Here is a 72,089-nt window from a genome sequence, read left to right on the forward strand (position 1 = left end):
CCACTTTGCCTTTCAAGTGCCAGGATATCTTGCTGCCAACCCAAAACAAATACAGAAAATAAACAATAAAACCTCATTGTGGGTGATGCTTTCTTTCTTTTTTTCTATGAAGGTTTTTAAAATAATCTTCACATAAGCTGTTTCCAATGTAGGAAAACTGAGCTGCCCTGACCTAGACTGTATCTCTAGAAAGCAGCAAAGGAACAATTTCCACAATGCTGAGGCCACAGAGAAACAAGGGACCTGTGATTATAAGAGGATTTACATTAATAATAATTAATATTGTGATATCTTCCTTGGAGGTAGATACCCACCAGGTGTCACACCAGCCCAGCAGGAATCCAGCACAGTGCCTGGGGAAGCAGCTAGACTAACCAGGTGCCTGGTGAGATGTCTAAGCTGGACAAACAACCCTTCAAAGTCTAACACCTAACTTGGTGTGAAAGGAGATGCCTTGTCCTGTTCAGGGGCCACAGACATGAAGCTTACCTTGGAATTAAAAGCGTAAGCATTTCTTTTTGACAAACACTGAATGAGACGGTGGTACACATATGCCCCTAACATCCATTTCCTCAATATGTTATGGAGTGGAACAGTCATCTGGAACGTGGACAGTGAGACCCAGTCCCTAGCTCCCACTTCAGCAAGTAGGACACGTCATGGGATGTGAAATATCTACAGGAGAGAAAGTAGTACCCACCTTTGGATACCCTACAGCCTTGCCTTCCCAAGACATGTGGGTTCAAGTCCCCCCATGCTCTAACCACAGCATAAAAAAAGCCTTCTTTCTTTGTGTCTTTGGAAGAAAGGCCAACAAAAGTCCATCCTTGGTGAAACCTAAGCAGAGGATAGATATCATCTTCCAGCACTACATGTTTGTCCTTGAGGAGCTAATCCCAGATGTTTCCTACAGACCAGTGCTGTCAGCTTCCAGGACAGCTTGCTCAGCTTTGTGGATTGCATCTGAGGATCTAGGTCTGCTAATACAGGAAGCTTTGATGCTTCATTTGGATTCCTAACTTCTTCAGGGAGCCAGCTGGCTTAAATTCAGATGTTTCAACATTAGATCCAGTTTAATCTTTGAGCACAACCCAACCTTTACATCAGTTTTAGAAATGGGGCTTCAGTTCCTAAAGAACCCTGAAAAATCTTGTCCCATGTCAGAATTTGAAGCATCCCACTAGGGGAGAACCCATCGCACCCCTGCAAGTCATTTCACTGTTAAACTACCTGCACTGCTGAGAACCAGCACAGCACATTACAGCTAGTCTAAATTTGTCTGGCTTCAGCTTTCAAAAACTGCCTGATCTCTTCTTGGTACATGGTAGATGGCAAGGATCCCTGACCAGTTGGATAATCCATGCTTCCTGCAAGAAGCCACCTTGTTTTGTCCACCTTTGGAAAAGATAAATCTCACAAATTAGTTCACTGTCCGTTTATACACCAATTACTTGATACAGAGGTACCATAAATGCATGTGAGAGCTAATGGTGCACCTGGATGATCAACTTAAGTGTACCCAAATCCATGGTACAATGGAAGGGTGATTCCACATCCCCCTCTCTGCCACACGGCCATCTTCTTTGTGCGGGCAGCAGTATTTGCACAGCCCCACCAACAACTGGTTTAGTAAACTGACCACATTAAAAACTAATCTGCAGTTTTGTTTTGTAGAGGAAATTTCAGGCTTCCTGGTCCAGCAGTCTGTGACTGTGCAACTCAACACTGGCATGGAGGAAAGCACTGGCCAAGGGACAGAAGAAGAGGGGAGGTGAAAGGTGCCTTGCAGTCGCAGCCTGACCATGAAACCCCACCCTAGGCTAATTAATTGCACAGTCAGTGCCAAAAATCTATTCCTGCCCTGCTAAGTTACGGCCATTTCAAACCATATTTTTCTTCCCCAGTTGTTTGGCAAGAGTGTTATGTTCCTAGCTTTAAATACAGCTATCTGGGGACTCCCAGAGAGACATTTATTTTTATTATGTTTTTCTTTTGGACTTTATTCACAAAGCCAGCAAGGATAAGAGCTAAAAAGCTGAGATTTGGAAGAGGAAGGGGGTTTAAATCAGAAATAGCCTTTCAAGGAATTTTGGTGAAACATCAGAACCTGGAAACAAAGACTAGAATGTAGATAGAATTTCCTCGGTGTTTAAACTTACATGTTTTAGTAGAAAAAAAACACCCTGCTTGAAATAGGCCCAGGATTTTTGAGAAGCTGATGGAAGTAATGGAGTGTGACGTACATAGCTGGGACAAGGAATCTACTGGAAGAAGCGAGCACGGTGTCTTTAAGAAGTTGCCAAAACCTGCAGAAGGCTGACATGGGCAATTTCCTCTGAACTGAAGCTACAAGCAAATGAAATATATGGAAGGCTGTTGAAGTCGTGAAGGTAAGAGTCTTCTGAGCGGTATATGAAATGACCGAGCAGGCAACGTTGAGCATAGCTAAGTTTTCACGAGCTTGGAGTAAGTGTATGCTATATCAATGTGCAGTCACCTTTGTTCAGATGTTCACATTAAATCTTAAAATGAAAACATTTCACATGGAATGACTTTAATGGGAAGAGAACAAAAATCTACCAGTTAAACTCTTTACAATATAAACAGGTACAGCTTCAAGGAAATCAAACGCTGCCTTGGAAGAACACGTAGAAGTCACTCAGTGTACCCCAGCTTCAGGGCAGCAATTCTCTTCAGACCAGTGACTCTCAGCATCACAAAGGTCCCACTACCTCTTCCAAAAGCAAGGAGTGACAAAAGTCTGTGGTGGCAAATGATCTTTTCCCAATGCAGAACTTGATATGGGTATCAGACTTCGACCACTTTTAGTGTTGACATCAAAGCCTGTATTGGACTTGCATCATAGTGGACGTCTGTTGGTAGTCACTATGACCAGGAACACTTGCTGTTCTTGGTTGCCAAGTTTTACGTTACAAATTTTTACTGAGTTTCCGGACGGTTGAAGGTAGCTCAGGACAGTATGCAGCCTCTGAGGGATCAGTGCCAGAGGTCGTTCTGTATACAGGATGCTCTCAGAACATAGGCTGAGACAGAAGAAACAGTGGACGTATGTATTTGGGATGGATGTCACGGACTTAAAAAAAAACAAACAAACAACTGAGAAGTAGATGTGTTATTAGAAAAGCTGTTGGAATAGAAAATTGAGGCATTCAGAGATCTGCCAGCATCAGCAAAAACTTTGCCCCAGCGGCTGAGTGCACCTACTGTCTTTGGATCAGGTTCTAGACAGAAATTTCACCAGTTGCAAGACTTACAAGCTTGCCAGACCCCATCAAAAATGAAAACTGCAAATGAACTTTTACTGATGACCCTTTAGTTGGTTTAAAAAAAACACCACCACAAAAAAACCAACCAACCAAAATCCATTTGTGTGATTTACAAATCTATATAGTAGATAACCTCATAGTATTTTAGGTTGAAGACAGTAAACACATGTAAATAAGCTTTAAGTAGAGTGCATAGAAAATATGAAGAGATACTGACAACTAGCCAACAGTCAGCTGGTTAAAACAGGCAGCTGAGGTATGGTAAGCAGGACTCAAGTTCTTAGTCTAAAACTCAGCAGGGGGAGTTGAACTCCATCTTCCACCAGGACATCTTGGTTCACTCAATATTTTAATATTCAGAGAAATGAAGCAGTTCCAAGAGAAGGAACTGGAAGAAAAACCAGTCACTACAACATAAAAAAATAGACAAGTGGTTTAGAAATTTATTTGGGTTGCAGGGTAGCCATGTTCTTGCACTAAAGGTGGCAACAAACTGCCTCAAGCAAATCTCTCCATGAAACTTTCAGGACGTTCTGTTTCATCACAGTACAGCACAGTATTTTTTTCGTGGACTGTCTAAATTTGCACAGGGTAGGAAAGTATAGTTGTTTTACACATTTATCAAGGTTCAAGTTGGACTACAAGCCTAACTTCTGAACAAGATGGATGTGCCTCCTGCTGCACCCAAGGGAAAACCGATTCCTCTGCTCCCCACCTCCTTCCTTGTGCTCAGGAAGGGCTCTGGGAGAGTGTATGAAAGACTTGGAAACTGTAAACATTCAATGCCCAAGTTATGCTTAAATAAAGACCACCACTACTGTAACTGTAAAGTATAATAGTAATTTAGACGACAGGCACTTGAAACTACTAAGCAAAGAAAAAATAATTCCAAACATGGATTGACAGTCATGTGGCCTGGCAGAAATGTCTATAGTTTGTTGACAAGGAACAAGAAGCTGGTGTTCTCATACATCACACAGTGAGTGAAGCGTGCATAAGTTAAAAGTTTTGGAATTGGCACTTTTTTTCCCCTCCCTTTAAGTAAAAGTGGCTCTCTTGCCGAAAGATAGTTGCTTTAATGCCTTCATATTATGGAATAAGTTAATGAGTGATCAAAGATACATTCCATAGACAAGAGGATTTTCCTACGTGTTATTCCTAAATGTTATCTATTGCTAAGGGGAAGAACAGTAGAAGACCTTCCAGGAGGTGAGATCTGAGAGACTGTCATTGATCTTCAGGGTTGTATTTCTCTACTGAGATCATTAGAGAACAGACAGTCAAGAGGATCTGACACAAGTAGGAGCTTTGTCAATCGTTATAACCCATCAGAAGAGACGTGCCTGTGAAACAGGCAAATATAAACCATGCTGTGGCAGGAGAGGTACTACCAGCAGAGAGAGAAAGAGAAGAATAAATGATAACAATGTACAGTGCCATGGGGGGCTTTCTTTGGAACGTCCTGAGCAATCTCACTACTGAATTCAGGTGTAAGGAAACAAAACTGGAACAGATGCAGGGAAGGACTCCAAATGTGACCAAAAGTCTAGAAAGCACTGACTGAAAAACAAACAGTTCAGCTTGTTTAGCCTTACAGAACAAAGGCTGAGAAGAAATCTACAATTTTGTCTATGCATACTGCAGGCGGCAAAGGGGAAAAGAAAAAAAAAAAGGAAAAGATTCAACTTATCCTACAACTGCATATGAAGAAGTGCATAAACATTAGTGTTAGTAATATACAGGTATATATCAGCAGTGTGTTAGCAAGATATGTATTAGTATGGCAGCAGAGTTAAGGTAGAAATCAAAAGGAGTTGGATTTCAGAGCAAAGAGGTTTTCTTTTTTTAGACTCAAGCTTGCTTAGGAAAAAAATTATGTGTGCACCTGCTTTTATAGTGTACTAAGCCAGGTAAATGGTTAGGTCCTTTCCCTACTGTTAATATACCTAAAATAAAGCACCTGTAAACATTTAAAGACACTAATCAGGTAAAGCTTATAGATATGGCTCCAACCAAATACATTTGTAAAAACAAGTTCCACAGCAATACAATTAAAGAATAAAATATGGCAACTCAGATTTTTGGCAAACATTTTATAATTTTTGTATAAAAATCTCAGTAAGAAACCAAGCAGAGTATCTGACGGAAACATCTGCCTTACAACAAGTTCAAAAAAACCCTCACAAAAGAAAAAGAGAAAAAAAGAAAAAAAAAAGTAAAATTCCAACCCCCCAGAATCCTTTTTAATTATAAACCAGAATATCAACAAAACACTTAAAATAATCTCAGATTGTTTGGCAACTCACATCATAACAAGAGACACATTTGATCATAAGAAAAGGTTAACTTTATATACAATTTCACTTGAACATTTGCTCTTACCAGAGTTAATATACATTAAAAAAAGATTCTGGCAATAATACCAGGCTCTATTTTTATTACCTGTGTATAAAATGTAACATAAAATGCTGAAGCTCTATAGTTACGAGAAGTAACATTTGATTTCAATGGGTCCCTCTTTGTTGAAAAAGACAAATACCGAAAGAACAGGTGTTTAGTTGCAAAATAAAACTGTTTCATTTCAGGGTAGTGTTGGCTGACTGAATAAATCTAACCTAATACTATTTATTTCTTGTGGTTGGTAGTAAATTCACAAGTGAAAATATAATCTAGTAAGATTACATTTCAAATTTTATTCTTTGTCACAAATGTGAACAGAAAGGAGCCAAGCCCCTTTCACTATGCTAAACTACTTTAATGCATGCGAGAAAAATACTTTACCAACTGTCTGAGCATATTTTTAGAGAACTTCAGGTTTTAGACAGCCCTGGGGGAGCGGAGGGGAAGTTTCCTACTGACATCTGCATAGAATGTAAAATATATAATTAAAAAAAACCTAAGGTATATACTAAAGTTTACAGACCAATGCTTTCCATATAATAAATAAAATGTCCATCATTGATTAGATTCATACACAGAGTAAAATACAACCTATTTTTACAAGTTTATATACAAAGTGTATTAGTAGGCCCAGGGGTGCCTCATGGGTTGGAAGCATCTGCGTTAGCATGTCACATTGGGAAACCCCAACTTTCCAAGTCAGTGATAAAATATATAACTACTTTGTTTTTCATTCAGATACAAAGTAAACTTATTTTTCATCTGAAATAAATGTACATAATATTCTGTATAAACAATACTTTATAAAGCTGTTTAAAATGTAACTTAAAAGTACTGCATTGATTAACTTAGAGCTCTGAAACAAGCACGTGCAAATCCCTTTGCTTTAAAAAAAATAGAAGCACAGATGTTTTTTTCTTTTGACTCTTCCATGAACAGTACTATCTGGTAAAGATTATCGTTTTGCTTTCTTTACTGGGGTCTCCTCTGTTTTCTGCTGGCCTTTTCTCCGTACCACTGTTGGGCTGTCTTCCCTTTTACGCTTGGTAGACTGCACCTTTAACCTGAAAAGCATTATTAATAATTATTTTAACAACAGTAGGACCTGTAAAACAAAAACGGTGGTCAGGCACAATCCTGCTTAGAGGATGGAACTTAATTGTCCATCTCTGATGAATTACCAGGATATATTATTTAAAAGGTTACTACTAAAACATTATGTATCAGCACAGACCATAGGGAGACCCTGCACACTCCTATCATGTCTTAGCAGGATACTGCATACTAATTCTGTATGTTGGAGAGTGCTCCAGATGTAGAGTTTGGGGCTAGAGCTCTCCTCCTTCCTCCTCTTTCTTTTGGGAAGACTTGTGGATTATAACAATGTAATGAACTACATTATCTTGGCGGCCAGTCACAAGCAGTGTTCCCCAGGGCTTGGTTTTGGGGCCGGTCTTCATATCTTTATCAATGATCTGGATGAGGGCATTGAGTGCACCCTCAGTAAGTTTGCAGATGACATCAAGTTGCGCGGGAGTGTTGATCTGCTTGAGGGTAGGAAGGCTCTACAGAGGGACCTGGACAGGCTGGATCGATGGGCTGGGGCCAACTGTATGAGGTTCAACAAGGCTAAGGGCAAGGTCCTGCACTTGGGCCACAGCAACCCCATGCAATGCTACAGGCTTGGGGAAGAGTGGCTGGAAAGCTGCCCAGCAGAAAAGGACCTGGGGGTGCTGGTTGACAGGCAGCTGAACATGAGCTGGCAGTGTGCCCAGGTGGCCAAGAAAGCCAACAGAATCCTGGCTTGTATCAGCAATAGTGTGGCCAGCAGGACTAGGGAAGTGATCGTGCCCCTGTACTCGGCACTGGTGAGGCCGCACCTTGAATCCTGTGTTCAGTTTTGGGCCCCTCACTACAAGAGAGACATTGAGGTGCTGGAGCGTGTCCAGAGAAGGGCAACGAAGCTGGTGAAGGGCCTGGAGAACAAGTCTGATGAGGAGCGGCTGAGGGAACTGGGGTTGTTTAGCCTGGAGAAAAGGAGGCTGAGGGGAGACCTTATTGCTCTCTACAACTACCTGAAAGGAGGTTGTAGTGAGGTGGGGGTCAGTCTCTTCTCCCAGGTAACTAGTGATAGGATGAGAGGAAATGGCCTCAAGTTGCGTCAGGAGAGGTTTAGATTGGATATTAGGAAAAATTTATTTACTGAAAGGGTTGTCAAGCATTGGAACAGGCTGCCCAGAGCAGTGGTGGAGTCACCATCCCTGGAGGAGTTAAAAAAATGTGTAGATGTGGCACTACAGGACATGATTTAATAGGCATGGAGGTGTTGGGTTGACGGCTGGACTAGATGATCCTAGAGGTCTTTTCCAACCTTAATGATTCTATGATTCTATGATCTTGTACCCTGTCTCACAAAGACAGAAGAATAGCAACAGTGGCTTAAGTCTTACATACACAAGAGGGAGTAAAGGGCACACATCATGTACCCTTATCTTTATTGAAGCATCTGTATATAAGCCTACCACATTTCAGCTGCAATCAATTATAAGTGTGGCTTAAACTCTTGGCCATTCATAACCATGCTAAGTAATTAACCTGAGGTGAACTGTGATAGCTGATCAGTGCATGATACACATGTTCCTGAGGTTCAGTTTGAAGACACTGCCACATTCCAGAGTGGATGACAACAAAATGTATTTGGCATATAACCCATTTTACAGGTAAACTACAAGATGAATAGCAACTGTGCATCACATTCATTACTCCCTTGGGATTTTACACTGTGATCTCAACTTTAAAAACTAAAAAGTGTACCAGGGAAGGAGGGAAAGGGAAATATTTTCAAAACTTGATATAAGGACTCTCAGAGTTTCTCCTCTTTTATCAGCTGATCTTAGAAAGATCTTTGAAGCATTAGAATCATGCCATCATATGTTGCTTTAACCTGAACTACAGCTGCTCTTCCCCCCATTCAGGAAAGAATCACAGCTCAAGTTAAAATACTGCATAACAGCATTTTCAGATTCTCCCAAGAGGTTTCTGAGGACGGAAAGAAAAAAATTCTAGTCTTCCAAACATTAAAGAAAGGAAGAAAAAGAAAAAACATAAACAGAAGAAAATCCTTTAAAAGCTTTTATATATCACAAGAGAACAGAACAGAGCAAAGCTAGACTGCTGTTCAGATTTTGAAGCAGTATATTACATATAAGGAAAGGATCAATGTAGTGGCTTCCAAAACAAATAACAGAAGTGGATTAAATTTTAATACTTACTGTGTCAATGGAGGAGATTTATTAATTTTTGTATCACTTGGAGATCTTTTTTTTGCTGCTAGGTTCTGTCGTTTTCTAGGAGAAACTGAACTTGGACTGCTGCCTTTAGAAGTTGCACGTGTGGTTGGCTTGCTGGGCTGCTTTCTGTAATACAAAAGAATGACGAATGTATATATAACAAACTACTTTTACCAAGTCACTTTATTCTTGGATTCCAAATGCAGAAAATTAAGACTGCACAGTATTTGCAACAAGTAAATCAAAGCTGCCAAAAGAAACAGTGAAAAAAAAAACATTTGCATGCTTTGACGCACAAACTGCAATGCCAAGCTGTGTATTTTCATATCAAATGTAGAATCAAAAGGCTACTTTACTGACAATATTTAGTATTTAACTAAATAAAAATCCTAGTTCCAAATCTCCAACAATTCTGGTACATAAGTGTCCATGTTTTAAAAAAATAGTTTGGTAGTACCAGCAAAAAAGACCAAACCAAACCAAAAAAAAAAAAAACAAAAGAAGGAAAGGCAAACAGGCTGCAGAAGAACAGAGAATTTGCTTATCCAGTGTAAAGAAAGAACTCATATTAGCTTCAGTATCCACCAGTTCAGAAACATGAAAAACTGGCTATTGGTGATCAACTTCATAGTTTGGAAAACAGGTTACTTAAGTCAGAAAAATGGATAATCCAGCAATGCTGAAGATGAAGAAGCAGCCCCTTCCACAGAACTATTCCAAATGCTACTTATAAAATGCAGATTGTTTGCCGCACCTTAAGATAGAGATGCTTTGTTACAATCAGAGCTAGAAAGATAGCACTGGAAATCTGAGACACAAACCAAACAAATAAATCTATAAATAAAGAAGTAGATGTTTCCACAAGCAATCAGAATGAAAACACTAATATCTAAACTTTTATTACAATTTTAGAGTTAACAATTACATGAGACTAAAGGAAGTCCCTTTGCCTTTACCAAAAGAAAACTGTTGTTTACTAAGTGGTGGTAGTAAACCTTCACAGTTTTTATTTAATTGAAGACTACATAACTACTTTCTGATTCAGCTGTGAAATTATGAATTCAAGAGCATACTGTGAACAGTGCTTCAAATAAGCCCCGAAGGCTAATATATAATACGATATCCTTAGGAATGAAGTAAATGTGGTGAATTTACAGAAATCTCACCATGAACATACAAACAAAGCCTGGACTCCAATTCTGTTCTGTAAGGCAGCAACATGAATTAAAACTTCCCAAAGCCGATATCTTTCTTTGTTTCCACAACAAAGTCAAGAGGATGAGCTCTGCTATAATTCAGTTTGCCTACAAAAAGGCAGACCTATGCTGAGGGAGATGAAGAATGGCTTCTTGAAAACAGAACTCTTGCTACCACACTAATCTTTTGCAGTAAGATTGCTTTCTGAGCTTGCAGATCACCATACTAGAAATTAAATCCTCCAGTACTGCAGATTCATGTATTTAACTTGGATAATATTTGGAAAAAGAAACAGACATGGATAATTATATTTTCACCTTGTTTCAAAACCAAATATCAAATGGTGAATTGCACAGTCAAGTCAGAGGTCCCTTTTTACCTATCAGTGCCCTTCGACTCAACTTCTGAGACATTACTAGGATAAAGACTGCCAACAGGATCAATTCTTACCTTCTGACATATTCAAGTATGTCTTTCGAGACCCTAACAGTTTCCCCACCTCCCCTTTTGTCTCTTGATCCCTAGAAGAGCAGTACTAGCATTAGAACCAAAATAATCTGGGAAGCTCTCATCAATTAAAAAAAAAAAAGGCAAAAAAAGCAAGCAATAACCCCCCCCCCGCAACAAACCCCGTAACAACCAAGAACAATGTAGAAAAAAAGCCTGCTATTGGTGTCTCTCCACACAGTTACCTTTGAGCCTCTAATCTTGTGGCTGATCTAGTTGTGGCCCCAGAATGTGCTTCATCATCTTCCTCACCATCTTCTTCCTCACCTTCCTCCTGCTCTTTTAGTTCGTCTTCAGAAGATGTTAATTTCCGACGTTTTCTTTCTGGCTCCAGTGTTTCTGTCCATGTAAAATTTTACACATGTGCTATAATTTTCCAAAAGCCCTCCAAAAGGATATGGACACTTAGTTTAGAAAAGGTATTCTATTCACAAATCCCATTTTAAGTAAGTAATTTTCCATTTCCTTTATGCTTCAACATTTTTAATTCACACTTGTTTGACTTAATCTTGCTAACACATTCACCATAGTTTACTTATGCAGCTCATAGCCAGAATTCATAGAAAATTCATGAGGTTTTATAGAAGCATCTGGGATGTAGCAATTCTGACATGAGATTACAGCAATTTACACATATTTACATAATATTTACACTAGCTGTAACTCAATGATTTTTCCTCAGGAAAGGAAAATTGAATATAGCTTATCTTGTTGCTATTAGTAAACAGAAAGGCACAGTAATATCTTCTCATTCTTTGAGTAGCAGCACAGTTTCATATTTTTACCAGTTTCCTCTGATTGAACCAGAGAACGCCTGGGCTTTCTTCCCCTTTTACGCACAATCATTTCTGCTTTCTCAGCTTCATCTTCCTGAAAAAATAAAAGGGAAGCAAGTAAGGCAAGAAAAATTTAATTTAAATAGAAGACAGACATTTTTCATTACATACTGCTTATAAACTTACAAATTAAAATGGCTGCACTTACATTTGTTGTTTCTTTATTAGATATGTCTGTACCTAAAAAGAAAGGAAAGAACAAAACTTAATCCTGAACTTCAAATCTTCCGCCAATCAGTTTAAAAAGAAGTTCTTTCAAACTCTGTCAACTTAGCATAAACATCACTGAAGCTCAGAGAACATTTAAAGTCTCTATCTAATTCAGAGTATGGCTTTGTTGTATTTTGTTATATATGGAGACTGGGACAATGATTAATTTTTTTTTTTTTTAAGTAGTAAGGCTTTATATGACTACATTATTTATTGTTTTGTTGCATATGCTGTTTTGTTTTAATGAAGAAGCAAAAGTTACTTACCCCTTTTAACTACTGTCAACCAATTACAGAATTACAGAAAAATTTAGCGTGGAAGGGGCCTCTGGAGGTCATCTAGTTCCACCTCCTGTTCGAAGCATGGCTAAATTAATTGATCTGACCATACTGCTCAAGATCTTGTTCAATCCAATTCTGAAAGTCTCCAAGAACACAGTCTCTCCAGGCAATCTGTTCGAGTGCTTAACTATGCCTATGGTGAAGCACCAAGATGGCTGTAGCTCAAAAAGACAGTATTTAAAACCTGTCCAATACCTAGTATGAAAATTATGTGACATCCTCTGTTGAAATAGTTCTTGCTTCCAATTCAGTACTTTATACAGACTGGCCTGTGCATGTTAAAATACATTTATAACCCTATAATCCATGTCTCAACCTGGCTTCTCTCTGTGGTAGATGCTTACCACTTCTACCCTGACTAACTCTATGATAAGAAAGAGATTATTTTACAAAGCTTTTGAGCTTTGTCAAATGGAATTATCTGCAACATTGCAAGGATAAAAATCCTTAGCAATAGAAGGAGAGAAGCAACCTAAACACAAAAGCAGGTTTTTATACCTTTTTTCCCCTGCTATAAAATTGCTGCCTATTTTTGTTTTCTGAAAGCTACACAAAAGATGACAGAAACTCTAAACCCATCACCAATTACACTGATAGAACAAACAGAAGAATGTCAATGCAATGGATCAAAAATAAATCTCAAAGAGCAGAAACATATTCTAAAATTCACACACAAGTTTTTTGGAGTTTCTTTGTTACGGTTATGAGGAAGAACTTACACAAAAGCAAAATAAACGAAATGCAAAGATGTTTAACTATTCAACAAAGAATTGCAATAAAACATAGGACTGTCCCCTGTATTAAGTATTTTAACACAAAGTAAGTCTAACATATAACCAACATTTACTAGTTCCGTTATGTTCAAAAGACAGATACTTCAAAATTCTGGTACACTTTGGTAAATTTGTAGCAATAGTTTCTGATTGAAGAATACTCTGTGTAAGTACAAGACATGCCTTTCTTAACAGACACAACCCTCTCTTTAGGATGTGAAAATTTAGTACTTTTGCCTCAAGGTAAGTATAAAAATAATAAGCTATAGCATTTAAAAATCTTACTAACTTTACAGGAGCAACCACTGATTAGTGCAAAATAATTTTAGTTTCAAGTTCAGTGTCCGTGTTATGGGAGGATGATGCCTTCAGAAACCAGATGTCTCTTAATAGCATGAGTTGTACGGACTGAAAGAAACTCTCTGCTTCCCACTCTATATGTGAGTCTGTCCCTATTGCAAACCCTTATGCAGAACACCCAAAAAGTACCAGAATAAGTGAGCTGCACAGAGGGATTCCACTTTGTTTTCTTTTTACTGCCAGGGGTTTTCAACCCCTTTTCTCACATGAATGCTAACATATGACAAGAAGTTTAACAGGATATTTCACCCATTTTATACACTCTTCTTAATATCTCTGTGACATCAACAGCCTTTCACCTGGAAAACGAAATGTTACTTAACACACTAAATCAAGCTTTAAGTACACAGTCAGGTGTCTGTCCTTTTGAATAAAAAGCAAACCAGAATGCACTTTTACACCTTTCTCACATTCTTGTCTGTTCTCTTTGCAGTTGATAGAAACCAAGTACCACACAACCAGCTAACCCTCCAGTGACAGTTCTGAAGCATATGGATTAAAGCTGACATTTTAACAAATGTGGAGAAAATAGGAAATAGTCCATATGTGCAGTGCAGCCAGATTAATATCTCTATAGAAACCTAAACTTTCGGAAACTCCAGAATATTTGTTTTGAAGACTTGTTTTCTCAGATTTGTTGCATGAATGTTTTTTTGGTTTTGGGGGTTTTTTGGTGGGTGGTTTTTTTTTTTTTTTTTTTTTACACAAACCATTTTTTAACCTGCCTTTCAGGTTCGTCTGCTTGCTGAATGGATTGTAAAGTCTATTTTATGAATGGCCATAATTAAAAAGACACATGTAAACAACCAGTGCAGTTCAGACTCCATACATGTGAAAAATTAACTACGTCATCTAAAATTCAAAGTTTGACCACTTACAAATCACAGACTTTTGAATAGGAAAGAGAAATAGAAAAGTATCTCACTTTATTTGACTTCAGTTTGTAGCACTAAAAGTATATTTCTGAGTAAAGTTAAGCGATCATGTTCTGAAGACCTTACAGCAGTTGTGAAAGGGGAAAGAAATATCCCCTCAAGCTACCACTAAGCTCTTTAGACACACATCCACAGATAATCCAATTAACTGAACAAAATTTGAAGTTTTAAAACAGTTAATGTAGTAAGTGTGATTACTACATTACTACTGACAGTCACTGTATAAAATAAGCAGAAATGGAAAACAGTCACTAAGAACCAGTTTGATGGGGTACCTACCTGCCTCTGAAGCTCTGCCATGTGCCTATCCACACAAATTATTTGGTATATTCTGCGATGCATTATTCAGCACTTAACAGTGCTGCTGCATCTCTGAAATAAGTTCTTATCAAGCTGCTCTTTTTTTAAAATTAAAAACTCAGTATGAATTAGGGACAAGTCTCCACTGTTCTGTTTACTCAGATGTTTTCACACATTGATAATACTGACTGCCAGAGATGATGTTTAGGAAGGACCCATGTGATTCTCTTGAAAACCCTCATCTATTTCTTCCATCGTTTGTTTTATTTGTTAAAGAAGATATCATTTGCTTACCTGCTTGAGGCATTTTTCCTCTACTCGCAAAGATAGGAAACTGCAGCTGAAATAAAAAAGAAAGGTGTGTTTTTTTAATTTAAAGAAAATCAGAAAAATCCAGGATTGTATTACATAAACACAGAAACTTGCTTCCATTCATAGTAGAACATATCTGCAAATCTAGAAAACATCAGCATTCTAATGAGCATACAGAAAGTTTATACTGAGTTTCTTAACAGTAGCATGCATTTTTCCATTTATGACAAAAATTTGAAACGAGTCATATCAGCTCATAAACAAAAAGAAATCACAGCAGTTTCAGTAACCTAATTGACACTAAAGTCATTGCAATAAAAGACAAAGTTAAAAGCAGTTTCAGCCAAATACATTTCTGAAAACTTAATTATCAGCAATACAAAAAAAAGTTTAGTGCAGTCACTTTATGTAATCACACATACAGATTCAAAGAATTATAAATCACCAGAATTTTGTATTTACTCAGAAGGCAGAGCTGTGTATAATTATATAATCTCCTGTGATGACTGTCCAAAAAATCCAGTTGCTTTCATCACTGAACGACTACACTAGGATGTCTATGCTTCCTTTGAAGTAGCAACATGTTCTCAAAGCAGCCTAGGGGAAACTGTCATGCAAAGATATCTCACCTTACAGAACCATTACCTCAGATGGAGGGCAGATATCGCTCCTCCTGGAGCCAGCCTGTAACTGACTGACACACCAACCAGTCATCACTAAGAGGTACAAGACCTTTAAAATAGTTGAACTAGAACAAGATGATTCTGTTCCAGTACTGAGGGTGCCAAGGTATACCTATTTCTGAGGGGGATTTTAAGATTAGTTTTAATTCTCATTTGAAACAAACACACACACACCCCCCCCTCCCCCCCCCCAACAAAACAAACCAAACACCAAAACCCACACTGATTCAAATTGCATTTCATTAAATTAACATTGGGGGGGGGGGGGGGGGGGAATAAAAATCAATTAGGAAAGATTAGGAATCTTGAAACAAAACTCCACCAGACTGGTAGAAGGGACAGGACTCAAAGGGCTGCCTGAAATGCTGCAGGGACAGAACAAGCAGTGACGAGAACTCCTGCTATCCACAGCCTAGGTAAATTCCCAAGACTTCTGACACCCATGCCAGCTGGCACCTCACCAGGCAAGCAGGCAGAAAACATGAATTTCAATACAACTTTGTTTTCAAAATCACCTCTTTTCTATGCAGTAACGTTGATTCTGACATACAGGAATTCCCAAGAGAGGAGCCCTCCACCAGAATAAATCCAGCTAGTCATACTCCATAAATATGCCTGATCCATTACTACCCTGTGCTGCAATCCAACTGGATTGCAGAAACACTCCCAACGGAATACTTTCTTAGCAGTGAATGTACTTCACGGAGGTTAAGAAATTAAGATATTGCTGAGCTTTAAAAGACAGAGGTATGTTTCATGAGCTCTTAAGTTACTAACCAGCACATCTCTATCTTCTGCATTAACTGTACACATTGTAATCTAGATAATACAACTGCATTACACAATACTTTATTTTACAGACATTAAGAGTTACTATGAGCTATAATTATGATAGGTTCAGTAGAGAGAAAAAAAAAAATCTCAAGTTTTCAAAACAAAGTTACCCTTGGTCTTCAGGCCAAAATTACTCTCAGCACAAATTAAGTCACGTGTGCACACAATCAGAATTTCACCCTGTGTGCAAGTATATTGCTAGCCAGTGTAACACTTAGATTTGCATTAAGTATGTTATAGTAAGTTTGATCCTGTTAGGTTATTTGCTGTGTTCCAACTTAATAGTATATTTTGCTTACAAATTTAAGTTATATTAGGAGATACTATTAATAGTTTTTGTTTGCTTAGACTAAACTTAATTATCAAGTTTTCCATAAGATGTTTCTGAAATACCATTAACTGTTAAACAGATAAATGACTCTTGAATTACTGTGTTTAAATGCACCCAAACAAAATAAAGGCACTTACATTCCCAGTGCTCATATCAGCTTTTGACTCCCCACCTGAGGGAAGAAATATGAATTCAGAACTTGAATGTCACTATTTTCCTTGTTTTTCCACACAGGTATTATGAACTACTTACCACCAGGCTGTACAGCTTCAAGAGGGTATTTACGAGGCCTTCCCCTTTTCCGTTTCACTATTATAGGCTGATTTTCCTATTAAAAGACAAAAATATTTTAGTTACTGTAATTGACATTTAGCATTTGAGCAATATAATACAAAGATTGATGCTAACTTCATAATGTAATACTGGCAGAAGTAGTGCTTTTCAGTTTAAAAATATAGATGAGGCAGGTTTCATAGGAAGAGACACTGCCTGTTATGAAATCCATTGATATAGTTGGAAAGAAACAAGACAACTCCCAATTATATAAAATTCTCTGCAGCTGGCCTCAGGCACAAAGCATGCCTGAGAACAAAGTGCCTTCTGCCCCTTTCCCCCCAACAACTCTATCACTTGGTCTCATAAATGCTGCTGGCTTACCCTATATATCACACCACACCTTTTCAGTCTTATGAGAACTCCAAAAACTTTGTACCTTGTGAGCCACTTCTCCTGATGCCATATAGAACAGGCTACATCTTATAACAGTTGAGCAAGTGCTATTAACCAGTCAATATCCTAGTTATCCTAATATACAGATTGGTGACGTTCTCCATAAAACAGGGCCTTTAGTAAAAGAGGCCCCTTACTTTCAAGTTAAGCTTTGAAAGACAACTTTAAGTAATGAATATGGTCAGATGTTCAGATTACAAAGATCCCCAGTCTCAGATCTCAAAATCCCCAGTAACAGACTTTCTCCTATTTACAAAGAAAGAAGGTTAAGTGCCTCATTCAGCATTTATTGAAGTCTAGCGATGTCTCCCTCCACAATGGATCTTAGTGACTCAAGCCTTAAGTGAACAAACATAACAATTTATTCTTTACATTTTCTTCCACTTCCAAATTAGAGGCAAAAAAAGCAAATGACAAAACCCAACACCTTTGAGAACTGTGTCCATTTCTAGGGTCCAGCAACAATTTTAATCTCTAGAGTTCAGACATTTGTTTACAACCATCACTGTAGAATCACAAGTATACGCCTAAGAGATAACATAAGGAGTTTTAAAATTGTTGAGTGATAATATTTTTGTAAAGCCAAGTCATATTTGCTAGTGACTAAACTGTCCACATCTCAGTTACAAGGTTTTCAGAAAACATGATTTCTGTACAATACAACTCTACAGAATTGCTTTCTATACAATTTATAAGTACTATTAAACATAGGAAGGGAGTTACTTCAATAATCAGACACTGATGTCTTATGGTCTGTGAGTTTATACTTTGTGACACAGAACTACATGAGTCTTTAGTACTTTACAGTACCAAATATAAATTTTCACAGCTATTTCTGTGTTGGTGAAGTCAAAGTTTTAATATTGCTGCCAACAAAACAGAAAGACAAAGTACTTATTTTCAGTGTGAATCTGCATTATCTCAGTTAACATGAATAAGACCACTCACCTCTGGAGAATTTTCATTTGATTCTAGACCATGCCTTTCCTTTTCAGACATTTCCTGTTTGATGGTAAATTCGTCTTCACACATACAAAAAAAACCAAGAAGAGAGAAACTGCACACTTTCGTTTTATTAGACAAAGAAAAAGGTACAAGCCACAACATCTGCACTAAAATCATTATTTCATTCTGTAGCCCAAAATTCCCTAAAAACACCCATCAGAAATTAACACTATTTGCCTTGTAGCAACAATATACAGGTCTACCAGAATGCTTCCCTAACACTAGATGAGTTAGACAGGGCTTCTAATTTAAGGTAAAACCAAAAGCTCAAAAGTGTGACCCATTGTAAAATGGTAAGATAAATACAAGCCCCTATTCAATTTTCTCCCACATTCCATGAAAAAAGAAGCTGAGGATACAAGCTCATTGCAGAACAGTTTCAGACTTGTCAACATGCTCACTGGAGAGACAAAACTATTAATAGATCAAACTAATATTAGGGAAGATACTCTCACACTGTTCACACACAGACAGACTGAAGTTACATCAAAGCCAATATTAACACTGTGGACACACCATCTTTTATTACTTATTTTAGTGCAATTAAGTCAACTACGACAGTGCAACTTGCACACTCTTTCCTGGTTGGTTTCTCTACAGAAACAAACAGGACTGATTTTGATAGTGAATATGTCATGGCTTTTTTCATGGAAGGACATCTCCTACTTGCGATCAGAGTTAGGAGAAGTTCTTCTTGCCACATACCCCAATCGTGCTATTTCCCTATCCACCTGTTTATTTGCAATTACCTTGCCTACCCAAGGTACATACTGAAGCAATAACAGAGTGGATGGGTGACAGCACAGCAGAAACATCAAATCTACTCTCACTGTTAAAGGAACTAGGATTAATGCATTATTTGATAGCAGTAATAGAACACACAGCAACTAGAGAATATATGCAAGTATTTGCTGGGTTCAAAGTTGCTGGGATCAAACTGGGATCAAGTTCCTAATTTCTCTCAGAATCATTCAAATGAAAAGAAATTAGCATTCAGTATGGGTTCAGAAAATTGCCCAGAATAGGCAGTTTCATTACCTTTTTCTTCCATAGTACTTTTAGGAGGTGTATGCTTTACATCAATTTCTTTGGACACTTCTGCTGTATCACCTGAAATAACTTCCTACATTATTTGAAACAACAAAGAGAAGAGCGTCTTACTACAAATTAAAGATCATTGGCAGTTACTTATACTAAAAAAACCCCCACACCCCAATACTCAAGTAGTTATTTTATTCATCAAGATTTTGTAATGTCTCTTAAAAACTTTGATGCTGAGAAGCTTCATCAAAATCAATGGGTGAGACAGTCCCAAATATTCTGCATGTACTCTTAAAAGGAACATCTATTTTGTCCTGAATTCCTGTCTTGACTTAGAAGGGATCAGTGCAAACCCAGAACTCGGGTAAAGTCTGATACCCTCTTGCAAATCTCAGATCAGTATGACCATGAAGATGCTGAACTGACTGGACAGCTGGGATCCAGCAACGCTCCATGTGATTCCAGGCTCCTAACTGTTGTGCAGATCGGTCCACCACACCTCAAAGGGATTCAGGTGCTGTGCACAACACAGACCCCTGCCTTTTTTTTTTTTTTTTTTAATTGTCTGCCCCTTGAAAAGTGAATATCATTCCATAGTCAGTTATTTTGTATTCAAGACAATACAAAAGTAGTTTACAGTTAATAATGAAAATACCTCCCAAAATAAACTGCTATAGAAATAAAAACTTAGACTACCATCTTATTTACATTGCAATTGCAGAACATTAAAAAAAAGTTTTTTAAAATACCTTGATATTATCACTTTTTGTTTTGGAACACTGACTTTGTTCATCACCTTTTCTCACATCCTGAGCAATCATCTGGTTGTCTGCAAAAACAAACCAACAGCTCAAGTGTTAAAAAAGTGCCTTCTGCATTTGTCAGATTTTGATGCCACTTTTATATCAGCTCATCATTAGCACGATTCAAAAGATTGTGAAAAGCACATCTTATTTACAAAAATACGAACAGAATGTTATGCTAACCCCTCTTGGAAAAGGGAAGACAAAACAATTACAAAATTCCATGTTTCTTGTATGTTATGGGTGGGGCTTGGTTTTTTTGTTTGTTTGTTTTTAAAGATAAGCTCAAAATTGAAATTTGACAGGTACCACATCAAGAAATAAAACATCAACCTTAACTTCAACTCAGAGACAGAGAAAGCAGTTAATGCTATGTGGGACACTATAATGAATACAGCATGGCTTCTAATTACTCACTTCATCAAACCAAAATTCTTAGAAGCAGAATAAAAACTGTTATAAAAAATGACATTATTAATTATCCTAATTTTTTTAAAATAATTGTTCTGATGCTGAAAAGACAAAAGCAGTTGAGAGCAGAGCTTGCATACTGATAGTCAGTCTCATAATTATTATGTCAACAAAATGTCTAACATTTCTAATTTAACTTTAACTAACTAAGAAATGTTTATGCCATTCAATGGACTTGACTTCCTTCTCACTTTTTGCTTCTAGACAGACAAAAGGTTACAGTAAAACTCAGTTCTTTCTAATCTAACAGAAGGCAGCATCCAGCCTCACAAAGTCTATTGAACGTCTAGATTTTCCTCTGATGATCAGCTTTCCTCACCTTTGTATTCCTTCCCTGTTTTATTTAAAAATGATAAAATTAGTAATTATTTTAAAGACTAAACAAAAATAGTTTGTTCACTTAGCCATCAAAAAAGCTACTATAATACTCTTCTGTGCAGTATTAAATTTGTTACCATATTTTTATCAAATATATTAAGTGTAATATTAAAAGTTGTTTTGGGAATAACAATTGCTGTGGAGTTTGGAATTCCCCATATTCCATTCTTCCCTCCAAAATACCATTTTATGGCCTAATCACAGTAGAACTTTGTTTTGCAGCAGAAAAGCTTTACACAAATTTGTGTAGTTCTGTATCACTTACATTTTTCTTTATCCATTGTTCCTGAAGATTTACATTGTATTCCTCTGGATCTATGTTCTTCAGTTATCTGGGTATCCAAGTTTTCCACCTACATATAAAACACAAAGAAAGATAACCCCTTACCTTCTTTTTTCCATAAAGTTTATAAACACAGAAGGGAGAAAGTTTCTCCTACTTGCTACTTTCAAGTACAACATGCATTAAAATGGAAAGTAGCAGTATTACAAAAGCAATTTATTCCTAGAGCTCAAGTAATGTCACTACTATAGGATAGCACCATGAAAGAACTCCTGACTCATAGTATTTTCAGAATTTCTAATCGATGTTTTTAATGAAAAAGTCTCAGTTTTAATTAAGGACCCTACTATGTGCTTTAAAAGCAGTTTATCATGGCAGTTCAAACAAAGTATTTTTGGATTTAAAAGGACACTCTCCTACATGCAGAAACAGAAGTAATGTCTCACTAGCACCAGAAATGTGGCCAATCAGCATTACAATATAGTAATAAATAAATTTACTATTCAAGTTTAAGAAACCACAAACGCATTTTTTAGCTTGTGATTTGTGTTAAATGCCTTCTTTCTGGTCCATAAGAAAGACTTTACATTTGCAGCTTTACCAGTCATCTCTTTTATACTTATAAGCTCCAAGTTCTTGTGAAATCACAGTAGACTGCATTAAAATAACAGGTTTCTAGTCCTGATCAAAAGCCCCAAGAATAATCCCTATTTTTGTCCTCTATTCTCAAGGAGAGCAATCAAGCTTCTCTTTTCTGCCAGTTAACAACAGTCTTGAAATGGTCATAGACTGTGGAACAATACAAGAAGATTTATTTACTGGCAAATTTGAAAGAATAATTAGACATCAACCTACACAGCTGCACAGTCTCAATATAGATGGGCTGTGAATAACAAAAATAGTATTTTCCTTTAGAGAATATTTAATGTAAATAGAAGTAAATGCAAGGAAGAAAAAAAGCAGCACAGACTTAGCGAGTAAATTTAAAAACCAAGAACTTACATGAAAAGTTTCTCTTTCTAAAGCAATATTCCTCTGCAGCAAATCTATTAAAAAATAATTACAAAAATAATCAGAAAAGCTAAGCAAAAGCAAAGTATCATAGTATCCTCTACTTCACCTCTCTGAAAGCTTTCCAGAGTACCTGAAACTATATAAAACTTACTTTCAATGTTGGAAATAAGAAGCACCCAATTTCCTCTTTAACAATATTAGAGGAAAAAAAAAAAAAAGGATTTCTAAATCATAACTGAGAATCATTTTATGGCTAAAATACAGACAATCACAGGGCTGTCATCTTTGAAATATATGGTAACTTTGACATTTCAAATATAGTTCTAGCATTTGAATGAATCAGAATTTTATCCATCACAACCCTAGATGCTGGATCATAGGATGAAGTAAAACATGATGAAAACTATGCTGTAACATTATGCTTCCAGAGAACTAAAGTTTGCATAACTGTACTAGTGAGACCTGTAGCTGATACAGTGAGCATAAGGAAATTGTCCAATTGCTAGACTCTACTGTACTCTAGCTCTGATAAAGTAGAGCCTTAGCCTTCCATATCACAGAAGTGTGGAAAATAATTATGAATTATGGGAGCTGATGAGTGCTCTGCACTTTTGAAAAAATTCCGTAACTTTCAAAAACATTTCATATAGATACATAAAGAGAATCATAAAGAAGCTGCTCCATCGAGCACTCTACAAAACCCTTGAAGTTTGATTCATAAAGGCACTGAATTAATATTTTAATTAAAAAAAGAAAGCTACTAAAACATTCCAAGCAGTTTTCCTTTCAGCTACAGCAAGAACATAAACCTACGATCCAGTAAAACCACTCTATTCCACATACAATTTTATGTAATTTCTAGCTCATTTCTTAAATCTACATGTTTTAGCAACAATTCTTCCACAGCTATACTGTTTAGTTGCACAGTATCTTTCAATTTTTAAAGCAGTGTCAAATGAAGAGCTAGATCCTACCCACTCAAACAGCAATGATTTGTTTACATTCCAAGGAATCTTGGACTACTAAACTACTGTGTCTGCTGTTCATACTCATGACAGGACACACATTTGTCTTTTAAACAACTTCCTTTTACGTATGTTGAGCTATATATATATATATATATATATATCTATATATACATGCATATATACATAAAGAGAGATTATTGTGTGGCGGGGAAGAAAAAGAAAAAACTCTCTACCAAGAGCTACAAAGCATTATTCTTCAGTGCGTGTTATATCCAACATGATTTACACAACAAATGGATTTTTGTTAAACATTTTACATGGAACAAGATTATCACAGCTAGTTCAATCTGCACATTTTAAAATTTAAGTCCTGTCTGTCTGGGTGACAGAGAGATGTGAAGTGGCACAGTTTCAGGCACTTCAAAGAAACCTCACAGTACAGAAAAACTGGTTCAAGTTTTGGATCTGCTGTCCTGAAGACCACATTCTTCTAACCCATTCTCAGGGTTTACATTTTCTTTCTTGTGAGCAGAGCATGTCTCTTATCACTTAGATGAATATACACCACCATTAAACCAGGTATGTGAATTTGACCTATCCCAAGAACAAAAAAGAATCCAAAGTTTTATACCAATACTCATATCTCACCCTACTCCTATTTTTGTTTTCTATTTGGTAAATAGTTATTTTGGTATGCTTGTCTAAAAATTTAGAAGTGAGCTTAACAGTGTGTCCTTTCATAGCATTTAGGCTTTCAGCTGCAACTTTCCACAAAAGGAAATGCATCTTTAACCTCTTTGGACTCTATATGCAGCAGTATCGCTGGTATCTCTTGGAATTAACTTCAGTTTTGCTTGTTACTCCATTAACTGAGGATTAACTGTCATCTGGTAGTGTTGTAAACATCTTTGTAATGCATTTGAAGCACAAAATCCATCAAGATGGGAACAAAGTAGGGGTTTGTTTCTGCTTTAATAGGAAAGCCAAACAATTGCAACACATTTTAAAATAATGTGGTTTTGGGAAACAGGGATTTTTGGGTTTTTTTTGTCCTATTGAAGATTAATTTAGTACATGGAAAAGGAATTACTGAGCACATATCCAAGTTGACTAATTGAGATTTCTAGCTAGGTGATTACCTACTTCTAAGTGCTCTTCAAATTTCAGTGGATGGCCAGAAATATTTTAATCTTCTGGAGAGCAAGAAAGAAAAAAAAAAAAAAAAAATCTGTAAAGTCTTTGTGACTTAAGTCATAGAGTACTTACTCTTGTCATATCCTCACAGGGCCTGTCACAACACCCAAAACAAGGATGTTATAAGTTTATAAGGAAGAAAGCCATTTTTTGGGGAAGTTTCTGTATCTTTCCTGGGCAAACGTCTTTCCGTATTTATTGATTTTAAATAGAATGTTAGCAGTCTACTTTTTTAAAATCCTAAATACTTTCCACCTTTCTTTCAGCATATCATACTGGAAGAAAAGGTTGACGCTCCTTCTTTCCCACAAATCAAATGCAAAGCCACATGAGCTCCTAGAAATGTTTCAAGAAGCTTTCTGCAGGCTTTGCTTCAATCCCTCTACACTTCGTATATATCAAATCTACAACCCTCCCATCATAAGTAATAGTCAAATCAGTATGAAAAGTAAATTGCTGTCAGTATAAAAATCACCTTTTGGAAACTCTTTAGTATGAAGATCCACATATCCCTCTTCACTTCTTGGACTTTCAGGCTGTTGTGGCTAAACACAAAATGAAAAGAAACAAAAATATTGCAGACATACAGAACAACTATGTCTCACTCCCCTCCCTCATGTCATGGTGAACATTGTCTTATGATCTACAAAAGTCTTCAAAAGCTTTCTTATTAAGACAGCAGTTCAAATATTAATAAGGAACACTGGCAGAGCTAAGTCACGTTACTGTTGAACAGTACAGTGCCTAACCTTAACTTTAGAGGTAACGCTGGTACCAGAGGTTAGTCTAAAAAAGGAGATCTCAAGAGAAATCTCAGGAAATCAAGGTACAACGCCTACTCTAACATGAGTTCCAAATACAAGCAATATTCTAGAAATGTTCACATATACAGAAAAATATGCATCTGCAACGTATAACAAGGTACAGTGAACTCTTTTCAACTCATGTTTTGTTTTTTTTTGTGAGGTTTTTTTTTTTAAATTCAAGTTGCAGATCAGCTATATGTTACTGATGCATAGATAATGCTATATGGAGCTAAGTGTACTTAAGTCAGATCTGGACACTGTAAACTTGGATACAGTGCCACGTGAACATGGCTATACTGACTCTAGGACCATCTTATGCTGGCAAACTGTACAACTGTTTGCAGGTGGAACTCAAGTCAATAAATCCCACCAGACTAAAGTTGACTTGGGTTTTCCTGGAGTGCATCCCACGCATCAAAACCATGGTTCAGAAATACTCAACTGGTCTGCCCTGGAGCTGCAGCCAGTAGCCCTGTGCAGATCCACCCCTTCATAGATGCTTGGGAGTCTCTGAACCACGTTCTCCCTCAAAATGCTTATTATCAGAGTCTGGCAAGATATGAATACATGAAACCAGTCCTGCATCTGAATGAATAATTAACCCATCTGGAATCCTTGCTAGTATGGATCACAGCACAGACACACAAACAGACAGGCTCAAATTTGGTCTTACACAAGCTATAGGTGACCATGAGCCCCAATACCCTGGATTATCCAGGATGCCCTACTCTTCTGTTACAGCAGATATCGGGCTGTAGTTATCACAGTACAGAACGGCAGCAAGTGTTCCTCAAACACATAGAGAATGGGCACATCTGAAGACTGGCAATGAAGAGACACAATGAAATCAACAGCAGTGTATGTTTACTATTCCAAAGCACTAAACTAACAATTGCCAACTGTAAGAGCTAAGGCATGTATGACTATTTTACAAGTACTATCACAAGCAACATGCATACAGTATGACCAATTCTAAAAAAAACAAACTTGGATGTCATGGTCACAGGAGCATGGTTGAGGGAAGGAATTGGTTCTACCACAGAATAATATGGACAGCCCACAATTTAAATACCAGCTGCTTAGAAAAGTACAGCTGAATAATCTGAAAAATGACCCTTCAAAAGTTTTGAAGTTCAAATGCCATTTTTGCTGCACAAAATCAAAAGTCATAGTAAGAAACCCTAGCAAGATGTATAATTATACAAGAAACAGTATAGTCAAAATTTTCAAAATAACATAAATACCTCGTCAGTTCTCAAGTTACTGTCAAATTCTAGTTCTTCTGCCAACTTTGGTAAAGCTGCATTATTGCCTAATGAAATACAAATATGTTAAAATTATTAGATTACATTACGCTGTATTTATCTCATGCTACAGTAGGATGCTATTGCTCAGTACCACCTCATGAACACAGCACATGAATTTAATCCCTTCCTGTAGGCAATGGAAACAATAGCAAGTCTGTCTGCAGCAAACCAGCTCAAAAAAACCCAGCTTGGCATCTGCAAGAACACAAGTACTTCTATATTTTCCTTAAATACAAAAGGATTGGAAAATATGGGCTATCAGGATTTACCACAGCTTATTTATGAATTCTGACTTTGGCTTTTTTTCTTGCTTTTCCTTAAAAAAAACAAAACAAAATAAAAACAAAACACCAACAGATTTTCAGACCAAATTCCAAACAGCAAATTACCTCTGTATTAATGAATGCAGAGCTTAGAGTTAATACTAAGGATAATACTTTTCTTTAAGGAACAATTAGATCTAAAGCCATAAGCTCTAGAACCATAACCACTGAAATTATCCAATTTCCACAGAGACTGACAGCTGAGTAGCTCCTGTTAGTGTCAATGTAATTTCAGAAAAAATCTTAAAACCCCACCCATTTCATTCCCCATGGGACCAGCTGTATGCTTATAACGTCTGAAAAACAGTCCATGCAGACAGTATCTTCATTTGACTTCTACAGCTTTTTTTGACACCTATTTCAGAAGCCTGTTTACACAGCTTTTCCTAAACAAAAAGAAATAGTTACAACATGATAATTCATCAATGATGGATGTGAAGTTATTAAATTGTGGTCGTGGTCCACAGAATAAGGCTACCATTACCACTGGTACTTACAGAGGCTACATCAATGGACAACAAGGACTGAGCAAAGCATCGAGACAGAAATAACTTAGTGTAGCAGTTTACATTTTCATGGCTCATGTTTGTCTCTTGTATAAATACTGAATAACGTTTTTGAAGTTTACTAGATCGGCATCTTTCCTTGACAAATTCTTAAGATCCCAACATCTGCAGAGTGAGCTTTCTCACCCCAAATATCAATAAAACTATAGAATAAAGCCAACCTTTGAAAAACTGGACTAAACTCACATTATAAAATGTTTTTTGAAATAATAGCAAAGACAGACATGAGAAGGAAAAGGTTTTAAAAGTAGTACTTGATCGGCATCATTCCACTTCCTTTGGTATCAGAAGAAGATAAGCAGATTTCTCTACTATTTTTCTACAGTTTAATTTCTCCAAAATTTATAATGAAGTCATAATCTTGACTTCATTATGGCACCTACAGAATTTATTAGTTTTCAAAGCTTGGTGCTTCAACTACTCTGGAGGGTCAAAGAGGAGAAAGGCTGAAAATAGCAGGATGTTCCTTACACAGTATTTTAGGAACTAGCAACCACGCAAGTTCATTTCAAATGCTAGCTTCCAGAAAAATGGATCTGGAAATAAAATATGATATCCTTAATGTCATATACTATCATAACTTAAGTTTTCCACTTAAAATAGACACTTATCATCATTGCTCACTTAAAATACTAATTTATTTAGGATGTCTGATTCCTTTAACACAAAGGAGGACCATTTCAAGCGTATTCACAACACAAAATTCAGCATAAGGAATGAATCTGAATATGACCGTTAAATAACCATGCAGTTATGATTAAGAATGGCCACTCAACCTTCAAAATTACTAACAAGTTACCTTTTTAAAATGTTGAACATGTCTACTAAATGAAATGCATCCTCTTTCCTATAAAAGCATTTTTGAATTTCAAAACACATTAATAACAAAGCCCATCTGTTGCTCCATAATTAGCCCTTGCAAACCACTTCGTATATTAGCTCACAATTTTAAGTCAATGTATTTTAATAACTTTTTTGCACTGTAATAACATTTAATTATTTTCTAACATACCTCAGATAATTATGTTCAGTCACTCCTATACCTCAGAATCACGTGCTTATTTAAATATGTCACCAATTCTTAAATATATTATTAATACTTATTTTGCAACCAACAAAGAAATCAGGTATATCTGAACAGTGTAAGTTATTTCTAACTGTAATCATGGGAAAATGCATCTATTTATGACAGCTTATAAACTAAAAAGTTAAAAAAAAAGGAAAAAAGAAATCCTCACCTGAATGAAAGGTTGTGTTACTTTTTTGAAAAGTAACTTCAATTCCAATATCATCTATTTTGACCAAGTTCGTTTTGTCATCACTGCTGTATAGCTCTTCTACACGCAATACAGGGAAGTCACTTTTTTCCCCTAATTCTGCTTCTATTGTCACTTCACTATGGTTGGTATTTACAGTCACTTCATTTGCAGAAACTAAGGAAAGAGCTTGTGCCCTAGGCAGGGGAGTCCTTATTTCAGAAAAGTCACTTTCTAAAAGCAAGTTTGAGTTAAATTTATAGTTTACATTCCTTAGAGTTTCACTCTCTACCGCTGTTTCTGAAATCATACAAGCAAGTTCTGATGTAACATCCTCATGCAAAACATCTTCAGCTTGCTCATCATCCTCACTTGCCTCTGAGGAAGGACTTGGACTCACAGCAGTCTCTGTACTAATCTCCACGCAAAGTGCTTCATCTACACTCATAAGGTTCACTGAATTTTCATCTGCTTCTGTGATTTCACTGTCTACTGTGGTCTGAGATGCTGCTGATTCTCCCCTCACACCACTCTCATGGGTCTCATTCTCTCTACCAATAACAAGCAAAGAATTACTGCTTTTTTCTGGGCCTGTAGTTGATAGGATGCATTCAATCTGGTTAGCAGTGTTAAAAATTTCCTCACTTTTGTCTTTTACTTCAGTACTCTCAGCATCAAGTTGACTTTCTTCTATGACTGTAAAGGTGAAGAGACTATCACATTCTTCCATTGTGCTCAGAGTTATCACTGCCCCCTCCTTATCTCCTAGACTTGAAGCAGCATGTTGATCTTCACTGTTGGTGGCAACCCTCAGCACAGGAGCTCCACATTCTCCCACAAAAATCACAGAACCTTTGCTTTTTGCATCTGCATTAAAAGCTGCTAGTCCAAACTGCTCATCTACAGTTGCAGTGGTCTCCACAATCTTACATTCCTCTGATGCATTTGGAGAGATAATGGTATCTTCGTCTCCTTCTGCTACAATGAGACGACTTTCAGCTTGTGGTGCTGCACTGATCAGGACTATCTCACATTCTTCTGTCATGCTCGTAGTGATCATAGCAGCTTCGTATCTTCCTTCTGTTTCTGAAGCAATGAGTTTGTTTTCATCTTGCACAGCTACACTAGACATAGGAGCTTCAAAACATTCTGCTGTACTTGTAGAGATCATTACTGTTTCATTTTTTGACTCTGTGTCTGACACATGTTGAATCGCCTCTTCTGTGACTTCACCTGACATTAGGATTACTTGTTCTTCCACAACACTTGTGGAAATCATAGCACATTCATCTTTTTCTTCCTTACCGCTAGCAGTTGGGTGACTTTCACCATCATCGTTATCATCTCCTCCAGCACTGGATTCACTAGGCATGGGAACCTCATATACTTCCATATCTATAGAAACCATAGCATTCTCATTTATTTCTTCTGTTTTAACAGAGGGGAGCTGACCATTATATTCAATAGCTGCACTTGACATAGGAGCCTCAAATTCTTCCACAATACTGGTGGAAATCATAGTGCACTCATCTTTCTCCTGCTTACTGCTAAAAGTATGCACACACTCTTTAAACTCTGTAGCTGTACTGGGCATAGGCACCTCTGTGTCTTCTGTGTCTATTAAGATCACAGAACTTTCCCCACTTTCATCTGCTCTTGCAACAGCAAGTGGACCTTCCTCAGCATCCATGGCTGAATGTAAGGGAGCATCGCTTTCCTCCACTGTACTGGTAGAGATTATATCACCTTTTACTTTTTCTTCTCTGTCAGCAGGAATAAGAAAATTCTCACCTTCTGCTGGAACTGCACTGCTTATAGAGGCATCAAGTTCTCTGCTGACAAAGGAAGTCATGGCATTCTCATGTTTGTCTTCAGCACCAGACTGACTCTTATCTTGCACTGCCATAGCACTAGTCATGGGACCCTCACATTCCTCGGCATCTAAGGGAATCAAGGTACCTTCATGCTTTCCTATATGCGCAGTCAAGGCACCCTCATCTGCAGCGCTTCCACTGGTTACGCTGCTTTCAACAATCCCTTTAGCATTTTTGCAGTTTGTGCCACAATTAGCTTCTTTCTCTGCACTCGTCATGCTGTCAACAGTAAGCTTATTTATATTTGTGCCAGCCACTCCCGACTCAGCTTCCATCTGTTCAGCAACTATGCAGATAATGGAACTTTCACCTTCTTCTGCACCTACACAAATTAGTGCATTTTCACTTTCCATTCCTGTACAAGTAGAAGCATGCTCATTTTCTTCATTTCCTCTTCCTGTACTAGTCACAATGCCCTCACCTTCTTCATCCTCTTCTTTTGAGCCTGTACTAGTCACAAAACCTTCATCATCACACGGACCTACGCTGACTGTAGTGATATTGGCTTCTTCCTTTGCCCTGGTACTGTCCATTAGACTTCCACATTTTTCAGCTTCTAAACAAACTCCAAACCCCTCATTACTGTCTTCTAGCCCTGTGCAGACTACTGAAATTTCAGCATCATCTTCTGGAGTTATGCCTGTGCTGGTCACTGCGCTTTCACCATTTATAGTATCCTCAGATTTGTCACCACTAGTTCCAGTTGTGACACTGTTGTTTGTTACCATTGCAATACACGCACCAGTTACAGTGCTTTCTCCTTGGGCATCTGTACCAGTCACTGAGCAGATGATGAAGTTATGACCTCTTTCTTCTGCACCTGTGCAAGTCACAGTACCTTCGTGTTCTTTTACTTGGCCAGCTCTCACACTGCCCCTAAATTCACCTGAACTGTCACCACTTGTCGACCCTTCACCTGTTTCTGTCCCTGCACTAGTTACAGCACCATCGCTCTCCACTTCACCTAAGCAGGATACAGAACTTTCAAATTTGCCTGTATCTACACAAGTTGAGGTCTTTCGCTTTTCTTCAGAGCCTGCACTAGTCACAGCATCATCTTTTTCTTCTGCCCCAGCACTATTCACACTGTCTTCAATTTCTACTCCACTTGCATTGACTGAATCCTTACCACTTTCTTCTGCATCAACCAAGGTACAGTCACCATTTTCTTCTCCTTCTGTACTTGTTAGGAAACTTTCACTTTCTGCTAATCCTTCAGTGACAACACTGCCACCACCTTCTTCAGCTGCTGCAACAGTACACTCACCAACATCTGCTCCTGTGATGAAACTGCCACCCCCACTACTTTTTACCCATATGCCCGTTGTGAAACCTTCATCAGCTTCTATGCTTGTGCAGATTACCGTCACCTCGCTTTCTTCTTCTGAGCAAGTGGTTGTAGCATCACTGTCCTTTTCAGAATGCGATGCACCCTCAGCTCTTTCTTCTCCTGTACTAGTGGCCATTACAGTGCTCTCAATGATCTTGTCTGTGCTAGTTCCTATCACAGTGGCTGGAGTTGTTTGTAGGCTGCTGTACAACAAACTAAGTTTACTACTTCCTGCACTGGTACCTACTGCATTGCTTTCATTTTTATCTTCCACGCCAATCACACCATTCCCTTCTTGCCCACTGGCTATAACAGAGCCTTTGACTGTTTCCTCAGGAACTCTTTCAGGCACTAACACAGAGGAAGATTGTATCATATCATCAATATCATGCACCTCGTTCTTTTCTACATTATCCATCATTGTGCTTCTTTCTTCCTTTGTGGAAGGATCTGTATTCAAGCACTCTCTTTCTTTTCTTTTTAGGATAAGTTCTTTTGTTGTTACCTCTCCACGATCTTCAGTTATGTCAGTCATCAAGTTTTCCTCTTTTATTTTCAACTCACTTCCCTGAGAGCTTTCTAATTTTGCTGCTTCATCATAAACTTCTTGACTAGGTAACCCAGCTGTACTGTCTTCCATTGCCTGTTCATCAGGCTGGGGCACCTCATTATCTTTTTCTATACTGTTTGTCATACTGGTGTGGTCACCATTGTCTTTCATGATAGAACTCAGCACTGCACTATCTTGTTGTTCCATGTATACAACCTGTGCTGCATCATTCTTCAAAATGAAAGTATCTTCAAATAAAGAAGTCGCATCTGAATCATGGCATTCTTTAGACATATTACCCAAGGAATCTGTAAAATCCGAGATATCCGTATCTATGGACTTTGCATCAGCATCTTCTCTAGAAGAATTAATTGCTAAAGGAACATCATCTGAATTAGAATTTATCACAGTTTTTAAATTCTTTGGTCTTCTGCTATCTTCTGAAGCTTGATCCTCACTGGGAACATTCAGTAAGATTCTACCGCTTGTTTCGTACACAACGCTCATTTTATAAGTCCCTTGTTTATTGGGTCCTTGATCCATGGAAGGTTGTTTGGACAAAGTGTCTAAGGCACCAACTTGTTTATTAGGGATATCTTCTTGCTTAACAGTTTTTTCAGCTGCAGGCAGAAACTGCGATTCACAAGCTTCAGGATCTGCCAAGCTGTGTTTTAATTCCTTATTTGAAATATATAGAGATATTTTTTCTTTTGCTGCATACTCGGCACCTGTGGCTTGGATTGAGTTTTGAATGTTTTTTCCTTTGATGTTAGATGCTTCCTCTACTTTTGCTTGTTTCAAATCAAGTTCCATCAGCTCTTCCTCATGACCAGAATGCAAGTCATCATTATTCATACTTGACTTTTGAGGGGCTGGAGCATGGCTGCTTTCATTTGTGCTAGCTGATTGCTTTTCCTCTCCAAGTAAATCTTGGTTTGATATACTGCCTTTTCTATTTTCACAGGATATCTTCTTACTTTGTTTTTTATCCGTTGTCACTGTGATGCTCAGTACTTTTTCATGCCCACTATCCATTTCTTTAATATCTTTATCGTCCAGTTTGATACTCTCTTCTTTCTTCTTTATTTCCTTGTTGCTGTGCTTTAAGTTCCTGCTTTTGTGCCCTTCAGCAGAGAACCTTCTTTCTAGTTTGGAATTGCTTAAATCTTTATCACCTCTATGTTTCTCTTTTACAGATCCTCTTTCTCCAGAATGTAACTTAACTCTGTGACTACAGTCTTTTTGTGATCCCTGAGTTGATTGTGTGCCACTTACAAGCTCAAACTCAGCACCACTCTCCTCAAAAACTTTATCTTCATTCTTGGACTTGTGTTGCTTATCTGAATCATTCTCTTCCATGCTCTTATCTTTGTCTAGTTTCTGCGCAGCCTCTTGTTTTGTTAAATTTTCCTGTAATTCTGTTTCAGATGCTTTGAATTGTTTACTATGACTCTTTGACTTAGACTTTAACAAAATCTTGTCTTCTACAAGGCTCTTAGATCTTCGTCTATCTTTGTGAACACCATCTTCTTGTTTCAAATTACAATCAGAATTAGTTGATTCTATTTCATGTTTATCTTCCGAGTAGCTTTCGCTCCTTTTGTGTGATGCAGAAGCAAGTTGCTTTGAGGCACTTAGAGAATCCTTTTGTGGCCTAGAATCACTCAGGGACCTTTTGGACTTGTATTCTGCTCTTGATTTTTCGGTTGAGAGATGTCTGTCTTTTTTATTTTCCTTACGCAGCAATTCTTCAGCTTTTAAGGTTGATTCAGAAATATTTTTTCCATCTTTTCCTGTTACCGATATTTTCCGTTCACTTCGGTGTTTACTTTTTCTTTCAGATTTGTCATCTGAGGAAACCTTTATTTGTTGATTATGTTTCTGACCACCATCCTCCCCTTTCAAACTTCTCTCAAATGAATGGAGTTCAACATCTTCACTTGATTTGTGAATACTGTCTCCTTTATATTTGTGCTTTAAAGAAAGTTTATCTTCTAAAGCAGTTCTTTCCTTTTCATTTTTATCTCTGTAAGACTTGGCTTCTTTTTTGGCAGCATTTCTCATATGTTGAATTTCTGTGTCACTATCTTTTTTGGTGTGTTTTTCATTTTTAAATATGGATTTCTGCTTCTGTAGTTCTTCCGTATTGACTTCTGCTCTATCCAGTTGTCTTTTTGGATCCCTTGTTTCACTGTCCTGCTGGGCTCCTTCAGCCTGAAGAGAAGTGGAGGTTTTTCTTTTATGTTCTTTTTCTGATTTAGAATCACTTTTGCTTTCCTCAGTTGAATGCACGGATTCTGAAAGTCTTCTAAGCTGTTTAGAGATTTCACTTTTCCCATGATTATGCTTCAATTCTTTAGAAGAATTTTTTTCACAAGTCTACAAAAGAAAGTTTTTATATATATAAGCAGATGTTACACAGTTCCTTCACTATGTGACCGAACAGAATTGCTAAGGGCAAACTCTCCATAAAAACAATATACCAGAGAATACACTTAGCATTGTAATAAAAATTCACCTAAAATATAGTCAGTAAGAAAATGAAACTTGCCACTTTCAACTATCTGCCATTGTGGGAAAATCCAAAGAAGCAGAAGTTAACCTTAATAGGTCTGTTTGAACTTGAATATCTTTTCTTTATAAAGTGATTTTTCTTTCTAAAATTATTTAAATGGATTTTTAAATGGACAATCACAATTTCAAGTACTCCATAAGTTACTTTAAACAGCCATTATGCTGTCTGTTATAAAAAAAAACACCAAACAAACCAACACACACCCACACAAAAACCACCAAAACCAAACCCCAAACTCCACAAAAGATAAATCTAGACTTTAATTTGAACTTCCAACTATCACTCTTTTTTTTGTTAATAATGTTGTTGGTAAAAACTCTCACCATAAAAATTATCTTTCCTTTAGGTTTGGACTACATTTTTCCTTTCACTTTCCAGTGAGAAGTTTAAGTAGATCAAGCTCCTCAAGTCTTTGCATGTAAGACACACTTTGCTCTTTTTAAAAACCCAACATGCTTCACAGAATAGGGGTTAAACTGTATCTTGTGTTCTACTACAACATGCATCAGCGCTGAATACGTAGACTGTATATTCTAGTGGCTACTGGAATTCAGAAAACATTACTACAGCAATGCCAGATCACTAATGGAATTGAAAGAACTAGCAGGAAAAAAATAATTAGTAAGAACGAATGCGATATTATGCAGTTTGGTAGGGACATATGAACAAGTACTATTACAATTAAAAAGGAAGATCATAAGGTTTATATTTAAGGGGCACATACCTCATTTGTCTTTTGCATTTCTTTAGAGTCTTCTTCAGATGGCTCATATTTCTTTTTGCAGCCGTCTTCAGCATGCCTGAAACAGGTATGTGGACAATTAAAAAAAGAAAAATCGGTATCAGCCTAATAGTTTGTAAAGTTTCTGCTTTTAAAGCTGAAGGAGAGAGAAACGCACACTAAAAATACTGAAATAGAACATGATCACACAACTTTGGACTAGCTAATTTGTCCAAGCTTTTTTCTCTTGGAAAATCATGTGTACCAACTTCAACGATATCCTCTGGACATCAGTGCTTTAAAGCAGAGAATATTAGTATGACAATATTAGTACTACAGTTGACCCTGTAAAATGGGTAAGAGATCTCCTTGCCCCATATATACCCGTACACAGACAGATATGTACACGTGTACATAGCTATGTAAACCATCAATTTAAAGACCAAACCAAGTTGACTGACATATTAGATGCACAAACATCTAAAAGCTCTCCATTCTCATGCCTTTATTACCATTCTGCGTGTGAAAAGTCACATAAAGGCTGCTACTGCAGTCTGAGCTGCAATATATTTAAGCGGCTATAATTTGATTTTCTGCCTGAACTTCATGCTTATTAGTAACAAAATTACGTGAATATTTTAAGAGGAAATTGTTAAAATGGGTAAGGCTAACTGCAAAGCTGAAGAGAACCTTTTCAATCTGCAAAAATGAATATTCAAAAACTTAATTCCTTTTGAGCATGAATACCTTGAATCTCTTTTTCTTTTTCTGCTCAAGGCTACTTTTTTTTCTAAAAATTTCTGTTCTTTAAGCACATCCTTAATGCTGGTACCAGTAGCTTTTGCCTCAAGACTTCTTGATGAAGGTTCTTCTAAGTTCAAACCACTTTTTCCTAAAATAATACACAAATGGTGAAATATATAAGCATGTCATTATATTATTGTTTCAGCTATAAACGTGACTGAAAGCAGTACAGAGAGAACCAATGTGTAGCAGAGAATACTAGTGTACACAGGTATTCATTGCATTTAAGCAATGTAATGATATATGAAAGGATATATGAAAAAGTGAAGATATGGAATTTTGTATTAATAATTTGAATTATACATTTTTTCTGTTACATCACTGTTGAAATGTTGGGTTTTTAAGGGAAATGACTAGAGACCTATTACTAATATTTTAAGCTGAATGTTTTTTTCCAGACAGAGTGAGTGAGAGCAGGGCAGCAGGGGCTAACGTTCTACTTCTCATACCTTTAGCATTTTGATTTCCAGTTTTTAGGGATTTTGTTTTTTCTGCAGCCTTCTGTTTACGTTTTTCTTCAAGTCTCTCTCTGTTAATTTGTCTTCTTAGGAGTCTCTCTTCTTTTTCTTTGGCCTGGAGATACAAAAACAAGGAAAAATTAATTTATCATTAGGTCAAAGAGTATTCTTTGGCTACAAATGTATGTGTAAAACCCACAGAAACAGAACATTGTAGCTTGAGGCAAACTAAAAAATAAATAGTCCTTAGAAATCACTATATGAAAGTTAATGGAATACTCTAATACTTCCATGAAGTTAAACTAGCTGAGTTCCAGAGTTTCACTGCTGCTTAACACCACAGACTGAGGCTGTGACACCTTCTGAAAGAATACATCTTTTTAATTTTTATATATAATATGCACGTGTAATATATACATAGTGTCTATATATTAAATATATATAAAATACATATAACTATTAAAAAATATATATTTAGCCAAAGGAAAAAGATCTAAAAGAACTGTTGCTCCCTCTTCTGTGTGCTGGTCCTTCTTCCATAGAAGATAGTGAATGTGCTTAAACCTCTCTTTCCATTCCCAATGGCTGCAGACATGCTACAAACAACTGATTTCATGGACAGCAAGATGATGTAATGAAGTAGCCTGCAGTAGTCAACACAAGCCCGAACTACACAAAATCCCACTGAAGGCAGGCTGCGGGTAGATATGGGCTACTTTCTCCACCCAAATTGTCATCATATACATTAAATCTACTGAAAACCAGGTTTTTCATATGTGCAGCAGTTCTTACTCTCCCTATCAAATCACCCAGTTGAGAAAGAATCCACCTATTGCTGTGATTCTGTGAAGACAATACATGTCATTAGTAAATCCTCTGTCAACACCAAAAGACTGTTCATTTTAGAGCAGGGGAAAAAGATGGAAAAGTGTGTCATTGCTTTAACCACCAGAAACCTTCAAATTATAACCAGTAGAGTACTTCGCTGGAGAGCAAATCATCCAATATTGGTGGAAGTCTGAAGGAGGGGGAGTTGTAACGCAAGGGGCGGGGGGGAAGGAAAAAAAAAAGTGAGAAGAAACAGAAGACTCCCCCTCACAAACCACCACCAAATAACAAGTGGAATTTCTGTGCTGAAAAGTTTAAGGAGCCAGAATGTGAGCAGTAGCAAAATCCACACTTACAATGGACTGACGGCGTTGTTCTACAGTTCGTTCATCATCAGAATCACTGAAGTATTTGGAGTACAAGAAAGGCTTGCGAACATAAGCATGACGAACAGGCTTGGCTTTCCCATCACTCAGCTCATTAGCATGAGGCTTTGCCTTACTTTGACTGTTTTTCTCCTCTTCATCTGAAGAAAGGTTAGTGAAGTGTAGAGATATATTGATAAATTAGGGCAGTGCTTTTAACATAACTTTGGAGGAGGCAAAACTACTCAAAATGTATTAACAATTATTTATTCTAAAAACATAAACAGTTAAAAAAATTAAGCCCTTTAGCATCAAAATATCACTAGATTATGAAAACCTGAAAGGTATATTCGTGTGTTTGTTGTGCACATCACTCAGCCAAAAAATTGCAAGGTACAAACCCCAGAATAAACTGGGATACAACTGGGCTTACCCTCTTGCCTGTAATCACGTGGCCTTTTTACATACAGTATTTAGTAGTTAACACTGCATAAGAAGTCAGAATATAAATTTCTGCTATGTATTAAGCTTCTTCCCTACACCAAAAAATTTGTACAATATTTGAGTACGTAAAAACTAGATAAGCTTACTGAAATATATATACAAAACACATTGTTGTTTATACTCAAGTAAGTATTATTCAAGTAAAAATAAATAAATCTCTTTCAGTTTTATCAGGATTAATAGAGTGAAAACACTTGCACTCCATACTGTACAAATTATTTGTATCCCTGAAATATACTTAAGGCTTGTTTTCACTTCACAAATATTTAGTCATAACTGAACACAATCTGTCATGTTTAGAGGTAACACCAAAGCCAGAGAATATGCAAGTAATTCAGTGCTTCTAAATAATATTCTTAGAGCAGAAAACATAAGTTCACAGCATACTAGAGACAACTCATTCAGGTACTAAGGCACTCTGTATTATGAAGTGGAAAGTCTTATTAACTGCAAAGGCCACATATCCGCAGAAATCCGAGTGTGAGGTCTGCTCTAGACAAGGAGAACACAAAAAGGTAACCCAGTCAGTGAAAAGATTTGGTGTTTCCAAACTCTTAAAGCTAGATCCATTCCTGTTCCTTCTACTGTGGCCAGGTAGAATTTAGAAATTCCTGCAATCCTAAAGCTCTAAAACCAATCTGATCTGCAAAGTTAGCTACAACCACTAGCCTGGGGTCACAAAAAAAGCACTCCAATGTTATACCAAATTCATGGCCAAAGAGAGGGGAAAAGCACCCACAGCAAAGTGACATATCCATCACCGTTAAGTGGTTTTGTCACCTATGAAATACTGCAGTACAAATAAGATTCACAATTTAGAATATATCAAGTTATTTCCCCCTGTACCCAACACTGGTGAGGCCACACCTCAAATCCTGTGTTCGGTTTTGGGCCCCTCACGACAAGACAGACATTGAGGTGCTGGAGTGTGTCCAAAGAAGAACAACCAAACTGGTGAAGCATCTAGAGCACAAGTTGTATGAGGAGCAGCTGAGGGAACCGGGGTTGTTTAGGCTGGAGAAGCAGAGGCTTAGGGGAGACCTTATCACTCACTACAACTACCTGAAAGGAGGCTGTAGTGAGGTGGGTGCCAGTCTCTTCTCCCAAGTAACAAGCCATAGGAGAAGAGGAAATGGCCTCAAGTTGCACCAGGGGAGGTTTAGATTGGATATTAGGAAAAATGTCTTCACCGAAAGGGTTGTTGAGCATTGGAACAGGCTGCCCAGGGAAGTGGTTGAGTCACCATACCTGGAGATAGTTAAAAGACGTTTGGAAGAGGTGCTTAGGGACATGGTTTAGTGGTGGACTTGGCAGTGCTAGGTTAACAGTTGGACTTGATCTTAAGGGTCTTTTCCAACCTAAATGATTCTATGATTCTACTAAAAAAAAAAAATATTCAAAGTACGTCCACTACTCATCTTTCATAATTGCACAAATACTATCCATTCCACATTCAAATTCTTTCTTATAAATAAGTACAATAAAACATACTGCAAAACCTCAGATTTATGATATAATGCACTCAATGAAAGGCTTGCATATCCTTTCTTGCTAATTAACAATCTAATTATTTTACCATCTGATGTGATCTCCCCCTCTTCAGTACTGTCAGAAATTACAGTCTCCTCTTCACTCTCCTCTTCAAAGGAAGAAAGATCACTGGTATGGACAGAGCTGACAGTGATGTCACTGAGTACATCCATATCTGAATCTACTGACGTATTTTCTTGCAAAGGAAAAAAATAGAAAGAAAGGGCTGTAATGCAGCACACTGTATTTGAGAAACTTTTCTTACCAAACCAGTGATTTTGCCACTGAAAACAAAATTATCCTAAGAACAAGAAATAGGAAAAAAAAAAAATTGTAACACCTTAATGAAATGTTATTAGGCTTACTCCGGTTTACTCAAAGCAAAAATCATCCTGAGGTACAACTAGAAGCTTTAAATGCAGACTGGAATTGCTGAAAGAACTTGCCAGAGTAAGGCAGATGACCAATCACACACTTGAGGAATCAAAGCTCATTTGATTCCTAATGTGGGTACCTCAGTTAAGGCAGAGGAACCAAGACCCAGCTGTGGCTAGCTAGACAAATTTGCCAGAACTAGCAGAGAACCTACATTCCAAATATACTTCTGATTCAACTCCTGAATACACTTAAAAAACCCTCCATATCCGTATTTTAAGGAAGAGCATTGCCCACACCATACCTTCTTTAGTGCTTTCAGTTGTTTTATGTTTATTGCTATTTTTTTCTGGAACTAACTGTTTCACTGGTTCTGACTCTCTTGCTTGCTTTTCTTCCTTTGACTTCGTAGTATCATCACTTTTCTTTGAATGGTCAGATTTCTTGTCAAGTTTTTCCTTCTTTTCTTTTCTTCTTTCACCTTTTTCACTGCTGTCTGGTTTCTTGTCACATTTATCTAATAATTTATTCTTTTGATCTTCACTCTCCTGTTGAATGTCTTTACTTGTATCTTTAATTGTAAAACTCAAATTATTAGTATCCTTTGCTGAATTTTTTATTTCTTCACTTTGGCAGGGAAGCTCATTTAAATCTTCACACTTTGCAAATGTCTCAGCCCCTTCTCCAGGAAGGTCACAAATTGCTTTCTCTCTGTCTGGCAAGTCCTCCGCATTTCTCTCTCTATCAGTGCTACCATCCACACTCTGCTGAGACGAGAGTCTTTTTGCAACTTTGTCATTGTTCTTGGGATTCGAGTTCTCTGTTGAAGCCCTGGCAGCACTTGCTTCTTGGTTAAGAGAAGTTATTGTTTCCAAAATGGACATTGCATCACTAGCTACGTTGCCACTAGGAGCTGTAGCAGAGACACCTTGAATAGTAAGAAAGGAAATAGTTTTAGTTCATCTTAGTTTCTGTAATTCCATTCAGACAGAATGTTAAGCAAGTGAAAGGAAAAAGAATAATTACTCTATTTAAAAGAAGTAAAATTAACTAAGATGTTTGACTAATTTTGCATTTAGAGATTTTGGTTTAAAAAAAGAAAAAACAAGAACAAGAAGTTGCATTCCTGCAGCAATTATGATCTGATTACGAGAAATTAATTTTGCTCTGTGACATACTGCTGTTCCTGAGATCAGCTAAAGAAAGCAGGGGTTGTATATGGGAAGGATGTTCTGAACACAATCCTTGTTCAACCTTACCATCATCCCAAGTGGGATGATGACTCTGGAGAAACATAATACAGACTTTCTGCTGCAGTATTCTATCTTTCATACCTCTGGTATCTCCATAAGTGACATGGAAAATGGACTCAGCATATTTATTATACAACAATAGGACTATCAGAAATACCTTATCACTTTCCCATCCTCTTAGAAGTAAGTTTGAAGATGGATGAGAAAGGGTTAACTGGACTAGCACTAAGAGCTGCAGCTGGCTTGTTAACCCACCTACTTTAAAGGAAGTGGGCCTCACAGGAAAAGGGCTAGGATTTAAATAAAGGGTCTGGTTACAAATAGATGGACTGCTGTGGAGTCTCTTAGGAAGGGAAAGAACGGACAATTACCTGCAGGACTGTTTAGAAGTCGATACCAGGCAACATAAATGAAAACAGTAAAGAAAAAGTGCTGTTTATAAACAAACTAAAGATTGGCTGATTTACAGCAGAACTTAAGCTCCTGAGAGGACCTTAGCCATTCAAATTTTACTGAACACAGCACCTGCATTAAGACAGGTAACTGTCTCATAGGTAATTTTTTTCCGATCTACCAATGCATAAAAAAATTGAACCATTCTTCTCTTACAGCTATGTCTTACCTGATCCTGTAATACTTAGAGGGACAAATCCTGAGACCAGCTTTTTTCCCTAGAGTAAACTGATCCCTTGTAATCTCAAGCAGAAGTGACAGAGTGACATGGTGGTACATGGTGACATCTCTCTTGCCTTCTACCTTTGTACATACAGTAAGAGACAAGTATTATGGTATGCTGCCTGGAGCTCAGCTTGTTAATACTGATGCTTAAAAATTCTGTGCTAGTAGCAAACCTGGTCAATGTTTCTGCTCTCTCGAAAAACAGATTTTTGTTGACAGACTGCTCAGAGAAATGGTAGAATACCTTGTACTGTAATAGAAGCATCTCTTTTCTCCTCACTTGGAGCTGTGCTGGGGCCTGCCTCCTCTTTGTGATTCAATGTGGCTAAAAATTCATGGACAGCTTTTTCCACCTGAGGTCTGAATGTGTGGTTGATCTTTGGGTCCACAACCTGAGAAATAATTCTGTCAATTCCAGATTCCAACATTCCAGACCTGGAACAGAGTTACATGAATACTTAATAAGCAAAATGACTTTTCAAGAACATCTTAATGAAATATGCTCATTTAGATGCGACGTAAACACTCTTAAGAACCTCCAGTGAAGCATTAACATTTTCTGAGCATCACTGCAGCTATGTATTTAGCCAGCTGCCTGTATTTCAACAGCTCTCTCTATGCCTTATGAACAAAGAAAAAAAAATCCTAGAGAAACAAAGCAATCCAACCACATGGAATTAACACAACAAGCAGCCTGTTGTTATGTCATTACTGGTTATGCCTACAAATGTTATCCAACTGTAAAAGTGACATTTGTGGAAAAAATTAAGAGGAAACTTGAAGTTATCAATTCCTGTGGCATAAAACAGATGAATTAGAGAAGGCATGAGGGACAAACGACTACTAGACCAGTCATCACCACCCTAAGTTACTTTCTGCCCAGTACAGTGTGACACCTCAGAGTTCTGCAGCTTTACACCCTTAATCTTCAGTAAAATCAAATAAATGGCAATAGAGAGCTTCATATCTATGGGTTCTCTCTAGAGCCCTGTTATCTTTTGCGGAACATATATTGCCTCTTGTCCTCATTACTTCTTTAAAAAGAATTAAAAAACCCCCAAACAACAACTGCTCCCCTCCCCCCAAACAAAATAGCTCCTCAGTACCAGTTATCAATGGTACCACTACAGCATAGCTGAGCAAGTTTGTTTGCAAATCTCGTTTGGCCCAACTTAGTGACCAAACTCATGCTACTTCAAAGAAATTTCCTAATGTTTCTTATGACTCTAAGTTTTGCGAAGAAAAAGTAGAGGAACCCTCATGAAATAATGTAACATCAGATGAGTGTTTGACATCGTTTTGACGTAACAGCAGTTCTGAAAAAACCTCTTCTCTGTCTAGCTAGATTCACATCCAGTTTTTTGTTTTGTGAATTTAGCTTTGCACTACACAGAGCCTAGTTTGTCAAATCCTTTTAATTTTCCTTAGCTCAAAACTTGATGATAAGAGCAATTTTATTAATAGCTCCCTCAAAAGAAACAGTAAAGACAGACCTTAGCTAGGGCGTTACATCCCAAGTCAGAAACAAGCTTTCCACCCCTGCATCAACTTGGATCAGACAAAATATTTGCAGCCTAATTCTGACTAATGCTGATGGTGAGCTGCTATCTAATACTACGTTTTAAATGCTAAAAAAAAAAAAAGTTATTCAAAAGTTTCTTTGAAGAAAGCGGACACTTTACAATTGACCTCGAGTCTCTGTCACCTATCGCAGTACACGAGCACGTTCAAACAGAGAAACCCCAGAGCTGCCACTTACTTGAGAACCTGCTGCCTAATGTTATTTCTCAGCTGGTTCTTGTTGAGATGAGGACTCCAGGTATGAGTTGCCAAATGATTGGAAACGAAGTTGTCAACGCGCTGTCGCAAATTCTGGTAGGCAGGCTAGAAAGCAACAACAGAGGGGTTGGACCAGAGGGTTTTGCTAAGCAGTTATCCCCCCGGAGGCCGGGCTGGAAGAGCCGGGAGCCCCGTCGGACCCCCCCAGCCCACTGAAGGCGCAGCCGCTCCCGCTCCCTTGCGGCGATCACAGCGTGCTAAACTCGCCCGCGCTGCTAGAAACACTCCACGAAACCGGGAGCGTTTGTACCGCCGGCCAGCCCACGCTCCCCCCTGAAAACCGGGGCTCCGGCTTTTCCCCCGGGGACGCCGAGAAGAGCCCTGGGGCCGAGGGCCGGGCCGGGCCGGGCCGAGCCGGAGCCCCGCGCGGGCCCGGGCGGCCGCTCCCCACCCCCGAGCGCGGGGCGCGCTCCCCCGCTAACCGCCGCCACCCCCGGGCCGGGCCCCGCCGCCCTCGGAGAGGCCCAGCCTGCCCCCCGCCGCGCCGGAGCCCGCGGAGAGCCACCGGCGGGGCGCCGGGACCCCCCCGAGGCGCCGGCCGCCGGGCCCGCCCGCCCCCACCTTGGTGTCCACGTCGGCCAGGCAGTCGCGGCGGAACTGGTCGAAGAGCCCCTGGCTCTTGAGGTGGTTGACGATCATGGAGACCAGCTCGGGCTCGGCCGCGCCGCCCCCCACGGCGGCCCCGGCCCCCGGCAGCGGCGGCGGCTGCTGAGGGGGCGGCGGCGGGGGCGGCGGCGGCGGGGGCTGCGGCTGGGGGTTGCTGGCCATGGGGGCGGCGGGGCGGCGCAGCCCGCGCGGGGAGCGGCTGCCGGCTCTCCCGGCCGGACCCCGGGACGGGGCTTGTTACCGAGCAGCGGCCGCGGCAGCGCTGACCCCGGAAGCGAAAGGGAACGGAGGGAGGAAGCGGCAGGCGACGCGAAGGGAAGCAGGGACGCCGCCGCCGAGAGCGGCGCCATCGGCGCGAGGCGAGCACTGGCGGAGCCGCGCGCAGGAGCCGCGGGCCCTTTAAGGGGACGGAGGGGGGCGGAGCCGCTCGCGGCCCGCTCCAGCGGGGCCCCGAGCCGGCACCGGGGAGGGGCGGCCGCGGCGGCCCTCAGCCCCCGCCCGCCTCGCCGGCAGCCCCCCGCGCCGCGCGGCCGCGGCCGGGCCCTGCGGGCAGCGCGGGGGCGCCCGGTGCCCCGGCCGCCCGCCGCCCGCGCCGCGCCGCCGCCGCGCTCCCCGGCGGTGCCCCCGCAGCTCCGCCCCGCGCCCCGCGCCCCGCCCCTTCCTGCGCTGGCCGCCATCATGGTGGGGGCAGCGCCGCGCGCTTCCTCCCCGAGGCGCGGGGCGGGGCCGGGGCGCTGCCACGGGCGGGGGCGGGCGGGCGGGGCGGGGCCGGGGGCAGGCAGGGGGCGGGGCAGGCGGTGGCGGCCGGGTGCGAGCGGCGCGGCGGGAGGGCGGGCTGGCCGTCTGCCCTCAGGCTGCCCGGGAGCCGTCGCTGGCTGCTGACGGGGCCTGCCCCCCGGTCCTCCCTCCTCCGCTTCAGGGGACGCTGCTGCCGTCACCCCAAGGATAACTGAGGGCTTCGGTCTTTACACGGGCTCCTGTGTCTTGCGGTTCCTCAGGCTCTCGGGAGCTGTGAGAGGCCTGGCTGAGGCAACGGGGAGATGGCATTTAATATACTTGACTTTAAGCTTGTTTCCTTTAGATTTCGGTGCGTTCCCACTTGCTTTTCTAATACAAGTGTTTTCAGGCCGTCTCTTGTTAGCAGCTTATTTTGTTACGCCTTTCTTCATTTCTCTCTGTGGTATGGTCGCAACTGTTTAATACGCTGTCCTGAAGTCTCATCAGTGGCTCCAATTCTCTTGTCACTCTTCTGAGTATCTTCTGTTTCCACGGTCTTTGAAGTTGAATTCAGCGCAGACTGCTGGCTGCTAATTCCCAGGCCGGCCTGTTATGACTGAAACAGGACCCCAGAGGCAGTAAACAAAAAATCTGGTAATAGAGACGTTAATTTCATTATACTTGGGACAATGACTGAGGGGCAGCGCTGTCTTACTGGGTATGCATTGCCTCTCCACTCTCTTCCTGCCTAGGTGGCCGAGCTCCTGTCCTAACCAGGATGGGTAAGGATGAAAAAAAGTATAAGAATGTAGTTAAAAATACAAAGAGTGACTGGCTTACAGCAAAAGGGACTTGGCAGCAATAGTGTGTTGGTTACACCATTTTTGTGGCGTAATGAGGGGAGATCTTGTTCAGCTACAAATGTTAGGAATCTCCCTCTGCAGTAATCGTTAAAAATCAGTTTGATCGTAAAGGCAAGAGTGTCAGGATTGTTATTGCAGACCTAAGAGCAGGTTAGAAGTGTAGAGCTTTCCCCTAGTTTTCCTACTGTAAACTAAGTACTCCTAGACTATTTAGAACGCCACAGAAGGAAACAAATCTGGCAAGTAGTTAAAAGTATTTTGAGATTTTTATCTCTGGATACTGGAGTAATTTAAAAAATTGGCCTCTATTTGTGTAGTTGCATATTTTCTACACAGACGTCTAGAAGGATTAAAGCACCAAAGTTTAAGAGGGGTGGGGAGTCTGCAGCTCAGAGCCTGGTACAGCCCCTACTGGTATATCCAAATGCGTGATCTACTGACTCGGTTACATCTCTTCTCAATAAAGAGAAGTTTCTTCACTGCTGACTAAAGGTCATGTAGCAGTAAGCAAGAAAGAGCAGAAGTGAAGGGTGTCATTTTAGTAAATATATGTACTAATTTTAGAAATAGTGTGTGACTGTTATAGTGAAGGAAAATTTCAGACTTCACTGGGAAGTTATTTTCAGAATTTTGTGTTAGGAAAAGGCACTGCAACTTCCTGGTTTTTTAGTGGGTTTTTTTTGTTGTTGTTTTGGTTCCACCCTGCCCTCCCCCCCTCTGCCCAATCAAGGGTGGTGCAGAAAATGAGAAAAAAGAATTCTTCTTTATTTTAACAGCACGAGCAAGATACTTGCCTCACAGAACGGTATACCATTCACACACAAGATGTCACAGCCAATGTGGAATATCTGTGGCCTTTGTCTCAGAGTATGTCAATGTGCTGTGAAGGATACATACTAGGGAGCAGGAATCCATTAATGAGATTTGGGAATTTAAGGGCTATCAGGGATCAGTTATGCCCACTGGTCTGAAACTATTGCAACAAGCAGTCCATACTCTAATTGATTCAACAGCTGAATGTAAAAGACTGTTCTGTGCTCCGAATTGTGTACCATCCCATGTTTCATGCAACTTACTGAATGTTGCAGGCTCATCAGATATCTTATTTATCAAATAAAATATCTTTATCCTAAATGCTGGCTGAAAAAGGCTTTTTTTTGTTGTCTGGGTCCAACTGTACATTGTCCTACGGGAAGACACGGTAAAGGAAACTGGAAGCCTCCTGAAAATAAACAAAACATGAATTTGAATTAAACCGAAATCAGCCCTTTGTTGTCTGTTTGTTTTAGGGATGCTTTACAGTTTCATATGAGCTGAGATATGGTTACATGAAGTCTTGTATGCTAATAAAAAGGTACATTATTTGTTGGTTGCACTATAGTATAGCTATACAAAGAATTATGAATGTAGGACTAAATGTTAAGCCATCTTGCTGTTTCCAGTGAGCTCACAAATGAACTTACATATTTCAGTGTAATTGTTCAATTGTTCCAGAACTATTCAGTATTTGTAGTTGTTTATTTTGTACTCAGTATTTATCCTTGTAGTTTACTGTAGTTATTACTGTCATTTGATGTAGTCATTTAGTGATGCCTGATATCCAGTGCTAGTAAAATGTTTTTATTTGTGAGATAACAGATTGAAAAAGACTTGTCAGATAATTAACAGAAACAGTTTGGAGTGAATACAAAGGATTTGGTTTTTTTTCAGTATTTTGTCGTTCTGAGGTGAGTAATCTTCTTGTTGATTTTCATAGTCCCAGTTAATTTTCCTGACCTATATTTCTGTTATCACTTGAATTTGCACATGCTTCATATCTTCCTTATGCTTTGAACATTTCTTTTTCTGGACAGTCCTAAGAGTGCCTCTCCTTAACTTTTGCTTTTTCCATATTGACCTAATTCCTCGATTTTCACTTATGTAAACAGTTGAATTACATATAGTGTCTGTTTGGCTTATGTCTCGCACTGCAAATTTTCTGTACATTGGATTATACTTTTTCTAAAGTAATTTGGAATATTTCTGGTGTTAACATCTGTGATCCCTAATCACAGTGCGAGAATCTTTGTTTTATACTCTGGGTTCTGACTGTAGTGCATTTTACTTTATCTGGAACTTTTAATGAAATGCTTTTGTTTTTAAAAAACCACATTACTGTTATTTGTTCATTTTTTCATATATCCTGCAACCTGCAGCCCCTGCTATGGGTAATGACAGGCTTGTAATGACTGGTAATGACAGCTTGTAAATACCCATACATTTGCTTTTGCATTCTCTTTTAGGGAAACAGTTTGATTTTAAAATATTTTTGACATATATTAAATATGAAAAGTCCCAGCAAGTTTCTTAGTATCTTCTTACTTATTAAAGTAGATAATAGATATTTCTTAGTTCCAGCTGCAGTTCTTAAAGTTCAGGCAACATTTAAGTTGCTGGAGAAATACTAAGATACTAGACAAACAAAAGGGAGGTGCGTATGATATTGTGGGAACAAAAAGTTTATATGGCTACAGGAGGAGACTGGAGAAGTACATGAAAGTATGACGAGTCACAAAAATCAGGGAAAGTATTTCTGGCTCAGAATGTACCTGGCACTGTGTGCTGATGGGGGCTGGGAGAGTAATTCTCTTTCTAGCTCTAGGTTTGCTTGTGGTCTCCCAGAATCAGACACAGGACTGTAATGCTGGACAGACCCATTTCAGCCATTGCTGTTAGGGCAGCAAGGCATGCAGCTTGTGATTTCAGGTTAACATCTTTTTGTCTCAGGTTATGGTTGAGTAATTTGGGACATAAATGGAATAATTATGCCACCTTTGAAGCAGAAAATATGCTCCTAAATGGTAATAAAATAATATGTTGAATTTGGAAATACTGTTACTGGTAGTAGTGTAAGTCAAAATAAAGCACCTGCAATAGCTCGCTCTTTTTTAGACAGTGTTGCAGAAATCTTATTCTGTGAACACCTACCACAAGCATCAAATTCAGAGTGGCCAAGATCCCCAACTGATTTCATGGGTGTTAATAAAATTAAACTCTCTTGAAGTCAGTTCATACCATAGCTAATAAAAGTGGTAACAGAACTTGGCAGGTTAGCTGATGTTTTCTGTTTTTTTTCCAGTAAAACACTTTTTTTGTGCATTTTTTTCCTCTATCTCAAAAACTTTGTGCAGCGTATGCTGATAATCAATCTAAATTTATGAAGTATCTGAAATCCAGGTGACTGCCAGATTAAGAAGGTAAAAAGAAGGTAAGAAGGTAAAAATCCTTCACTTTGCATTGGAGTGAAGTACCGATCTGAACAAGTTTGGTTTTGAAAAGAGACACCCTTCCTCCGTGAGGAACTCTGTGTTGCAAAGTTCTGTGCTCTCTAAAGATAAAGCATTGCTGGCAGTGTTGAGTAACTGCAAATCTTACTAGGATAATGTTCCTCTTCAATCTCTATAATCCTTTACAAACAAGGGTACACAGAAAGGGGAGCTGTTTAGAAGCAATTTGAGTTTTCTAGGGAAAAGTAAAGACTTTTCACCAGGAATGACTGAAATGCCTGAGCAGATTCTTGGATAGTAAAAGCTCTGAAGCTGCCTAACACCAGCTAGAAATCTGCCCCAGATGAATTGCTCACTTCTTCCTCTACATATGTGGTAACATGCCTGTGCCTTGCACCATCTGTGTTACCACTGTTGTTCCGTTTTCTGAGGCTTATTTTCTTTTGGTGTGTAGCTTATGTATTGTTTATTGTGGTACAATAAAACCCAGAACCGTCTATGATGAATTGATTTGTTGTATAAACGTGCGTCTCCTGATACATATTTCACATTTGCTTCTCCCCATGCACGAACAGTATATTTTACGATTGTCACTAGTTAAAGAAAGTCTCAGATTTTCTGATGCTTGCTGATATGTGATTTTTTCCAAAAAAGGCAAAATTATTATGCTTAGGAGCAACACCAGTAATGACAATCTCGTGCACCCTGTTTTGAAACAGCAGAGAAATGGTGCCAGCATTGCTGAGGTTTTATGCTTTGATAACAGCAAATGTGGCTTCAGCTGAGCTGCAGCATGAAATGCTCTAGTTGCAAGACTAAAATGTAGCCAAGACACGGACTATACCTTCAGCTGTGATGTGATCAGAGTGATGTCCATATCCTTACATGGCATTAGTCTTGGTGGGTGAATTGCTCTTGGACTTCAAAGACTAGAGTATATGATTTTATCATCGTTTCTGGATAAATAACATTTGGATAAACTGTTTGTTTTTTAATAAAGCATGCTTGAAGTGCTCTTTCTGGCTTTACAACCATGTTTTTTTCCAGGTGTTACTGGTGTTTTATTTGTTCAAGCACATATATACATACATATTCTTTTTTCATTTGGCACTGGCAAGTAGGCCCTATGTAAAAGGTGATGCTTGATGGCTTAAGTGTATTATCCAGTGGAACAGCAAATGTATTTTCATTCAGTGGGAGGCTGCCTGTCCTAAGTGTTTTCCACAGGCAAGTCTTTGGCAAGTGAAAGACTTGTCAGAAATGAAAACAGTGACTAGACAACAGGTTTTAAAGTGATGAAAGGAAAGCTTTTATTTAAACTAGGTGCTGACACCTCTAATGCTTTTCGGTCACTTCTACAGAGATTCCCTGAGCGAAACTAAAAGTACTGTGAGATCCTGGTTCTCCCACCGGAGCTGAGCAGGGTGATTGTTGTCAGTGACAGTTTAGTTCAATGGAGACAGCACGTGGTGGCTCCTCAAAGTGGCTAGTCAAATAGATAGACCAAAGTGTTCTTTAAAAATACTAAGGTTTTCGTGCTCAGTGGCTAATACTTTTGGTTGTATTTACTGGGAAGATTGACTGGTTAAAGTTTGAAAAAAACCCTTGTAAAGTCTTCTAAGTCACATGTCAGCAAACCGCATTTTCTAATACTTTTTCATTGATGTGCAGAGAAATGATCTCACCTTTATTTATCTAGCTTTAACATGTAAAAGCAGTTTAAAGTTACACTTTGGAGTGTAACTTTATCTGAAAGGTTAGGATTATTTTTTCCAGTTTCAGAACTTCAAAGTGACACCCAGTTTGCAGATGATTCTTTTAAAGGACGTTATTTTGAAGGTACAGCTACGCCTCTTTTCCCTTTGTTCTCATTTTACGTCTCTCTCAAGACCAAGGAATGAGTTCCTGGATCCCCAAGTTTTGCAACGAGTAGAGCCTGTGTAGCAGATGACATTTGAGAGCAAAAAAGATTACTGTCACAAATAGCTTTAATCCACAGACTTGTTCGATTTTTTTTCTGTAGCTAGAAAGAAATCTTGGCAGATGGAGCCTTGACCTGCCTGTGAGGGGAAAGCCTATCTGTGTGGCCATGGCTGCGACTCGTGGTATGGCTGTTTGTGCTGCACTCTTCCATGGTAATGCGGGAAGGGAGAGAGGCACTAAAGCTTTCTTAGCTCTTCACAAGCAATCAATGGCTAATTGATGCAATATGGTTGGGATTGTTATTGACATCTAAGGGATTGGACATGTAATTCCTGCTAACATGATTGATGATTTCAGCATATCTTTTTTTCTTTTTCTTTTTTGAAATGTAGGTTCCTGCCTGCTGGAGAAACGCCACTTTATTTCTCCATTCAGATAAAAAATGTTAGAATGAGTGACTGTGCTCCCTCTAATAGACTTTTTACTTTGCTGTTTGTTTTTTACTGGAAAATACACGTTTTTGCTATTTGTATACAGGGAGACGGAGAAAAACTTAATAGAGGCTTGTTCTCCAGAGAGAGCACAAGAGATTATACACTCTTTCACTTTTGCCTAAATGTAATTTTAATGGTAAGGTAAAATGGTACAGCTTAAACATGAAAGCAGGGTGAGTGGATACACGAAAGCACGACACCTTTTATATCAGTATTCTTTGCTGACTGCAGCAAGGTGAAATCAAGGTGGAGGCATTGCTTAAATGGGATGCACGAAGCCTAAAGTAGAGCTGATGGACTGAATTTTGCTTTAATTTATACCTAGTGTAGTTCCATTGAAGTCAGCAGGGAGATGGATCAAAGCAGGACTTTGCTGCTAAATAATAGGGTGCTCAAAATTGCTTGTGCCACCATTTTTGCAACCTTGGTTGTAATCCTCAAGTAAAAATTAGAGTTTCTGTGTCTAATACAAAAATAGTGTTTTCTATGGAAAATTTTGAAAATGTTGTTTAGGCAAATAAAATTTATAAACAAAAAAAAAATTAATTTGGGCTTTGGACTTGTTCTTTTGTGTTGGGGGTGCGACACGTTCAGAGGACAAGGAATGCTGAGTCACCTTCCAACAGCGTCCTTCTGGGAGGGGTGGGGTGGAGGGAGGGAGCAAGATGGGTAATTTTGTTGGTGTTGACCTACTTTCCGTGCTTGGTTCCCCATACCACTGGGCAATTAAGAGAGCTCTGTCCGAAGTCACTGGTAAGGCGGGAGCGTACGGAGAAGGAGGCGTAGGTGGAACACACCACCCTCCTCGGTCCAGCTGCGAATCGAGGCTGTGGGTGGGGTGCAGTCAAGGGTGCTCCCCCATTCCCAGTCTGCTGCAGGTCCCACAGGATGCCCCAGCAGCATGCCTGGCATCCTTGCCTGGCTGTCCATCGAGCAGGGAGAGAGGAGGAGGGTGTTGCCCACCTGAGGCTGGTGCCACTGTAAATCCCAGTGGCATGCCTAAAAGGGAGCCCGGAGATTTCCTGCCTCCCCAGAGGAGTACCCCAAACTATTGCACTTCAAGGCCAAGGGTAGCCTTCAGGACTCATTCGGAAAAAGGTGGGACATTGGGGAAAAACTCTTCAGTGAAACAGCAGAAGTAATAATGCTTGTTCAAAATCTTTCCTCCTCACCTATTGATTTGCACAAAGATGATAGGAATTTAATGCCTTTAAGATAGTGCTTTTCTGCCAGATTTCATTAAAATTGGCCAACCGTTTCAAAAGTTATGGGGCAGGGGCTGGAGAAAGACTGACAAATAGTGAAATTATTGTTTCCTGGGGAAAAAAAAGAATAGAAGCCTGGAACCGCTAGGATGTATTGTTTATTGGAGATAACCAGCTCTGAATATATTCAGAAACCAGCTGCTTACTGAATAGGAACTGATGTAGGAGTCAAACAAGGAGAAACAATCCCAGACTAGTGCACCCACTCACTTATGCTGGGGAGTGTGAGAAATGCAAGGTTTTCTATTTCGTTTGTTTAACTGGAGGAAAATGGGAAGTCAGGGAAAAATATTAACAGTACTACCAATGCCAGTCCCAAACATTCAAGCATCCCAGGTTTGATCCTACAGTAGGAAGAAAGCATTTTTAAACGTGTACGAGAGTAAGAAATCTGAATGTATTGGTATTTTTAGCTTTATTTGCTCCTAGCAAGGTTTGAAACCTTCCTGAAATGGAGAAATGTGATGTTTGCTCCAGCAAAGGGATTTGTAAAAACAACATTGAACATTTTTTGTGCTCAGTAAAAAGGAGCTATTGAGGCTGTAAAGGAGGAAAACAACTTTGCAAGAGCCTTTTTCTCCTGTTTTAAGAGTATGCTGGCTGGAAGGACGGGCGGCTGAAGCACAGCACTGCTGTCACACAGCTGCTGGATCCAGCCAGCTTGTCTGCAGCCTGGTCCAAGGACGGAGGGCAAGACTGCTTTGTCTGCAGCCTCTTCTGCAGACGTTGCCTCAGGTATCATGAACCTGTCCTTTTTTTATTTTACCCCATGGTCTTTGTTGCTGTGTGTTAATGATCATCACCTGACTGGCTTTGTTAATGTCATACAGCTTGTTTTGTAAGAGTAGTTCTTAAGAGAGCAGTATTGCACTTCAGCGGATTTATTTTGTAGTTAGAAATGTCTTAAAGCTATCTCTGTTTGCCGCAGGCTCTTTTAACCAGCTGTATGGTATGTTTTACATAAAGACAGTTTTAATTTCTTTCTCATTATGCACTGACTTAAAAGGCATATTCTTTACTTTTATCAGTAAGGTGCTGGGAAAATTTTGGGCAATGCCCCTCTCTCCCTTACGTTGTTATGTTACAGTGGATCAACGAGAGGAAACCTGATCACCCGAAGTACCTGCTTGCTCAGGATTCTCTGAAATGTCTTAGCAGTTCAAACTTCAAGAAAGACAGGTTTAGAAAAACAACAAAAGGTTTAGAGAATTAAAATACAAACTGCATGCCAGTAACTTTCTGCTGTCCTCTGCAGCCTAAGCTCCACTTGCTCCTCTGTTCTAAGGACTCTTGAGCAAGAACCAGCTCTCCATCTCTCTGTCTTTCGCCATTGCAGTAACAGCAGTGTCTCCAGCTAGTGCCAGCAGATGTTTTTGTAGAGGTAAGGAAGTGCTTCTGTCTGCTGCAGGGGGTCAAGGTGTTTTTTGGCCTGCTGGGACCATGTGTGTCAGGTGCAGAGGCTGGTAGCTGGGGCGCCTAGCCTGGGAAACGAGGACAACTCTCCGTGGACCTCAGACTGCTCTGCTGCCCTCAAGGGATACATGCAGTGGGATGTTTTGCAGTGTTTATCACTGATAACAAAATATTCCGGTCCTGCCAAGGCTGCTGGCATTAAAGGAAATAAATGATCTAAAGTGGTTATGGTTTTCTCAGTCTGAACATCGAGTAGGATGGAAATTTATTTCTTTGACTCCCCGTAAGTCTGAAGTCCTCTCCCAGGACTGTTTGATTTCTCTTGTGAGAAAAGAGAGTCAGAAGTTTTCCGGAGTTTTGATTGTATCTACTTCTGTCCATTAATGAAAAAAGCACCAGCTTCCAACTCTCCCTCCACTGAGACAGAATGAGTAATTGCCCACATTGGACAAGGATACTTTTGTCTCCTCTTTCTTGCTTTCTAAAGTAAAAAGGAGGGAGACCATGAAGCTGTGTGGCCGTTGAGAGTGCTAAAGGGGAAAGGAGCTTCTCAGGACTGGTGCTACAAACTCCTGCCTCCAAGTCTATCTCTTAGACTGCCCCACTGTCTGTCTATACTGTCTGTATCCTGGTCTGTGTGTCTCTCCTGGCATGAGCTTGGGAGGGGTTTTTTTCAGCTTCGATTACTGAGTGATTGTTAAAATCATCTTTATTTAAAAACTAATACAAAGATCTCCCTGGCAAGATCTGGAAATTTTTATTGTAATTTAAAATATCCTTCTGTACTTGCTTGTTTCAGCCAAGTTTGTGATTTACTGCTTGTTGAAAAGAGTCTGAAGAGACAAGATTATCACAAATACGATGTACACACACTCCCCATAAACTAAAATCCTATACAGCATAACAGAACTTTCTTTACAAGCCTGCAATAAAATATCTCAAGAGAGGAAGGGAGTCAGGAGAGAGATACATGAACTTTCAGAACTCAATAAAGGCTGGTAATAGTGAAAGTTTGTGAAATCTACCATTCCCGATAAACATCTATAGCACTAGATTATGCCTTGACTTTTTCTGCCGCAGTTCCATTAATTGTAGTGGTAGAGTACTGCATGTAAATCGAAGTGGGATTTTACCTTATATATAGCAGAGGAGGGAAGGACAGAGTTGCCGTATGCCAAATTTCTCACTTTGCCTGAGGGACGGATTAAGATAATTTATTAGACAAGTAATCCAAACCTCTAGGGCAGGTGAAAGTATTTCTAGATTCTCCTGGGATGTGTATTATAGATTACTCCTCTGACATTAAAACACTCAGTATAAATGGGGGGGCTCCCACGTCTGTTTCCTCTATAGAGCTATTCTCAAATTCTCTTCCTGTCACAAAATAGCAATCCTTCCTTCCTTCCTTCCTTCGCTCCTTCCTTCCCTCCTTCTTCCCTCTCTCCCTCTTTCTCTCTCTCTCCTCTCTCTCCCTCCCCCCTCTATCTTTTAAAACTCCATTTTAACTGCAGTTAGAACTTGCTCCTCACAATTACGTTTTATTGAAATACTGCTCTGTTTTATTGCGACGCTATTTGAGGTGGCTATTTGCACTAGCATATGAGCAAGCTAGGAAAAATGTAAACAGTGCATTAAATTAACAGGGATTTTGGATAATTTTAAAATATTAATTTTATGCTTTCTGGGATCCTTTTGCTCATGGGCAGACAAAGCAAACTTAAATTATGGATACTAAAATTATTCCATATACTCATCTAGGCTTATTCTTCCATTCTTCAAACCAGCTCCCCACAGACACATTTGTATAAACAGAAGCATACTAATTAAAACTGCCAGGGAGACATGATCTATTTAAAGTCTCAAAGTACAATTTTGCTTTTAGGCTTCATATTGTGATAGTGTAAAAGAGCAAAGTTTCTCTTCAAGGTTTCAATATAATGAAATGAATATTTTCGTTAAGTATGTGCTATTTGGCTGCATGCTGCTCTTATCTCTGCTAACATGCACCTGATTTCCTTTTCTATCTTGCCTTTGTTCGTTGTTAAATCTCCAGCAGTCTTTCATGTTTTTTAAAGGATTGCAAAACTCATTAAAACTTTGCAATTGTTTATTTCCTTGTACCTTCTCGTTTAACCCTCCTTTCACAGTTCCCTCAGTTTGACATAAAGTAACAAACTTTAAGCAGTTCAGATATGCTGCTGTCTATACTGATAGTATTTATGTGTCTACTTATTATAAGCCTATTTATTTCTTCTGCCAACATATAGGCTTAGATCTGATGTATTTTTTTTTCCTGATCTAATACCTTAATTTTCCAAACAAGGACCATATAATTCCATTTCTTCTGGTCCGTAACAATGGTCATAACTTTTTTTTCCAGGATGACAGTTCCCTTACGGTTTTTCTTCTTATGTGTTCTCCAAGATGGTATGTCAAAGTCTTCCCCTGGGGATACTTGTGTAACTCAATAGCTAAGTATATTTGAAGCTATTTTCTTAGGTCTTCTTACTGGAAGAAGCTCTCCAGTATTTATATGAAGGGCCACATTCTCTCCTGTGGCCAGAAAACTTAAATTTGTTGTTGAGGAAAGGGTTCCCACATTCCCTGTAACAAGAGGCAGCAGTAATCCACAGAGCTCAGCCAACCTTCCTCAGCCCAAAATTCACCTCCGCGACGAACTACTCTGTTTGTGCAGTGGTGTGTGACTTACACGTTTTGGCTAGACTCTCTGAAGCAGGCAGAATTTTTAGGCCCTCATTAAAACCACGTATAAGAGCCAATTTGGGATTTGTGTGCCACTTGCTGCAAAATGGCAATTCCGAGGCAAGCATCAACAGCTTGTTTAGTGGGTGATAAGTCCGTTCCGCAGGGGGGAAGCAAGAGAGTAGATGAATGAATGACTGATACATACCTATCCAAAATAAAGAACTTGCTTAAAAGTCATGAACAAAAGTTGGTGGTGGGAGACCTGCAGGTTCAGTACATACGCTTGCGCCAGCAGCACAGAAAAGTTCTTTTCACTTGGAGCATTATTGCAGCAACATTTTTTTTTTTCACAAGAATAAATTGTTTTCTGACAATTTGGGAACTCCTGGTTTTGCTTAACATGCGTGTGAAGCTCATGGCATTGCAATGCCTATTTCACTTCCCTTTGGATTTAAGATGTGTATTTTAATGTAACTGATATGAACTTGATCCAATTCACTTTATATGCAGTCTAAAAGCATTTTGCTGAAAGAATTTCTTAGTAGCCTCTTCCTCTCTGCACTCCTGATGGAAGTGTGGGGCAAATCTGTTGTTGTTGGTCCAGATTATTGGACACCAGCCAGGACTTTTTGATCCTGTAGTTCCATGATATTCTGACTTTGGTACTGAATCTGACTTCAAGAATTTAAGGACTTCCTGCCAATGCAGGTTACTCGTTCCTACGGCTGCATCACTGTTTTACCTGCGATCACATAAAAAACAAAGCAAATATTTCCTTGATTATTTATTCTCTCTTGTCAGTATGGAAAGGAATTAGCAGCATAACATAATGATGCCTGATGTCCCTGGTAAAGTTAGAGGTTGTTTTCATGCACTGCTCAGGTATAGTCTGATTTCCTATAGATGTATCCAGAAATAATTAGCTTTGGTGTTTAAGAAGATGTGAGCTCTGGTTTGAAGCTTCTTCTGTGGTTGAGGCATTTATAAGGTCCCCATTCTATGCGGAGCCTCTGGTAGCTCATGAGGGGTGACAAGCTGCAGCCCCTCTCAGAGCACAAAGGGGGTCCCCCTCTCCCCTCTGTTGTCCTCTATTCCTTGGGAAATGCAGTACAGCCCAGGCCTTGTGTTTCCTGGTGGCTATGGCCACACTGGGTGCGTTTGCAGCCCTCTCTCTGCTGTGGTGAGGAGCCTCCATGATTGTACAAGATGGAGCAGCAGCGTGCCCCTGGCTGTGGTCCAGCACTGCCTCCTGTCTCCACCAGCCACCTTGTATGGGGCCCTCACAGCGCTGCAGCACCCCATGGATCAGACGTTCCCCCTCACTTGATCAATTGGTGGATGAAAAATTGAACATGAGCTGACAACGTGCTCTTGCAGCCCAGAAAGCCATACGTATCCTGGGCTGCATAAAAAGAAGCAGGTCAAGGGAGGAGGTTCTCCCCCTCTACTTCACTCTCATGAGACCCCATACTGTGTCTGGCTCTGGGGTCTCCAGCACAAGAAAGACATGGACCTGTTAGAGAGGTCCAGAGAAAGGCCATGAAAATGGTCAGAGGGCTGGAACACCTCTCCTATGAAGAAAGGCTGAGAGTGTTGGGGTTGTTCAGCCTGGAGAAGGCTCCAGAGAGACCTTATTGTGGCCTTTCAATATATTAAGGGGGTTTATAAAAAAGATGGAGAGAGACTTTTTACCAAGGCCTGTAGTGACAGGACAAGGGGCAACGATTTTAAACTGAAAGAGTGTAGGTTTAGATTGGACATAAGGAAGAAATTCTTTATGATGAGGGTGGTGAGGCACTGGAGCAGGTTGCCCACAGAAGCTGTGGATGCCCCATCCCTGGAAGTGTTCAAGGCCAGGCTGGATGGGGCTTTGAGCAACCTGGTCTAGTGGAAGGTGTCCCTGCCCATGGCAGGGGGCTTGGTACTAGATGATCTTTAAGGTCCCTTCCAACCTGAACCGTTGCATGATTCTATGACTATGATAATACGAGCTCATCAGCTGAAGCCGACAGAACTGGAGACCTGCTGGCTGAATATGGTTCTTGTTCTGCCAGCTGTTTTCTTCCACACATAAAGTAGACAGCTTTGGGGTTTTATGAGTACAGGTCTTGGTTTGGCTGGCCAGGCAAGTTAAGAGCAAGGGTGGGATCCGGACTCTGCTGAAGTCAGCGGCAAAATCCCCGTTGATTTCGGCAGAGCCGGGGCTTCAGTGCAAGTGCCTCTTTTTTCTCATCCCCGTTGCTACCCTCCGTGTGGTCAGCAGGTGGCAATCTCTACTTTTCGGCTGAACTTCAGCGAAGTTCTGCGTGCACAACCCAAACTCTTTATTCAAATAGCTGTTTCTGCTTTGCATCGGGTATTCTGATTGGGAGCTGGGCGAGATCTCATTCCAAATCTCTCTTAACATTTAAACGCTTACTTAGTCATCAAAGTATTTTTAAAAGCAGAACTTAGAAAGCCTATTGTGTTACAAGTCATAGTTGTTCCTTTCCCATCCCCAGCTCTCAATTACAGACAGAAACTCCCACAACTCAAAACTGAGCCACATAAATTGTGTGTATCATATATTTTACTGTGAACCATAGACATTAATTAATATGCCAGTACTCAGACCTCATAAACTTGCATGTTGTAGCACCAGGACTTAATGTCACTTATTAATATTTCAAATGAATCTTGTAAACAGATGACGGAACGAGAAAAAAATACACGTATTTCCATGCCTGTTGTTAAGTGTTTGCCTCGCTTATTAGGTCCAAGCAATCTAATGTCCTTTCCTTGTGGAACAATTGGCCAGCAAGTCCTTGAGCTCTCTGCTGTGTAAGTGCCAGTCTTGCAAAGCAGCTCTATCTCAGGCTATTTCAGTGTTGATATCCCCTCTCCCTGCCCCATTCTGAGACCTCTTTTGCATACCAAAATGTATAGCAGTGCATGGTTTCATATGAAAATGAATGAATACTGATTTTTTTGCCTAAGCTTTGTGGGAAATTTGAATTTCTCTTTGAAATCAGGAGAGACCTATGTAAGTCTTTTCACAATGGGTATTTTGATTTTAGCCTTGCTGTCTGAGGGACACAAGCAAGCTAAAATACCTTGTGGATTGCTTGTCTATTGGCAGTGGCAAGAAAAAAAAGTTTTTCATTGTTTAACTGCCATTTGCTCTGGACTATTAATACCTAGAATCTGCTATTTAAATCCAGTCTGTATTCTGACAGCTTGAGGAAATTTCATGAGGATTACTAGGAAATTAAGTTAAGTTTCAGTTAAGTTAAACAATTATGCTACAGGCATGCAGTCCACCAGAACAAATGAACCTGCACAGATTCATTATGTCTGTTGGTTGAAAGTGGAGCATGAAACATTATTTTTGCTCAGTTAAAGAAGTACAGCGATGGTTTTGTGGAGTTCGTGTAGGTACAGTAGCAGATAAAGAAAAAAGTACAGGTCATTACATTTTCAAGTGTAACCTCTCAAAGAGAGCTGCTATTTTTAAGAACCTCATCTACTTTGTTTATGACCTGCCTCATCGCTCCGCCTATGCCCGGGTGTATTTCTGCGCTGCTCGTGATGATACCTCAGCATCCACTGGCAGCTTGGGAAGCGCTGTCTGCTTTCACTGCAGGCGGGCAGCTGGAAGTTTCACGCCGGAGCGGAGTCACCCAGATTTAGGGTGAAATAAGAGCGTGCTGCTAGCCCCTGGCAGCCTGCAGACGCACTGGGCATTGCATTACCCTTGAGTCCTCTTAGCTGTGCTGGGAGCTGCCTTGCAGTTTCCATGTTGTCCCTTAGGTAGTTGTTCCAGGTGCTTGGATGCCATGGTGATGACCTCTGTCAAGACAGATAAGTAGGAATGGTTGCTGACTTAAAACCAGTGGGATGTTCAGGCCTGGAAAAACTGCTGTTCTGAGGCAGCAGTTGAACAACAGATGTTTTAAAATACACATTTTGGCTGGAGAGGTTCTGCAGTCTCCGTCCTCAGAGGTTTTCAAGACCCAACTAGATAAATCCCTGAGCAACCTGGTCTGATCTCACAGCTGACCCAGCTTTGATAAGGAGGTTGGACCCTCTGGAGGTCCATCCCAGCCTGAGTGGTTGTGATCGTGCACATGGACTGCTGCAATGCCTCGAGCCTTGAACCTGATCGAGCCCTGTTGTGCCTCTGCAAGTCCTGGCCCTAAGAGTTACACCTCTGCAAGTACTATTCATTCCCAAAGTGTGCTTCAAACAATGGTTAACCTTTAGTAGTTCTGCGAGCTCTTATATTACTGTTGGGGAAACCACGGAAAAGGTGACCCTGGCTGAAGCCCCGGGGAGGCCTCCGTGAGGGCTGAGATCAGGATTTGGTAATATGGCTGGAGAAGGAACTGTTTTCCCACCCCACATTCCTTTCCTGTTTTGTACTAGGGTGAAACCAGGACATTTCAAAGGAAAGATAAAGACCTTTTTTTCAGAGCCAAGAATAACCAATAACTAACTGGGAAGGGCACTTACGGGACATATAAGAGACAAGGTTAACATCTCTGGGCCAATGAGGCACACCACAGATCTTTTGACCTTTAGGTATTCTGGGGTTGCCTAGTCTTTTTCTAGTTGTTACCAGAAGTTTTTACAGCTTCTACAAACTTCTTGGGGTTTCTCTCCTCAAAACAATATAGTCCTGTTAAAATTTTCCCTTGTTGTTAATCATCTGGCTTGTTATCAGAACATGCCTTTTATTAAATCCCATAACTTCATTTAGTTGGGAAACATCAGCTTCTAATCATGAGCTGAAAGCATTAGACAACATAGTCTCTCTCTTTTGGGAATAGCATTGTTTGAACTGAGTGGCTGATGTAGGTGGAAATCACAGTTCACTTGAACTAGCAACTGCGGTTATCAGTGAATGAAATCCAGACAGCACAGAGTCTAGCAGAGTTTGCATTCAGTTGAATTAACATCCCTTAAGCTCAAGTCTTGCTCTATTTCTAGTTCGCCTACAGACATTTAATGCTGTAATCATTTCCTCTAATAGTAAAAAGACAAAACATCCCTTTTCTTGTTGGAGCGATTTGCCCATAATGCAAAGCAGAACAACCCCAAACCAACTGCCCTGTCTTTTACACACTTGCGGGTTTTTTTTTAAATATATTTTCCTTTTGAAGGTACTCCTTGGTGCAAGAACATTCCCTCAAAAAATTAAATAAAATAACAATAATCATCCACTCATCTTCCAGCAATTTGTCATGCAGTTATTCTAAGTAGTAGATCAGATTCAAAATCTAACTGCAGTGTTTCACTTTTGAGACAGCGTCAGGTTCCACAAAGGTGTTTCAGGATGTTGTGAGCTCCAACTAAATGTGCAATAAATGGCTACAGATTTTTCTCTGATATTCGGACCTAAGAAAGGCAAAGTGGGGTACAGTAAAACAGGCTCACGAAGAATAGATTCTGCTGGACTTCTCTGACTCCTTGATAAGAGCAAACATTTGGTCTGGTCCCAAAGTGGAAGCTGCTGGAGTAGAGGCTACCTGAGGGAACTAGAAGGCAGAGAACATGGCAACAGTTGTCAGTGCTGGGAAAGGAAGTATCAGAGAGAGGATCAAATATTGTTCATGGGGCTTTTCCTATTTCATACCTTCATGAATACTTTATTTAAAACAAAGGAGAGCGTGCTGGCTGGCTGGAGTTGGGAGGCACTGTTCATACAGGAAAAGACTGGGATATAAGATTGAAATGAGAACTGGAGTAAGAGGAGTGGGATGAAATTCAGTAGTTCAAAATGCAATATTATATAATTCTTCTGTACTCAGGGTAGTTATCATGAGGATATGCCTGAGGAAGAGAAAGATCTAGGCATATACCTGAATGGATCATGAATCCAGTCTTCTAATATGATGAATCTGTGAAAAAAACCATATGTGGTGCATCAAAAGAGGTGATTGCAGTGGGGATAGGGAATCCTGTAGAAGAATTAAAGCCTGGAAGGGAATACGATTGTTCTGTATAGCTACGTGGTTGTAATACTTCTGTGACTGGTTCAAAACACTGCTGTAGTTTCCCTTTAGAAATGATGCCATTGAGAACGCGAGCCCCATGTTTTTGCAGAAAGCTTAATAGAGCCAGTTGCCTGTGAAAAGGGAACAGATTTGCTCCGTGACTTACTAACTATTCTTTTTTTGGAGCATGTTCAGGAAACTTTGCAAGATGAGCCTTGCAGAGTTTCATGAAAATTTCTGTCCCACAGGAGAAGAGCAGTTTGGCTAAGCATGAGGTTCATTAACTTTTGGATGACCTTTTCACAGTAGATACATGGCTGTTGCAGAAGCAGGTAATGAAATGCTGATAATTTTGCAAAACCCAGAAAACATTCCATAAATGTGGCTAGAGGCAACAATGCGAAATCTGAAGAAACAGGTTTCCTGCTTCTAATTTATAGTTAAAAAATAAAGCTGAATTCAAAGACAAATCACATTGTGCAAGATTATGAATATGATTTAAAGAGAACCAGTGTTGTTGGAGGTTTTGTTTTGTTCTTAGCATGGAGACACAGTATTTTCATTAAATGGATGAATAATAAACGGATTAACCTGTCAGGGAGGAAAATGGCATACTATGCTCAAATTCTGCAGCTATTTTGGGGAAGGTGACAAATGTGTGAGTGGAGATTAGACTGTTTTTCTTTTAACCCTTTCTTCCCCCTCCAGAAAATGCCCTATAACTGCAAGCAGAAAAGGCAAGTCAGGTGCCTGAAGAAGGGTGAGGGTAACTGTGGGTATATATATTTTCTTTTAGTGGGAGCACTTGGTTGTAAATAGCAGGTCACATATGAAGTAACCTGGGATTCCAGGATTCCAGGTGTATTGGGCTTGCATGGCAAGGTTTTGGTAGCAGGAGGCCTACAGGGGTGGCTTCTGTGAGAAGCTGCGGGAAGCTCCCCCTATGTCTGATAGAGCCAGTGCCAGCCGGCTCCTAGATGGACCCGCTGCTGGCCAAGGCCGAGCCCATCAGCGACAGTGGTAGCACCTCTGGGATAACATATATAAGAATGGGAAAAAAAACTGCTGTGCAACAGCAGCTGGAAGAGAGAGGAGTGAGAATGTGAGAGGAACAGCTCTGCAGACACCAAGGTCAGTGAAGAAGGAGGGGCAGGAGGTGCTCCAGGCACCGGAGCAGAGATTCCCCTGCAGCCCGTGGTGAAGGCCATGGTGAGGCAGGCTGTGCCCCTGCAGCCCATGGAGGCCCACGGTGGAGCAGATATCCACTGCAGCCCATGGAGGACCCCATGCCAGAGCAGGTCGATGTGCCCGAAGGAGGCTGTGACCCCGTGGGAAGCCCATGCTGGAGCAGGCTCCTGGCAGGACCTGTGGACCCGTGGAGAGAGGAGCCCATGCTGGAGCAGGTTTGCTGGCAGGACTTGTGACCCCGTGGGGGACCCATGCTGGAGCAGCCTGTTCCTGAAGGACTGCACCCTGTGGAAGGCACCCACGCTGGAGCAGTTCATGAAGAACTGCAGCCCATGGGAAGGCTGGAGAAGTTTGTGGAGAATGGTCTCCTGTGGGAGGGACCCCACGCTGGAGCAGGGGAAGAGTGTGAGGAGGAAGGAGCGGCAGAGACAAGGTGTGATGAACTGACCGCAACCCCCATTCCCCGTCCCCCTGTGCTGCTGTAGGGGGAGGAGGTAGAGAAAATCAGGAGTGAAGTTAAGCCCGGGAAGAAGGGAGAGGTGGGGGGAAGGTGTTTTAAGATTTAGTTTTTATTTTCTCATTATCCTACTCTGAGTTGATTGGTAATAAATTAAACTAATTTCCCCAAGTCAAGTCTGTTTTGCCCGTGACGGTAATTGCTGAGTGATCTCTCCCTGTCCTTACCTCGACCCACGAGCCTTTCGTTATATTTTCTCTCCCCTGTCCAGCTGAGGAGGGCAGTGACAGAGCGGCTTTGGTGGGCACCTGGTGTCCAGCCAGGGTCAACCCACCACAACAGGAACGGAGCATGCCGTGCTATGGCACATCTGATTATGTCCTCCTTGGGAAGAGCCTCACAGATCTCATCTGTTGGTAGGGTTTGGCGATATGTGTCTAGCAATGCACCCCAATGGTTAGTTTTGTCCAAAACTTAAAAATAAGAAGGAATGTCTGTTAGATTGTGTGACCAGCTATATGCAACAGTACCATCATCAAAGTTGCATTTTACATCTGAGTCAAATGAACCAGAAATCATTAAAATATACCAAATCTGATACAAAGTGCATTTTTTTTAGTGCCACTGTTTTTAAGTAGAATGGTTATTACAAGTTGAAGTGAGACTTCCAGCCTATTTTTTGTTTGCAATGGGATTGGGAAAGGGCTGAGAAATTCCAGTCTGACTCATGGACATTTTTGTGTACAGCTTCTTGGGAATTAAGGCAAAGAAATACATTTGCCATCCTCTAGTCCTATAACAAGAAGTTTTGAAGAGCTATCTTCCATCAGTCAAATTCCATTAAAGGCATTGTAAGTAAGTGTGAAGGGTTTGTGGGTTTCGGGTTGTCCTGTAGAGTTCAGAGGTCGGCTCTAACATTCGGTGGAGAGATACACAGGTCCTTGGGGGATGGATCTTCCTCTGTAAATTCCACAGAATTATCATAGTAGAAGCTTAGTGTTTCCACTACTGTAAAATGAAACTCCAACAGCCTGATTATAATCAATCAAATGACTATCATCAAAATACTGATACTCTACTTTTAAAAGTTAGTCTAAAATATATAGCCAATATCTAAATTCTAAAATATATAGCAAATGATCAGAGGTGGGGCTGAGCCATTGTCCCTGACCTCTGGAGAGAATTGGGCTGAAGCTCTTGTGGATCAGCCTCCTCAACAGATGTTTTCAAGCATGAAAACAATGCATTTAAGATGGGGGAGAGAGGAAAAGTGATTATGAACATCCCAGTGAGCTATCCTAGCTTTCTCATTAGTTTATTTGGTTTACTTTTCCTGAGTGTTTCTGTGGGGAACATAGCTAAGAAGCATTGCAGGTGTCATCTTTTGTGACCAGAGCATTTCTGGGTTTTATCTGTAACTTGAATTAATTTTAGAATGGGTTATATAGCGATAATTGGCCCTTTATAACATTTTCCCTGACTTGCTATTCTCCTAGGAACATTTTGGGTTGAATTGGTTACAAAGCGTTAGCAGCCTTACAGAGGGGAGCTTGCAGCTTCCACTATCTCCTTCACATGCATTTTTCTTGTTATATTGAAGACTCGTAAATTTTATAACCTCCTAATTCAGAGTTCTAAATTGCCATCTCAGAATATTGAAAACAAACTGAACCATATCCAGTCCCTGTGCAAATGCCCTCAGCCACAATTTAAGTGACTTGAATTTCTTGGTGAAGTACAGCAAGGGCAAGTCTATATAGATAAATCCAATAAATCTGAGCCTCTCTGCCCTCACAAGTGGGCTGTATGGCAATGTTAGTAGCCTGGACATTGATTTCAGTGCTTTAAGCTTTGTCAGGATGCTCTGTAGATCAGAGCTAGTTCATGTTCACACAATTCAAAGCTTTGCCAGTGAATTTCAGGGACTGTAAGGTAAACATGGGCCAAGCATTTACTTCGGGCTATGTTTGTACCATGTGTTAAGCCTCAGTTTGGGCTCTGGACTTTGGTCCAGCAACAGTACAGAAGCCCTGTTATTACATCCTCAGATACAGGTCTCAGCTGGGAGGGAATAGGTACCTAATGTATATGATGCAGATGTAGCTTTTAGTGTGGTAGAAAACTAGCTCTGTATTGATTGTTGATGCACATTTACAGACCTGAAATTTGTTGTTTGCTTTTGTTTTTTTTTCCTTCTTTACACCAAGAAACAATTCTGCATTGCCACCAAGGAGAGTATTTAATGAAACTAAACTGAATTCTGACTGTATTGAGTCACTCGCCAAATTAGACACCAGGGCAAGGACATTGTCTCTAGTACAATGATAAGTAGGTTTTCAACATGTTTTTAATACTTTGATTGTTTTATAAAAATAATGTCCAGTTATTACCAGTATGAGATCCTTTAGGAATACATATTGTTAAACATCTGCCTTAAAAATTAAGAAAAAGATGTACAAGAGATGTTAATATGAGTGTTATGAGTGTATTTTATAAACGCTTTGTGATGACATATCAATGTCATTTGTGCATGGTGGCAGATACTTCTCCTTCATTTTTAGGATACACCTGGAGATGATCACAGTCCCCTTAATGTGCCAGAGCAGGGAAGAGGCATTGAACTGGGAGCAGATGCGTGAATGGAGGATAGAAACTCATCTAATGGACAGGAATTGGAGCAGACAGAAGAAAGCAGTGGGTGATTGTAAAAAAATAAATCCTAGTTGGAAAAGGATTGTGGAGCTCTGCCGTGTGTGAAGGGTGGGGGGAGGCTTTTACAGGTTTTGATTTATATCAAAGAATGAGGGGAATTTTCTTTTTACCATCCCATTACTCATGTTAGGAACAGAGAAAGTAAAGTTCATTTTGCTTTTGGAAGTTGTCTCTTCACAGCTGAGAATCCACCCTATGGCTTCCTGCTTTGTTTCCATGCCCTCTGATTCTTGTGCTCCAGATTGCAGCCTAGTTGCCTGGCTGAAACTGGAATTAGTCCTCTAACCACAAATAATGTCAGGGAGAATGAGGTTTTGCAGTGTAGTAAACTTACACAGGCAGTGCCAGATGGCTTTTACAGTCCAGTTTGGCCCATGAGCGTTTGCTCGTGTGAGTGCATGTGTGTATTTAAAAAAACAAAACCAAAATCTAGTAGCTGCTGGTAACTGGACCATCTGGTAGCTGTTCCATCCAGTATAATGTCATTTACTTTTTTGCTTTTCAAGCAGGTCTGTTTTTAAATGGCTTATTTTAATCACCAGAAACCACATATGTGCCAGTCAGTCGTCTAGTAGTTCCCAGCACACTTCCCTCTATGCAGCCTCCTTCTGTCAGCTGGGGTTTTCCCCAAGATGCCACTCACACTGATATCAACTTTGTCTTTTCCCCTAGGCATCTTCCAGTTTTGCATATGTGGTGCATTTTTTCCAGCAGAAAGCAGTTTCTGTCTCTATCGTTTCCTCTTTGTACGGAAGAAGTCTATTCTTCCTAAATACTCATATCTTTTGGTAACCATTGTTTGGTCTCGTTCTCTCTTAGGATGAGATCTGATCTCACCTACCCCAATGAATGCTTTAAAAATTTAAACCTTGAAACCCAAGTTTCTTATAGCCTTCCCCCTGTGCAGCTGAACTGGTTACAGAGCTGTGCAAGTCCCCAAAGCAGGTGCATGGAAAATCATGCCTAACTGCCTTTATCAGTGGGGAAAAACATTTCCGTAAGTAGATCAGGAGGAAGGCATAAATGGCTGTTGGCTAGGTAGTTTCTCCCGTATCACCCTTGAGCAAGCTGAGCACCTGAGGCTTCAGTAAGTGCTATTGTTTAACTATTTGTGCTCTTACCTAATGGATTGAACAGGATTCAGGGTCATGCGGGGAATGGCTAAACTCAGTATGCTTTCCTATCTAATTGAACTGTTTTCCCTACCTTCTTCACATCTCATATGTGCGTTTAGTGTCCATGAGATAGTGTTGTGACATACTTCCTTCTGGTGGAAAACACTTCCAAAATGGGGCTTCTACTGTGAACACTTATGTTTGTCTTGCCCAGATACAGGTAGGGAAAAGGACTGCCAGATTAGCTACCTGCTGTATGTGTGCAGATGCCTTAGCTCTTTCTCCTTGTCTTTAAAAAGCACAGCAGATTTCAGATTCTGCTTATCCTTGAAAAAACTGCTGTAGGAAATTTTGTTAATATGGCACAGGGTAATCTATATTTTCTTTTTCCTTTCCACCTAACCATAATTTTTATTAGCGAAGTACTGTGAAGGGCTTGTAAACAGGGCTGTACCTTTGGTATGCTCTCACCCTGCAGTATCCCTGCAGTCACGGCACTGGGCTGTGTGATGCAGAGGTTGTAATGCGCAGTGTTGCTCCTAAGATCTGCTCTCTTGATTTAACAACTCTGCATTATTAGCTCACCCATAGGCATATGCTGGCTATATCCGCCACCCCAGTATAGCTTTCTCAAACTATATGATTTCTAAAAGTGAACAGGATGGATGGTGGGTTGAAGTAGAAAATACAAGAAAATGGAAGCCTTCATTTTTAGACAGTCTCTGTAGGATAGCAGGTAATAATAATCTGCATTTGATACTCTGCTAATATTTTTTCCATTGTAATCTATATAGTTTCATTTTAATGTATTAAATGAATTCTTTAGCTTAGTCAAGGGATGAAACTGTGTGCCATTTTGACATTTATTCAGATGAAATGCATTTCATAACACGCATTTTTAATTTGTGCTTCCTTTCAAAAGCTAGCATGATTGAGTGTACTCTAGCATTGCAAGCAAAACTAAAATACATGGTTGCAGTTCCACTTTTTATTTTAAACCGTATAATATTGTATCTTTTCATGTGAAGACAAAGTTCATGTTGAATGAATGCATGATTAGATAATTATAAATTGAAAAACGTATCCTAGGATGGAACTGTATGAAGTCATTTTTATAAGCAGGATTCTCAGCAACAGTCTTCACTGTCATTAAAGTACCATGGCATTACTATGAAATAGAAATGCTTTGTTTTCTTACTACTCACAGCATTGTCCAAGACAGTCAACTGTGATCAAGAAATTGGATTGGCAGCATATTGTATCTATCACACTGTACCACTATTGAGGCTGAAAATTATAGCTGATTGATTTACAGACAGGATTCATAGGTATTTTCATTTATGAAAAATACTATAGCAGTTACTCTAAGAAAGATACACATAGACTGGTGCATTTACTGGCATCTGGAAGAAATCTATGGGCACATGTCCATTGCTTTGTACATGTGTGAGCCCTTGTCCGGCAATTGCATATGTACTTCCCTTTCATCAGAATTTAGTCCCAGTTTTAGAAGAGAAAACCAGTGGTGTGAGAAGCCACCAGTTTAAAAATGTGCTTCTCCTGTTTTTGTGGTATTCATGAGCCAGCTACCAGTGGTGTGTGGCCTTAATGTATTGTCAATAACAGTTTCAAGAGATGAAGCCAAACCTTCAACATCCGCTTTAACAGGGAGAATTAGAGGGAAAAGATGAGGTTTTCACTATTTCTTTTTGCAAAACATGGTTGCATGCAGAAAAAAAGCAGAGTCAAATGTGGATCTGAAATACACTCTTACATAAGCTTACAGCTCTCAAATGAAATAAAAGGTCCTGAAGTAATAATCATATCAATGTTTGTTCATCAAATACAACTTTTTCCAGAACTCAGAGAAGAAAACAGTATTTGGCTGATATATCTGTTCCTTCCTTGGCGCTGATGGCTTCATCTACATACAGGTACTCCAGAATAAATGCAGCACTGTGTAGCAGGATGTTATCTCTGAGAAATATGTAGGAAGCATTATAGTGACACCAATTGCCAAAGAGGGATAATAAACTGTATATGTTTCGGTCCTCCTTAAAAAAACCCACAGAGTGTGAGCATCTATTGTGTACAGAATTTAACAGCATAAGTCCTGAGGACTATATCTGGGACCTGTCAGTGTTCCCTGTGACACTCTTTCACTTGTAGAGTCCCTGAAGGATTAATTCTTTTTTTCTGCCTTGTTTAACTTATATTTGTAACCACTAGATGAGAGGTTACACAATAGGCACCTGGGTGCCAGCCAAATATATAGATTTCAAACAAGCTCTTACATAGCAGGATAGTGGTATATAATGCTTTTTACCATCTCCAGCTATCCTGAGAACCCTACCTCGGCCTCAGAAACAACCCATTCCCCATGACTCTGTTTTCCTGCAGGCAGTGGCAATCCCCGAAACCTGCATGGAAAGGCTTGGCACTCTGGCTGTTCCAGCAAGCGTAGAAAACAACATGAGTTGACACAACCTATATCTTTTCTCTTCCCCAAATCAACCTGTAGAGCCCCAAGGAAAATTCAAGGCTTTGGACCTCGTGCTTCAGACCTCTGTTGGCTGGGGTTCAATTTACATATAGTGTTAGCTAAAGCTTTGCGATAAAGACTGTTCTCAAGGTTTCTATGTCTCTGGCATAACAGAACTTCCTACAGATAAAGGTTACATTTGACTGTGTTGGGAATAGAGATTTCTTGACAGCCTGTCTAAGATTAGACCGAACACCCACAGGAAATAAGGATAATCCCAAACCTGCTATCTTCCTCCTCAAGTACAAGCCTTTGTACTTGTCTAAGTGGCATAATAACATTTAGAGATGATATATAAAGTCCTACCAAGAGTGAACACTGAACATATACACATGTATGCATATACAGTATTTCAGGGGATGTGTGACTGCTGTCATGCCACCCAGGACACTTCTGGTTGGACCTTATCTAGAACAGCTGGAG

At 39.8% G+C, this 72,089-nt stretch overlaps 1 protein-coding gene across 3 annotated transcripts; it reads right to left on the reverse strand.

The window, feature by feature from the left end:
• Nucleotides 1–5,365: 5,365 nt before the first annotated feature.
• BOD1L1 (biorientation of chromosomes in cell division 1 like 1) lies at nucleotides 5,366–45,493 on the reverse strand. Of its 3 annotated transcripts, XM_072861075.1 has the most exons (25): nucleotides 44,986–45,491; nucleotides 44,345–44,469; nucleotides 42,830–43,020; nucleotides 40,959–41,582; nucleotides 40,326–40,475; nucleotides 38,237–38,406; nucleotides 37,044–37,167; nucleotides 36,538–36,682; nucleotides 35,794–35,869; nucleotides 28,723–34,873; nucleotides 26,533–26,600; nucleotides 24,958–25,027; nucleotides 22,309–22,352; nucleotides 21,289–21,376; nucleotides 20,121–20,200; nucleotides 19,369–19,453; nucleotides 18,274–18,347; nucleotides 16,849–16,924; nucleotides 16,734–16,768; nucleotides 14,731–14,776; nucleotides 11,666–11,697; nucleotides 11,467–11,551; nucleotides 10,867–11,020; nucleotides 8,960–9,103; nucleotides 5,367–6,751 (listed from the first exon to the last, which is right to left on the reverse strand). In XM_072861075.1, the coding sequence occupies exons 1-25, from the start codon at nucleotides 45,190–45,192 to the stop codon at nucleotides 6,643–6,645; spliced, it is 9,153 nt and encodes a 3,050-aa protein (XP_072717176.1). In that variant the 5' UTR covers nucleotides 45,193–45,491; the 3' UTR covers nucleotides 5,367–6,642. The 3 variants fall into 3 exon arrangements, 2 of the variants coding, with proteins under 2 accessions (XP_072717177.1, XP_072717176.1); XR_012042430.1 differs by lacking the exon at nucleotides 5,367–6,751 and having other exon boundaries at nucleotides 8,965–9,103; nucleotides 10,867–11,066; nucleotides 44,986–45,493; XM_072861076.1 differs by lacking the exons at nucleotides 11,467–11,551; nucleotides 11,666–11,697 and having other exon boundaries at nucleotides 5,366–6,751; nucleotides 44,986–45,492.
• Nucleotides 45,494–72,089: the final 26,596 nt, after the last annotated feature.

Source organism: Ciconia boyciana, chromosome 5 (assembly GCF_034638445.1).
Source record: "Ciconia boyciana chromosome 5, ASM3463844v1, whole genome shotgun sequence".
Lineage (NCBI taxonomy): Eukaryota > Metazoa > Chordata > Aves > Ciconiiformes > Ciconiidae > Ciconia > Ciconia boyciana.

Bases quoted from the DNA above. Each gene is read 5' to 3' on its own strand.
- BOD1L1 (XM_072861075.1), bottom strand. From the start codon at position 45,192: ATGGCCAGCAACCCCCAGCCGCAGCCCCCGCCGCCGCCGCCCCCGCCG. The intron at 41,583-42,829 runs GTATTCTACCAT...TTACTATTCAAG, and splicing joins TGCTTCTATTACAGTACAAG to GTGTCTCTGCTACAGCTCCT. The intron at 40,476-40,958 runs GTATGGTGTGGG...TTCCTTTGCAAG, and splicing joins AACTGAAAGCACTAAAGAAG to AAAATACGTCAGTAGATTCA.